The sequence below is a fragment of the Neopsephotus bourkii genome, unplaced genomic scaffold (assembly GCF_033783945.1).
Source record: "Neopsephotus bourkii isolate Nb327-2 ecotype Australia unplaced genomic scaffold, CSIRO-AGI_Nbou_v1 NB_1279, whole genome shotgun sequence".
NCBI lineage: Eukaryota > Metazoa > Chordata > Aves > Psittaciformes > Psittacidae > Neopsephotus > Neopsephotus bourkii.
This window is the reverse complement of record NW_026901764.1, coordinates 1,001,824-1,073,912: the sequence shown is the minus strand read 5'-3', so window position 1 is coordinate 1,073,912 and position 72,089 is coordinate 1,001,824.

Here is a 72,089-nt window from a genome sequence, read left to right as displayed (position 1 = left end):
AGCATTCAAAGCATTGATAAGAAAAAATCTCAAAGATTTTCACATATGTAAATGCACATAAAACCAGGTAGAATTCAGAAGTAAAAATTGAAGCATCAAGAAAGATAATGATTATAAGCAAGTTCTGAGAGACAGCAATGTAAGCATTAAAAAATAAAGTATGAAAACAAGTTGGTTCCCTACCTACCACACTATCTGGCTTGTAAATCATGAGATCTTAAATGAAATGTAGCATAGTCTATACATGAATGGGATAATGTAATTGTAATATGAAAAGGCACACAGCATTGGATCAGTCTTTCTGCTAGTTACATTTGTTAAGGAAAACAAAGAAGAGTTATCTGGGTGTATACTGGGGGAGGGGAGATGAGCAACAGAAATTCTCAAATGCGTTTTGTAAACTGATATGAAATGCTGTCTGCAGACAATGGGTGAGTTTAAATTCATGCTGTGTGGCTGAGATTTGTAAGTGGACATGAACAAACTGTGTAACCTTGATTTACAACAGTTTGATCATCCTTAGTGGCTTTCAAAAGTGGAAGCTTGCCATTACAGACAAGCATTTAATTCTTCCAAAAGCCCAATTTCTTCTTACGAGCCAATAAAGTACTTCCTCTTGCAACAGCAAGTAAGTACTGAAGGTATCCTTAAAAACCTAACCCCAATGTGCTAAAGACACTTTATAATCTTTAAACTACATACAATACCACTTCCTCCCTGGTACCAGGATGTTGTAAAATGTCTAATTAGTCCTGATAATAGTGCTGACACCTGTACAGCACATGAAAGAGGACTTTTAATTTACAAGATAAAACTCTGGATGTCCTAATTTTTTGCCTTTAATTAGACTGTAATACATAGTTCCATGAGACTGCAGATGAATATTCCATTAATTTGGCTGTTAACCAACAAATGAGGTACCAGTTTAGGTACCAAGTAGATATGTGATAAGCATATTTTTAAAAGCAATATTGCAATATTTTGAATTGATTTTTAATACACACTGTCTTATGGATTATTTAACTCTCTAATGATGTAGAAAGAAATATTAAAGCCAATATTTTAAATGTCAGGTAAATGATCCAGTTTAAGCAAAAAAGAGGACTTTTCTGTTGATTTTCTTGTGAAGGTACCAATAAATGCCTAGATTTTGGAAATTATTTTGTGATGTTTATATATTATATTGGTGCAATAATTGTGCGCAGTAGGGTACTGCACCTAGCTATGAAATTCATTTAAAAATGAGAGGCATGATAAAAAATACAGAAAATTCAGTTGCCCCAAAGGAAATATAAATAATTTTGAAAGTAGAAGTGTTTCTGTGGCAACATGAACTTTAATACTAGTAAGCTATACTCCAATGACAGGTAAATGCATGTATCTGAGTAAAAGGAACAGTGGAAATCATAGTCATAGAGCTGTCTAATGAAATCAGAGGAAGGCAGCAACGCACGTCTGAGCACTTAATAAAAATCACCATCTAGCTCACAATGTGCAACAGAAGCCCTAAAAAAGGGGGACATCTGCTTTGTGATACATAAGGGACATAGCATGTCATTTGACATGAGTACTTGCCTTAACCATTATCTGTTCCAAACAGGACGAAGAGATGAGGCAGCCTGCAAGGTCCTCCTTTTTTTGTGTCAGCACCTGTGGAAATGGCAAGGAGTTGGTTGCTGCCTTCCTCTAATTTTCTTCCCAAACAGGAGATTCAGGGAAGCTCTTTATGCATCCCACTGTAATGAACACAAGACAGACAAGATAGTAAAGCTTCTGATGAAGCTATCCACCACTGGAGAAGTACAAAGAATATGTAGGGTCTGTCAAAAGCTATCTGAGGACACAAGTTGAGGAACAGAAGTAAAATAACCTGCCTCTTCTGTAAAAAGTGGACAGACATTTGGAAAACAGAATGTCTGCCCTGTAAGTGGGAAATAAAAACACTGAACAATTTTGATTTAAAATTCAATGGATTTGCATAATAATTCCATGTTAAATTGTGATGTTCTCTTACATTAAAAAAAAAAAAATAACCAGAATATTAGAAAATATTTGTCTTGCCTTCTTTGGAAATGTCAACTCAGCACTCAAACAAAAGAAATTGTGGCCCTCTGGCCAACCTGTACAATCAGGGTGTTCCATCCATATGGATTTAAAGGTTCTGCACAGCAGTTCACCACCCACTTTATCTCAAAAGCAACTTTACCAACTGTGTGAGAAAACTGCACTACAATGTTAAGAGAGGGAAGAAATAACAGGATGCTGCACAGCAGGGAATTATCCCCATCTTTACCTCAGTCACGACTATTCTCCATGTGTGTATTCATACCTTGACCTACAGAGATTTCAAAGTAAAGCTTAAGGTCACAGAAGTAACCAGTTTCTTTGCTATTGATACAGGCAGATGTCTTCAACATGAGTTCTCTCCACCTACAGACTGATAAAGCCCAGTCCAGACTAGAAGGAATATTAAAAACTGAATGTAGCTGGCCTTATATTTCAGGGTAACACTTCCTTTAAAATTGTTGTTCCAGAAGTTAGGAAAAATCTTTGGGCTTTTAATAACTGAAAACCACACTTTTCTAGTCTATAAGACTTAATTAAAAATTTAGAAAGCTCATAATGATCACCTATTCATTTTACAGGAGAATGCTGGAAAAGAGACAGGAGAGGATTAAATATAAATAATTTACAATAACAACAAAACCTATTCCAAGTATGATGACTGTGTTCATGGCTAACACCAAAATTCCAGTATGCATTATATTCTACAAGGATGAATATAAAACCTTCTCCATCCCATATTGCCAGACACATGATGCATTTAAATCTATGCTTTGTTTATATCTGGAGACACCTCCATAGTGGTGGTAAGCCTAGGTTAAAAGGACGTTGCCAAACTAGTGGGCTCAAAGAAGAAAAATAGAAATAATCAAAGGGAAAGCTTCAAACATTATGAGAGACTGACTAGAACAGAAGTGCTTCTTTTGGACATGAGAAGACTTGGCAAGGTCTGAAAGAAGTACAGAAAGGTAAAGAATGGTATAGAAAAGTTTTTTTGAGAATGCCTGCATTGCCTATATTGTTATAGAATAGCATTAAATAAAAATTTAAAAAAGTGAGGAACATGGTTAAAAAGGTGGGGTTTTTTTATCCCACATCACATTATGGAAATCACCAACATCAAAACCTGAAGATTAAAAATATATTTCCAAAAGCATTCAAACGGATCATGAAATATGTGCAGCAATGACAGTTCACATTTCAGAACTAAAACTCCAACTACTGAAGGCCAGAATAAGACCTATGTAAAGGCAAATCATTCTATTAAAAACTAAGTGACTCTCATATATCATTGGACATTTGCATCTAAGACATATGAAGAAAGGCTTTAAAATGGAGCATTAATAATTTTTCAGCTGAGACTAGTGAGTAAAATTCTGGAAACTATTTCATGGGATAGTCCAGCTAAAGATGTTCACAGATAGACAAACAAAAATTACTAGCAGTTTTAAAAGCATGACCTATGAGAAAAGAATGGAGGTTGTTTAAGGTGCAGAAGAGAAGCACAGAGGACATGGCCATATTCTTCAATACATAAGTTATTGTAAAGAGGATATTGCTCATCTGTGGTAAGCAGGATGAGCAAAAATGGGCTTGAATTGCTGCAAGAAATAAGAAAAGCTTTGACTGTATAGAAAGTTAAATGCTTGAATAAATTTCCAAGGAAGTTGCAGTGTTTCTTTAATCAGAAGTCTTGAAAATGGCTTGGGAAGTATTTGCAAGAGATGAGATAGCTGGAGTTATCTCAGGACAATCTCAAAACTTCTCTTATTTTGTACAGTTTTATATAGTCTGAATTTAAACAATAAGGATAGTGCATTTTTTCAGAAATGTCAGCTTTCTAGATCACATGACTAAAAACCCTATAGCTTGTTTGTGCCCATGCTAATATTCTGTCCACTAACTTTGAGGCAAACAACTAATACCCTCTCTATTTCTGCTACTTTAATTTACAATGTTGATTATATCTGAATAATAGAAATGTTTATTCTAAACAGTTTTCAGACCAGGCAGACTTTTCAAAGAGACTCAAAATAAGGCTATCTAGTATTTTACCCTAAAGCTGCCTTTTTCAAAGAGAGGTGGTCTTAAATAGGCTACTGGTACCCAGATTTTACTTCTAAATGAAGGTAGATTGTTAGCAGACGTTCCAAAGAAAAACATCTAACAAAAGATAACCGTCTCTTTCTGCCTGGCTGTCAACCCCAGCATTGCCAGAAACAGTAAGGACGGAAACCAGAGCTTTGGCCAAGGCATCTACATGGGGCAAAATGAACAGGGTGGGTGGCAGAATATTCCAGCCCAGACCCAACTCTAATCTTATAAATACTCTATTTAGAAGAATGAGTTCTGTAAAAGACTCATTCAAATTCACCTGGAATGAAATTGCCACTACTAAGCCAATTTAAAATGAGAATCACACTTCATGTTCCTTGTCTCAGTAGAAGCATGCAGAATCCAGATAACAGCTTGTCTCCACACTCCTCTTTCTTCTCTCATACTTAAATGCACAGTTTAGAGTCCCAGTCTCAAACCATAATGATTTTGTTTAGCAAAAGTAGCAAGTAAAGTGAATTTCATGAGGCCTCTATAATTATGTCTGAATCAGTCAACCAACCACAAGTTTTGTTCAATAAAGATATGTAAGCCATAAGCTCTGTTTTCCTCTTTCACATTCTTTTAGATGTGGATGAACCAGTTTGTGTGTCATTGGTGAAAGGATACAGGCATTGTTTGCTCTAATACCCTGACAGTATTCCCTGAGAGACTGGCCTTTTTCACTCTTTTCTTCTTCCTCAAGAGCTGAAGTCTCATTTCTCATAAGAGAGATCAAGAGGGCAGACACAGTTATCTCTCAGGTGCTATAGCTCATCATTGTATAGTTCTCTGCAGAGACTTAAGGTTAGTTATCATAGCCAAAAAAAGAAATAAGAAGACATTTCACTCAGAGCAAAGTGCAATCTGCAAACAAGCTGTTTTCTGCTTAAGTTTCTATGTGGTCTCACACCTCATTCAGCTTGCCATCCAGAGCACAAAGCTTTTCAGCAGTTTAAAGCAATGCACTGGCAGTATACTAAAGAAACAGACATATTTATTTGATTTTGGTGTTGGCAATTTTTTCATTTTGCTTTGCATTTTCATCTAGGCAATGTTGTTAACTCCTTCAGCTAAGGATTTTACTCTACTATCTAAATAAAAAGACAACAAAAGTATTCTTATCTCTTTTTAGACAGACACTATATAGAGAATTTTCTAAGAGGTTTAAAGGAAAGAAGATGACAAAAGGGCAGCTAATAACAGACTTTCCTCTCTACAGACAAGGAGAAGGGACACCTCATTCCCAAGGCAGATGAGCCCTGGAGCAGGTTGGAAGCCTCACATTTCAGGAGTGACCTACAGATATTACATGCTGAGCAGTGAGCCATCAGGTATGGTACACTCGGTACCAGAATATTTCTAACCTTTTTCACATATTAGCTTCCTAAAAGTAGTAAGGAAAATGCACTTTATCCACAACTTAGAGCACTCTTTTTGCTGTCAAAATATGCTCACTTTCTCTACTGTGGTTGTTTTCTTTGTTCGGATTTTTCTTTTTTTTTTTTTTTTTTAGTCACTGACCTGAACCACATAGATGGGGGCCATCCTCACTTCCTTTCCTGTCCAGACAGAGGCCTCTGTGGGCATTCTCCAAGGAAGGAGCAAAACATGATTTAACTCTCAAGCTAGGGGAGTAAGGAGCTTTGCTTTTTCCTCCTTTATCTTTTTCCTCACTTGTTGGGTAAGAGCTCTGCTTCCTAGGCCCTTATACATGGAATTAGTCACATTCTTATCCATAGCAGCCACACTCATGTTTTTCTGAGACAGTCTATATTTATATGTGTGCTAGCCATGGTCTGAATGGAATCTCCCACTGGATCAGCCCTGACATCCATTTGTTTCTGAACTGTGTTGCTAATGCACAACTGCTTAGGACAGGATACTTTTAAATATGCCAAAAAGCAGAACAAGAGCCACTGAGAATAATTTAAAACAACAAAAATTATTTGGAAAATGATTATAAGACCTTCCTAGGGCTCCCCCAGTAAAGGCTGACTTTTGATTTATTGTGGGTGTTTTGTCGGTTTTTTGCTGGTTTGGGTTTTTTGGTCCAACTAACTTTCATTAGGAAGTAATGTCCTAATTTCTGAATGAGTCCTTTAGACTGCTTAGAAACTCTCAGCTTCATGATTCACTTGATCATTACACAGAGGTGGTTTCAATACCCTTATGTTTCCATTGTTTTGCATGTGGCTATCCATTACAGCAGAAGAAATTATGAAACTCCTAGAAGACATTATAGTTTTTTTATCTAGTAAACCTGATGATTTTTCGATGAGTAGGATGCATGAAAAGATGCATATGACAACTGGATTACAGGAAAGAAATAAAAATACAGAGAAGCAGGAGAGGACAAAGAAAGGTGAAGATATTTCATATCCTAATATAAAAATGAAGGTAGAAGTGCCATTTTTGTTTACGGAGGCTACAGCTCTCCTCTGAGCTCATTAATGATTTATTGCATATTATAGGATGAAACAAGTAATGGGTATATCAGCAAGCCTGAGCAGCTAGCCAGATTTCTGACTCAATCAGGCAGCATTTGAGAAAGCGTCCTCTCTGAAAACTCTATTCTTTTCTCAGAAAAAAATCCACAACTCTTTTCCTCCATAGTACTAACTTCCAGCTGTAAATAGTGAGGTACCACAGAGCCTGCACCTAAAAAGCACAGACTCCAGCCAGCAGCCTTGACTGTAGCAAGCTTGTGCTCTGCAGGGCCAAGAGAAAGGTGCTTGAGGTTGGCTTTGGTTACTGGAGACCAACAGAGCTGATGACAGTTGGGGAAATAATGGAAATGAGTATTCATTGTTGAAAGTTCTGTAGTTTAAATAATACCCAGACGGGCCTTTTTTCATAATTTAAATGCTTCAAATTAGAGGTATATGCGTCACTAATGTTCCCACTAGCATCAAGAGGGCATTTGTCAAAGGCTTCAGTGGGAACCATTATTATCCCTTAATGATTTTACCATTACAAGACTCCCTTATTTTACTATTGCAAATCATAACCCACAATCAAATCAACAAAATGTTACAAAATCAAGGTGTAGGAGCTCAGGAAGTCTTGGCAATCACCGCTTTTGTCTGCCGGAAATGAAGTGCCCTTCTCTGGTTTCTGTTTCTGCTGCTATGAGTCAGATTGCATTGCAGTACGTTCTGTTAAATCAATCACACTGTAAAATACATTAACACTACTCACTCAAAAAAATGTTGGTTTTCATGTAATTTGAGGATGACAATGATACAAAACAATCAAAGCAAGACCACTGACATATACAGCAAATGCTAGTATATAGTCTTTCAGAGTTATAGCCCAAATGGTACTTGCACATTCCATTGTATTTTTCCTCCTACATCATACCCATTAAAATGGCACCAGTGACAAAGAGCAACACTACTAGGATCTATTAGCATCTCAAACTTTCTCAAAGGAGGAAACCTCCTAGTGCATATTTAATATTTAGTTTCTAATTAATCTCTTAATTTGTGACTCTGTTGTCACATGTGATTTTATGATACTTGCAAAAATCAAAGAAAGCATGTCTTGTTGTTCAGTAAAACGGTGAGATATGGTGTTCAGCAGATGTCTTCTTCAGAAAAGGGAGGTGTTTCTCAGAAAATCTTTCAGTTGAGTCCAGAACAAGAAATGGAAGTTGGTACTCAAGATTTCAGTTCTCCAGTGTTTCTAGAAGAGAGACAAGAGTGTATGAAATTAGAATATAGCTGCATTAGTTCTCACTCTACCCCACAGAAAAACAAGAAGTTTGTAGGTTATTATCATATAGAGTTCTCCAGGTACAACTAATCATTCAGCATGTACTTGTTCTGGTAATCAAATACTTAGTGCTATGCAGCAGCTTATCAAAACCCTTACTATATATTGTAATGCGCTTGTCATACATCTGGTTGCAGTATGGCCAAAAAGACAGAGAACTTCTATTTTGTAAAGTAAAAAAAAAAAAAAAAGTTAATATACTCAAAACCTGAGCCTGCATGTCTGGAAACTCAGTAGAACATATAGTTATTTTTTTTTTTAAAGGAAAAAAACAAACATCCATGAACAAATGGAAAGTTTAATTAACACCAGAAAGTAAAGATGGATTCTGCACATTTTTCATGATCAAATGACCTGGAAAAAGAGAGTGTTGTGGTTTAAGCCCAGGCTGTCACTCAGAAACCACGCAGCTGTTTACTCACTCCCCCTCCTTCTTCCCCCTGCTCCAGAAGGGATGGGGAGGAAACTGAAAGAATTCAATTCCCACTTGTTGAGGTAAGAACAGTCCAGTAACTAAGGTGTAACACACACCCACTACTGCTACCACCAATAATAATAACAATAAGGGAAATAACAAGGGAAGATAATAGAACTGCTCACCACCCACCGACCGATATCCAGCCCAACCTGAGCAGCGACCTAGCCCTTCTGGGTAACTGCTGTGGTATGGAATACCTCTTTGGCTAGTTTGGGTCAGGTGTCCTGTCTCTGCTTCCTCCTGGCTTCCCCTCTTCCTTGGCAGAGCACGAGACTCACTAAGTCCTTGGTCATAGTAAACATTACTGAGCAGCAACTAAAAACATCGGTGTTATCAGCGCTGTTCCCAGGCTGAAAGTCAAAACCATAGCACTGCATCAGCTACTAAGAAGGAGAAAAATGACTGCTACTGCTGAACCCAGGACAGTATCCACCCCTTATTCCATACCATTCATGTCATGCTCAGATCTCACATTTTCAATATACCATCACTCTTATCTCATACAGATGCATATATATACATACACACACACACACAGAGAGAGAGAGATCATTCCTTAGTGCATGGACCAATCCCTGTAAAGCTGCTGAGTCCATTTGATCCATGATGTTGGACTCCATCTCTTTTAACAGTCTTTTAGAGCAGGAGAGGCTGTGTGCAGTGATGTACCATTGCTTACTGATGCTGATTGTTCCTTTACTGCAGAACTCATCTGGTTTCATCAAAGTTCATTCTTTGTTGGGGTAATGGTCAGAGGGAAGTCGGGGCCAGTCGCTGGTGACCTGAAGACTTCTAGTTGGTGAGCTATAAAAGTGCTACATAGCAAGCAACAGCATACAATTGAGTTCATTGTCTGTTTTCCCCTAAAATCAAATCTCCTTGAGGTATACATCGGACTTCCCCATCTTCCCGCATTACCCATCAAGTATATTTGGGTCCCTGAGCAAAAGCAATCCCACAAGTGGGTTTGCTTTTGCCTGAAGCAAGAATAACCCAGACTTTCTTTCCCAGCAAATTCTTTATGTGCACCACAGGAACTTTGTCATCCTCTACAATATGTAAAAGTTCTGACTGGTATGGGCCAGTCCTGTTGGCAGATCCTCTGGTGTTGACCAACCAGGTGGCCTTCAGTGTGTATCCCAGTGTTTGAAAGTTCCCCCACCCATTGCTCTCAGTGTAGTTTTTAGCAGCCCGTTGTACTGTTCGATTTTCCCAGAAGCTGGTGCATGGTAGGGGATGTGATATACCCACTCAATGCCATGATCTTTGGCCCAAATGTCTATAAGGCTGCTCTGGAAATGACTCCCATTGTCTGACTCAGTTCTCTCTGGGGTGCCATGTCTTCACAAAATCTGTTTTTCAAGGCTCAAGATAGTGTTCCTGGCAGTGGCGTGAGGCACAGCGTATGTTTCCAGCCATCAACTCATATAAAACCTTGAATGGTTATAAAGTGTTTACAGTACAAATGAGAAAAAAAAACAACAAAATTCAAATAACAAATTACGTAATTAAAATTGGAAAAGGAACTTCAAAAAAGATCTTACAACAGAAATTCTGGAAATTATATGCATGATGATATTTGACTTTTTTTTTACACAAAGACACATAATTTTCCCTTCACCAATTTATTTTTCTTCTTCTTTTACAGTCATTTAGCTGCTATGTTATCTCAGACATGGTAACTGTTTTTTCCACCTTCTGTCATTAGTATTTGCATGGCCATGGCTCCAGACACCTATAGGATACCCATATTTGAGATAAAGTGTCTACAAAAGACAACAGAGAACTCTGGTTCAGAGAGGCAACAATCTAAAACTTTCATCCAGCAAAGACACTCTCTTTTCATAAGAAAATGACAGGTGAAAAAGGCTACTCACAACTGAAGCTACATGACTTTATTTTGTAGGGGCATTACAGACCTTCTGCTGCCTGTTTTGAATAGCTTTCAAACAAGGATTATATGTATGCCAGTAGAACACTTCTTCCCCCAGGTAACTGTCTTTGAACTAGCCTGCATGTTCCCATAGGAGAAAGTTTTCATGTTTCCATCCTTGTACCACCTTGAAATTACTTGGAAGGTATGGTTCCCATACCAATTACAGAACTTCTAAATTTTGCCTGAGTTTCTGAAAATTATGCACCCCAAATTGTAAGACTGAAAGAGTACAATTTCTTTCTCATAGCTACAGAGCAAAGTTATTCACTTCAGTTTTCCTCAATTCTGGCAATTCAGGGCACCATGAGTCATTATTCTCTCTTGCCAACTACTGTTCCAAAGCACATATCTCCATAAGGGGAAATTAAATACTTCTACAGACTCATTTTTCAAGACCCAAGAGAACTGTCTCACTGAGAGAGCTTCTTGACATGACACAAAGAAAACCCTCAACATAATCACTGCAGAGTAATCTGAAAATGTAATCATATTCTAGACTTGTCACTTCTGTTTCTGAGACAGGAAAGTACATTTCTGACATTTAGGGCCTGTTACTGCTGCCACTGAAGTTAAAGACAAACCCTCATTTGGCTTGAACAGGCACAGACTGACTATTATGCTGCAGATCAGAGCTATTGTAAAAGAGCAAAGATCTTCCTCTGAAGGACAGATACATAGGTGAGCTGCTGCTCTTCTTCAGCTGTTCTACAAACTATATTGTGTGGTTTCACGAAACAGAGAGAGACAAGCAGTGACAGGAACCAAATTAAATTTTCCTAAGATTATTTTACCTTCCCTATTTCCCCTAGATAAATAAATAAACAAAATGAGCAGAACAAAACAAGATTATTCTAGTGCTTGACTAATTAACAGTACTAATTAGAGTTTAATGGCAATGACAATCATATCCTTCTGAGTCTCTTGAGGTTGCCACTTCAGATGGATTGCAATGTTCCCCCTCCCTCTATGAACTTAAATCAATATCACTTCAAACCTAAAAGGGTCGTTTCATGAAAAGTGATCAGAGAGCCACCTTCCATTTGTGTGCTAAACTGAGAAAATCAAAAGCCTTTTGAGTGGTGGGAGGAGAAAGGATAAAGCACTACTTTGAGTAACAAAATCAGTAAATGAAGTTCCTTACTGTCCCATATAAGCATCAATTTTAGGTTTTCATTTGAAGTAGTCAAATATGAACAATCCCCATGCTAATATTCACAGCCTCTATGCAACTAGAATGTTTCTAATAAATACACAGAAATACAGAATAATTAAGTTAGTGAGGACTACCATTCCAAGTAGGGCTATCAAGAAAAGTTTGCTCATGGCTTTGTCTAGCTAAACATTGAATATCTCCAGGGATGGGGATCCCACCCTCCGGACACATGTTCCAGTGTTTGATCACTGTCATGAGGAAATAAATTTTTCTTATATCAAATAAGAATCTCATTGCAACTTGTGTTACGCAGTCAGAGAAAGGCATCAGACACCCCTCTGTAGCTCAAGGACTGGATGGCAGCACCCTCTCACTGGAGTCTTATACGGGTTGAGAACTTGCCCTGGTTTTGGTTGGGATAGAGTTAATTTTCCTCCTAGTAGCTGGTGTAGTGCTGCATTTTGGATTTAGTGTGAGAATAATGCTGGCAACACATGGATGTTTTAGTTGTTGCTAAGTAATGCTTTTCCTGATCAAGGACTTCTCATTCTCTCATGCTCTGCCATGTGAGGAGGGGCACCAGAAGCCAGGAGGGAGCAGAGACAGGACACCTGACCCAAACTAGTCAAAAGAGCATTTCATACCATGTCATGGCCAGTATATAAACTGGGGGGAGTTATCTGGAAGGCCCAGATCACTTCTTGGGTCAGGTTAGTTGTCGGTCAGCAAGTGGTGAGCAGCTGTATTGTGCATCACTTGTGTTTCCTGAATTTTCTTTCCCCTTCTCCCTTTTCTTATCATTACTATTGTTGCTATTATTTCTATTATTGTTATACTTTATTCAATTATGCATCTGCTCTTATCTCAACCTGTGGCTTTTACCTTCTTCTGATTCTCCTCACCTATCCCATGTGTGGAAGGCAAGAGGGAAGAGTGAGCGAGATACTGCGTGGTTCTTTGTTGCTAGCTGGAGCTAAACCATAACGGGTCTCTAATGTGCAAAGTCACTCAAGTTCATGCTGGAGATCATGCCTGATGGCACACTGACACTATCACTGGGCAGTTTTAAGTAGTCCCATGCTGTCTTGAACACAATTTCTGGGCCTGTCTGGAACCCCACTAACTGCTACTACAACTCTTATCTCCACTAGCTACAGGCTGAGAGCAGTGCTCTTATATAGCCAGCTGAAAGACACTTGACATTCTCTGAGCAGCTGTCAGTTGGAGACAATAGCTGTAGCTATTCCTAATCAAGAAACAGCCAACAGAGGCTCTCTAACAGAGAGTTCATAGAAGCAAAAGCCTCTGGAAGTTAAACCTCACTGATAGGAGTTCCCAGGCATTGCAGCTTTCGGATGTTCCTTGAAGCTCTCTCCAGAAGCAGATCAGAAACTGCTGGAACAACTCCTGCATTTTAGTTGCCTGTCTCTGTCTCTTCTTGCTCCTTCAAGCCCCAAATGCTCATGGACAAATGAATGGCTTATTCTTTAAAGAAAGATCAATGAAATCTTTGGGAAGGATCATAAAAAATACACAACTGTAGAGCAGTTGGACCAAACCTATTCTGAGTTTACTAACAAAATATAATTAGAGGAGGCTAACACAGAGTCTGGGAAGTTTCTGAAACATACTAGTAAATATCCAGACCCAGCACTCAGCTAAGGCAACCACAGAGTATATAGGATATAAAGCAGACAAGAAATTCTTATAAAGAATGGAGAGGAGAACACTAAAGCAGTATCTCTGCTTTATACAAGGCTACACCTGACCATAGCATGAGAACAGGGAAGAAATATGGAGGCGTTATGGAGCAGCTAGAAACTAACATAAGGCCAGCACAATGGTATTAAGATACATATTCAGGTATAGGTCAGGGCCTCACATGAATAATAAATATGTACAGCAGGAATACTCTTATGAGTATTATAATAATGAAAACAACATCTATGAACGTAAAATTCAAGAAACAGAATTGGAGCATCCAGAGGTCAGAATTAAGAGTACAAATGCTGTTGTTTTCAGTGCTAAAAGCAGATGGACAGTAGGGCTAAGTCTGATATCAGCTTTTGCTGTCACTAGTTCTAAACATGGTGGAAGGAATCCTATAAGGGAGAAACAGCTAGCTAGCAAACACAAGCTTTTGGTCTGTCTTAGCCAACCATCCTACCTCATTGTTATTTTCTTGTTTCTTCTTAAAATAATCATAAATAGTAAGAAAAAAATATACTGAAGTCTCTAATTTTGCAAGAAAATTTGCTAATTTGAAGAAGCACTTGTGGGGCAGGAACTTCTCCATGTCCCCTGATCACCAGTCTCTCTCCATCGCTCCTGCTAGGTCTTTTCCTATCTGTTTTGCTAATTCAAACATGTATTTCCACTAGTGACTAAAGCTCTGATTCTACAATTAGTTAAACACAAGCTTAATTTTATGCATGTGAATCATCCCATCAACATTCCATACGCCAGAGATTTTGTGGAATTGGTGCCTAAAAATGAAACCATTATGAATGAATTCCATTTCTGGGATGGAGTTGTAGAACCAGGGTTGGAAAGTACACGAAGAACTGAGATACTGGAACATAAACATACAGCACAATGCAGGCCAATGAAGTAAGTGTTTAAAATAAGAATAAAATTAAATAAAATTAAAATAAAATAAATAAAAATCACACAAGAGTTGATGTTATTAATTAAGAAGTTTCATTCTTGTTACCCAATTGTCAGTGCTCCTCCAACAAAAACATGGCAAAATGCCTCATTTTAAAGAGCACATGCCAAGACTTTGGATTTAACTCTTCCTGGTATTGGTCACTACAGCATCAGAAATTTGGTACATTTTTTATTCTGGCCCCATATGTTAGAAGCAGGTCTAAACCCAACTCTTCTCTACATATGCAAAACAAAACAAACCTCAGGGATGCATAGTAACAATAAAAATCTCTAACACCTACTTAACATCTTACATGTGAAAAACACTTTACAAATATTAACTAAGTAATTAGAACTAAATATAACTAATTAATACACTAATTAATTAATAAGTACTGTCTATGCTGCTTAAAATATCTGCAACATTTTAGTAATGTTCATTATTACAACAGTGGTAACCGTTAGCTCTATTTCAGGAACACATGCCAGAATCAGACTTGCAGTGTAAAAGAAGGTTGCAGAACAACATTTAATAGCTCAGAGTGATATCTCAATACTTAACCTCCTGAACATGTCTAAAAGAATGGGCCCAGCATATCTCTTCATTGACATTTTTACCACCTACTAAAAGACAAGTGAATTTCACAACTGTTACTCAAAAGCAAACACGACTTATTACTTCAAAGTTCACTGGGACCTCACACTATTAGTAAATTTAATCTTCTTCTGCCTTTCCACAAAATATTTTATAGAATCATCTTTTCCTGTGTACTAAATCCACTATTTTAATATATATTAAAGTATATCTCCTGTTAACCCAGTGCATGCTCAACAGTTAATACCACATGCTGTACACAGAGTCAGTGTCAGAAGATAGCAAGTAATTTCTTCACAAATATCACCACTTTGTAGTTCCAAACTATCCAAGGCTTGCCTCCTTCTATAGTTTGTAAATACACTATTTATAGGCTATGGTGGCTGGGGATTATTCTGATTTTAACTTGCATATCAAAACATTCTTAATTCTGTTTCTCCTATTAAATAGATTATTTGAAAAACAAAAATATATTATTTGATTTTACAAGGGTAACTTTTAATACCAAATTATGAATTTAAAATGTAAAGTGTGCAAATATTTACCATGCTCTCTTCTCACAATGTTCCTGGTAGCAAACTTATCCCTGACAGTATTCATCTCCTGTAAACACTGGCAAAGCAATTTCAGAATTGTTATTCCATTGCATATTCACTAGCTGTTGCTGAAGGTATTTTGTTCAGCTCTAATTAGCACAGTTAATAAGACCAATATTTTCATTACGGAATGCTGCAGTAAGGCAAAACATGCTTAAAAACTTACATTTACAAAATCCCCAGAAATATATTTCCTAGTCTTCTATCACAAAAGCAAAAAGCCCTCAAAAACTGAGGAAAAAACACTTTTGGTGTTTGTCATTTTGATGGGGACAAAAAAATAAAATTAAAGCATTCATATTAGTCAGTCTTCTAGAGAAAAGAGGTATCTTTTTTTCTAATTGCTTTTTCATTACTATTTACAGCTGTCCAATGTCTTTTTAAGGAGAAATAAGCAATGAATTTGGAATCACTCTCACAGCCCTTAGTGTTGACGCTAACACTCTTTGCACTCTTGCCTATCTTAAAGAAACAGAACACTGAAATAAAGGCAGAGGCATCTACAATCTTGTGGCAGCATTTAGAACTGGCAAATAGAGACCAAAGGAAAAGAAAATAGTAGAGCTGCAGCAGAAAAATTGAATGCTAGGTTTGAAGAAACAGCACAGCCTTCGGTATCTATGCCCTTAGAAGGGAAGCCCCAGGTCCTAGGGCTTTTGGCCCGCTCTTCCATCTGCAGAGAGCATTCACTTCTGCCACAGAAGTCACAACAACCTCTGCCTTCATGGGCCTTGTGACAGCTACCACAGCACCAAGAAAAAAGAAGTAAAATACATATGTCAGACCTCCTGTGTCTCAGATATCTGGGCTTTTTTAAGTAGCATTCTTCATGTCTAGTAATAACAAGCCAGAAAAGGATGCTGAGCCTGTAACTTTCGTCTCTCTTCCCTCTACCCTCAGCACTTTTCTTTTAAAAGAGGAAAGCTCAAATTTGCCCTTGGAAAACACTCTTCCATCCATCGACACAACCTCTCCAAATACAACATTCTTAATTAATTGACAATTCACTGTGCTGTTCCTTCTGCAGAAATGTCAGTCAGGAAATTGTGGCTGTAAACCACCCTAAAATAATCCTGTGCTCATGTGGAGTAATTATTTTCAAAACTGTTCCTGCAGAAAAATATGATCAAATATCAAACAGATACTGTATAATTAAGCAGCAAGACACAACAGGGAGTAGAATATAGGTCTAGGTCCTTTATTAAGCATGAGACTGAAGGCACAGGTTGTAACATAAAGCTGTTTCCTATGGTAACACATCCCGCAACTGTTGAGGTTTTGCTATCCACTGTGTCCACTTGAATTGTTTTACTTCATTTCCATGATGTTGTGGTTTAACCCTAGCCAGCAACTAAGTACCATGCAGCCTCTTGCTCACCTTCAGCCTCCCCTGTAGGATGGGGGGGAGAATTCACCTCCTTCAGCAGTTTCTGCAGGTCATCATAGGGGACTCCATACAGCTGCCTTCCATCTCTGATGTTTTACCACACTACGACAGGACCCATTAATAAAGAAGGCATATTGCTTTTCACTTTCTGACAATTTATTATACAGTAGGGCCACATCAGCAAATGTCACCTCTTCCTCTAGTGACATTCTGAAATCTTTGCCTTCTGGCCAGTCCATGATCATTTCCATGATGCCTGGACGACTGGGATTTCCTATTTCAGCTCACTGTGTGATCAGTGCAACCAACTTACTCCATGTCGCATCAGTTTCATGATGTGTAGAGAGGCCCTGCCTTTGAACATCCAGCCCATCACGGGCAGCCAGGGTGCCAGGAAGAGCTGTGCTTCTGTGCCAATCACTTCCAAAGCAGCTCAAACCCCTTCATAGGCTGCCAGTATCTCTTTCTCAGTTGGGGTACAGCTGGCCTCAAGATCCTCTGTACTCCCAACTCCAAAAGCTGAGAGGTTGACCTCAGGTCTCCCCTGGTGTTTCCTGCCAGAGGCCCAGGTAGGACCATTCTCCCCAGCTGCTGCGTAGAGCACATTTTTCACATCTGGCCTCATACGGACTGGTCCAACGGCTACTGCATAAACTATCATTTAATTTGCTCTAAGGCTTGTTGTCACTCAGGGCCCCCTTTGAAATCATTCTTCTTCTGGGTCACATGATAGAGAGGGCTTGCAATCAATTGTAATTTGGGATGTGCATTCTCCAGAGCCCCACAACACCCAAGAAAGCTTGTGTTTCTTTCTTATTAGTTGTTGGAGACATTGCTGTTATCTTATTGATCACATTATTGGTATTTGACGATGTTCATCTTGCCATTTTATTCCCCAAAACTGATCTCCTGTGCAGATCCCTTGACCTTTGTTTCATGGTAGAATCAGCTTTCAGAAGGATTTGGATTATTTTTTTCTCTTTCTCAAAAACTTCATGCACTATATAGTCCTACACAATAATGTCATCAATGTATTGCAGGTGTTGTGGAGCTTGCCCCAGTCCCAGTGCAGTCTGGATCAGCCAATGGCAGATGGTAGGGCTGTGTTTCCACCCGTGGGGCAGTCGGTTCAAAGTGTACTGGATGCCCCTCCAAGTAAAAGCGAACTGTGGCCTGCACTCTGCTGCCAAAAGAACTGAGAAAAATACATTGGCAATATCAATTGTGGCATACCACTTGGCTGCCTTTGACTCCAATTCATATTGAAGTTCTAGCATGTCCAGTACAGCAACACTCAATGGTGGTGTGACTTCATTCGGGCCACAATATTCTGTTAGTCTTCACTCTCCATTAGACTTTTGCACTGGCCATATGCGGCTACGAAAGGGTGAGAAGGTCCTTTCCAGTTGACAAATCAGCTTATGGATATGAATGAGGGAGTCTCAGTGCAATATTGCAGCCAGCCCACCAGTGTGGTTGTGATTGGCACTTGTTCTTTGTACTTAAGCAATCCCACAATAGAAACACAGCACCGTACCAGCTACAAGGAAGGAAATTAACTCTACCCCAGCTGGAATCAAGACACATGACCACCTTTTCTACTTAAGTAGTTCTACTTCCTCTCCAGCTAACATGCTAAACTTGCTATTTACAGCATGAGAGCTGAGAAGATACTTAGAAGCCAAGACCACAAAAGACAAGACAAATTTGGCATAACACTTCTAGTAAAGCTAAGTGAAAATGCTGATGAAACATGCTAGGCAGTGCCCCAGGCATTTTCAATTTGCTATTAGCTATATGAGCTCTCATATAAAACCTGTTCTTTTAAGATGACAATTATAGCAGCATGGCCAGTTTGATCTACTCTCCAAATATGAAACACTTAATTTAAGAAATGCAGGAAAGCTATTTAATGTGAAGAACATAAAGAGAAGCCATTTGGTGACTTACCTGGTTAGTAACCTTCACATATTAATTTTCTAGCAGATGCAAATGCAAGCAGTAGGCTTAGAATTATAGGAGGCAGTATATGCATGGCTAATTTAAAGACTCAAATAAGACAAGATTTGGACTGTATTGCTATTTTCTTCCACCAGAAAAGAGCTGGCAAAGGGCTAGGAGAACAAAGGGTAAGGATAGATGGTTAATCAGAGAACCTAAATCCAAGCATGCAAATAGCAAGTCTCCAACAGACGCTAGGTCAAGCCAATTCAACCCAACTATTATTTTGATTCTCCACTTTCTCTTGATTGAAAAATGGATTAGATTCTTATCTACAAGGGTGGTGGAGAAGGGAGAAAGGTCTAATTCCTTGTCTGAACATACCACTCTGGTGAGATGCATTAGATCTAAATGTGGCAGCAGATATGACCCACCATTTCCAGAAGCAGTCTTTTCTCTTTTTCTTTTCATGAAAAGGGGCTGGATTTTGGAAAGGAACAAAGGCATTCAGCATTAAACTCAGTTGCTCGTCAACATGTGCCAGGAGCACTGGGAATTCATCAGTCAGCAGCTCTACCCAGAGAACTCTCATAAAATGCAGGTCTGTAGCTATTCCTGATTATGACAGCAGAAGAGCACTGAATCTAGGAGAACACTATTGAAGAATCTCAATCCAAAAACTGTACTGAGAATACTAAGGTTTATACTGCATCATTTCCCATTTTCATCACATCACACAAGAGATTTAGAAACTGTTGTACTCCACTCTGTTCTTTTTACTGTATCTATCACTAGAATGAGACACCCAAAGCATAATGCCAAGTGCAGATTGGGAAAGATAGTAATACACCAAGCTCCTTCATATTTTATAAGTCAATTTGCCAGGCTCTCGGTGTGTTCATAGAGGCTGCTACAGCTGTAAAAGAAAACAAAAGTAGTCGGTCATTCTTATCACAGGGCAAAGTGTTGCATGACAGATCTTCCACAGAATAGATGTCATTACTGAGGATATATTTGTGACACAACTATATAAGCTGCATAGCAGGTAATGGTGCGAACATAACACATTATGGTTATCATTTTAATACTGCATTTGTTAGACCTTCTAAAAATGCAATATTTATGGGTGTGCATATATTATACACCTGCAAATATATACTTTCATACCAGGAAAGTCAAAATTCCTCACTACCTTAGGTGAGGAAAGGTGAGGACAGACCATATGCAGTGCTAATACAGGAGACTCCTCTGCCAAAGAACAGGGAGAGAAAGAGAGGGCAAAGTAAAGACTTTCTTTCTTGGGTCTAAGGTGCTTAACTGCTGCTGTGGACAGTATCTAGTCTGGAGACTGCCATGTTTGAAAAGTGAACAGCATTGCCTTCATGTTACAGCATTCCTGCTCAGGGTCTCATTAGGCATGTTTTGCAAAGCAAAGCTGGAATATATCCTCTATACAAAAAAGCCACTGGAACTCCAAATCTTTGCAGAAACCAAAACCAGAATTATACTCTTATGCTCTTAGAGATATTAAAAAAACCCTTAAAAAACAGAAACCCCAAATGTTCAGAAACAATTGCCAGGAGTTTTGTATTTATTTGTTTATTTGATGGTGGTCTGTGCCTAATAAACAATGCATCCTCCTAAGCCATTCAATTAAATTGAAACCAAACAAAGGACTAAAATCCATCCATCTCTCTCAACCCCCATTCACAGGAAAACTTTGATCTGTCACACTGGCAGTAAAACCAAAGAAAAGCCCAACCAAAAGCATTCCTATCACTCCACTGCTTTACTTAGATTCTGCTAGTTAAACTCCACTCAAGTAATCAGTTACCATTTATTGGTCCACTTATCTCCTAGTCTTTTTAGTGGAGTATCTCTACAATCAAATACAAAAATAGAATACTGTAACTCAGTAAGAGCAATGCAAACACTGTCAGAAAGGGACTGTGCTATTTGAAGATCAAGTAAAACAGCATTTGGAGTCAAATGACAGTCAAAAACCTGCCATATTGTGCTACCATTACTGAGGTTTGTGTTCTCCATTACATTGAAATTGAGTTACAGTTGCTCTGGAATTCCTGCTCATTTACACCAGAGTAAATCAGCAAAGGTTTTGGATCATAGGAATTAAGTTCATTGATGGCTAAGCTTAGTCACATCACAGAGGGATACCTGCACAGTCTTTAATCTAGGAGAGAGCTTAGTTCTTTCTTTATATATAAACTCTAGATCTTACATGATACAATTTCCTGTTTTTTTTTCAGTGAATCATGGCTTGAAGTTTGCTTAATTCTACCACAGCATGCATCTCATGTAATGGTATCCCCTGCAGACAAAATTTCTACCCAAAGTACTAGGCTATTTCAGAAAGAAACCACTCTTATTTGCCTGAATTGGTTGGTATGGTACTTAAATAGCCACATTCACCTAGTGATTTCTCTAAATGCTTGTTTTTAAATGTTTTAAATTATTTATGGTTGTGTTAAAGTTAGGAAAAGGTTAGGTGAATACAGAACACATACTATTTAGAAAAGATTCATATCAATCACTTTCAAGTGGGGAGTAGGTAATGCAACAGGTATATTAAAAGCTGTACCACCAATTTCTAATTCTAGGACTACTAGTACTATTTTACCTAGGTGCAGAGGCATTTAAGTAAGAGAAAATAAATAAAAACCAAACAAACAAAACCACAAACCTCCCAAAATCCCACAAACCCAAGGTACAGAGGGATTGTGTAAATCCTCAGATGGCTTTGACATTTAAATGTATTAATTTTCAGATAAGCTATGGACTTTGGCCATGATATGTCATAGGAAAAGGAAGAGAATTTAGCAATGGAAGAGAAGAATTAGTAGTGCATTAAGCAGCTCTGTTCCAGTCTGATGGAATCATGTGTTTTTACTGGCCATCTGACATATCAGGTTAATATGAGACTGTATCAAAAGAGGAAACTGAAAGTTAGTATCAATGAATGTGTACAAATATGAGCGTGCATTTAATGAAACAATAGAGCAAAAACCAATGTCCTGCATCACTACTAAATGCCCACTTTAAATAAATTACTTTGATAAATAGTTTCACAGGGCTTAAGTATCACAAGTCTCTACTAGTTTAAGTGCTTCCACTGACAAATGGATTTTGTTCAAAGATTATTCATCTTTCCAGGCTACCCCGTTCTCTGGCACAGCACACTGTCTTTTACCATTATGCTGAACTCCTCAGTATCCTGAAACCAGCCAGAATCCTTCATCTTTTGCATATTTCACAGAGAGTCTTAATCTATTGAGTGTTTTAACTCCTAGTACAGCAGAATTTGGGCACCATATTTTATATTGTAAATGAGTAGGTAAGAGCACTCAGTCCAGGAAAGGGAAACCTTGTCTGAGTAGAGCTGCGAATTTGATTTCCAACTCTCCCCCTCACTAGAGTGCTCTGGCAATGACACTAAATTACCCTTAAGCTGTGAGCACACTCTACCTTCTGCAGGAATACGTACTATAGCACGCCACAAAAAAAAAAAGTAAGATAGGTGGAACCAAAAGAACATATCTGCATGCTCAAGGTTTGCACATGAGTGCATTCTTTTCTCTGATCAACCATGCCTGCATTTTACCTTTAAGGGAAATTAATGTGAAATGGGAGTCATTACCTTCACTTTCAGTCCAAAGGTGAATGGAAATCCGTTTGCAAGCTGTACAGGGCTGCAGATCCCGGACAGCTCTCTGCAGTGTTTAGCCATTTGGGGAAACAAGATTGAAGAGTCTTTTGAACATCTGCCAGATACCTATCTGCAGCTTAAAACACCTAATGACCTTAAAAATAATCTAACCCTAAAGTTCTAAATATTCTAAAAAGCAGGAATATTGCAGAGCCTCTTTCAAGCAAGAAACAAAACCATAAAAAAAAAAAAAAAAAACCACAACCAAAATCAATCCTTTGAGCCTCATAAACTTTCTAAGGAAATTAACTGTCCTGTAATCCTGCTGGTAGAAAACGAGTGCAAGTTGCAAACAGTATTCCAAAGCACAGTAGCAAGGGTAATTGCCTTCCCCCTCCATCCCAAAGTTCTTGACCTTCTGCTCCTCATTAGGGACATAAAACATTGGGAAAACAGTTACATTTGTCATATTCCTTGTAAAATTATACAAGTAGAAACTGAAATGGTTTGGAGTAAGTAAAGGAAGTTTGAAAGGCTCCCTGTAGGAAATGCCTAAGAAAAGAAAACTTTAAATCCCCTTAAGTAATTCTAGCAATAGCCACATGCACTTGTACAATGTACTTCAAAGGATTAAAATTTTAACCAAGTGCAATTATAAACAAAGCTGTAAAATTTAAAGATGATAACACAGCTGTTGCTGTTCTGGTATGCAAATCACAGGTCCTGGTGAAAATAACAGTAATGATACAAACACCTGACTTTAGAGACATTTTGAATCCTATTTTTCTCCCTACAATTAATTACTGGCCATAAACCTCCCTTTAAGAAGAGAAAGCATGTTGTCCCTCCCTACACATTGTTACTCATAAGGCTTGCTCCATCTGATTCTAGTGGTAATTCAAATTTAAATTCAGGATGCCAGGAAGGAGACTATAATACCAGGTAAGTCCTACTTCTATTGACAAATATTTGTAACTTGCTGCTAAGAGAGAACAGTTCTGCGAAATTCAAGTCCTAGGATCTAAAGAGGTAAACAACCTTAGGCAGCACCTGACAGCATATTTCAGGTGTACATATTAATACAGGAATTAATCTTGCCTCTGATAAAAGTGTAAGAAAGTTATATTGATAATAATATTTTAATTCAATTTGTAACATTAAAATAACTGAAGTGTCAGCACAGAAATGCTGACAAAAATTCAGCAAAATTATAACACAATGTCTCTTGTGAATTTTTATGCTGTACATCATCAATGAAAAACATACTAGTTGCTGCAAAAGAGCATGAAAGAGGACTCCAGTTGAGAGTGTAAGAGTAATTGCTACTTCAATCCACCACTCTTGAGTAATTTTCAATAGTCAGTCAGCTTCTCTGTCTTCAGAAGCAATAAAGCAAGCAAAAATAACTGAACCTGTACTTTTTCTTGCAAGTGCCTACTAGTTCTACATATATAGTTGTCCTGTACTATGTATATATAGAACATGTATAGTTCTACAAATATAACTTTAATTGCAATGAAGGATAACATACAGGTACCTAGCAGGGTATGTGGCTGACAAATAATATTTTAATGAAGAGAGAAACTACTAGCAACATCATTTCACAGAAAATGTCAAAATACTTAGGGAACCCACAAAACATGCCTGAGCACAGTTATGACCTCTACAGGAAACATTAGCAGAGTCCTCACACTTATATTTCTTTCATACTGTTTATTTATTTTCTGTCTTTATCTGTGATTTGAGTGTAGAAAATGTGTTAGGCTTCTTTATAATATGTCCCATTTCTGTCTCCTGCCCACTGCCACATGTAAAATGACTCACTTAAGCAATTAGCAGCACAAATTTTGCTCTTTAAAAATCTGGCATATTTGAAATCTCACAAGGAAATTCCATGGAAGACACATTTCCTAATGATGATTTAGGAATGAATCCTGAGAAACAGAAATTATCCAATTTCATTGTAACCTGTTCTCTGTCAAAGAAAAAAAAAAGTATTTTCAGCAAACAAAATAAATTTAATCTCCATATTCATAATTTGGCTTGTGAAAACTCACCTCCATTTCTTCAAGAGGCTGGGCAACTCCAAGTGCAGAAGCAAATATAAGATGACAAGAGGACTTATTGAAGTTTTTTAGAAAAAATAATTTTTCAACAAACTTTGATATCCAGGTTCTTTGACCAGTTTAAAAGTACAGAAATCTTTCCAGAATACAAATAATAGCATTTATTCATCTATTATTATTAACTTGTTTATTAGACAACTTCTTTATTTTCAGATTATGGAACAAGTGTTTGACACATTAAAGGCTAATTAAGAGTTAGGAATTTTTTCAATATCCCATATTGAAATAAATTAATAAAGCTGTCTTGTGCAGACACTTTAAAATATAAATTTACAAATACATTAGACTGCTTAGGTAACACAGCCCATATTTTTAAATAGAAGATCTTTTTGCTACATGGAAGACCTATCCATAACAACTGCTCTTGTGCTGCAGGGACTCATAGCTCCTGGAGACTGCGGTTACAGACCTCCAGCATAGCAACATTCTTCTTGTCTAGCCTTGTAATTTTTTGCCAGGTACTCTGTACATTAGTTGTTTCATTTCAATTGCCCTAAGGGTTTCTTCCTCAGTAACTAATGGGGAGCTTGATGCGTCATTACTTTAACATAGCACAATGTGATAAAGCTGTAGGATTCTCTAGTAAAGAAATTACTGGCTCTGCTCTTAATAGATTAGTTCTCACAATATTTAGCCACAGATCAGCAGGGCCTTTATATTTAAAATGTTATTTAGAAGAGATACTTTACTGGGTTCAAATCCTATCTAGAAAATAAAGGGTAATTTCAAACACAGCTTATCTACACACACAAAGAAAAAAAAAATGGAGACAGGGTGAAGCTATGAATTTGCTTCACAAAAAAACCCCACAGAACACTATATATTAATAAATGTCAAGAACAGATTTGTTGTATTTGTTTTAATAGCCTAATTAAACTGAAACACCATATGAGACCTTCGGGGGGCATGTGTGTGACAATCCTTACAGTTTAACAAATCTAGGGTTTTTTGAAGATGCAGAGGTTGTGCACTGTTGTTGGTTCTGTAAGGCCCTGATCAGAAACTTCAGAATGGCTTATAAATCATTTTACAGTCATTTTTACAGAGCGGAGGCAGTTCAGATAAAAGCTGCTAGACCGTAGACAAATCTTATTCTGTATGCATTCTTATTGACTCAATTCCCAGACTACATGCTTTTCTCTGTATTTTGCATATTGTTAGTTTAAAGTTTTTAATTACCATATCCAGATTTTCTTCTCACAGTAATCCCAACAGGGAGAGTCTATCTTAAAAGATATTTTACTGATAATTCTTTTCCTCTTCAGCTCTGTATGTTGAGATAACCCTTTAGGTATCTCCTGTTACCTCCGGCTATCCACTATATACCTTGATCTATTTGAATTTTACTTAACATCCTCCAGCAGTTTCCTCATTGGCTTTTGTGCATCTCTGCCTATGACCTTCTATCTAAATCTTAAAGAGCTCCTGGGTTACTGATGTATTATTGTTAATGCTTTTACAGACATAATTGATGGCGTTTAGAACAGTTCTGTGCTAGCTGCTAAGTCCTACAACTGATCAAGAGCCAGAAAATGAGAAGGACATAACATCAACATCCTGATCAAAATCTCAGTCCCTTATTTCTTATCATGTTTATTCCAACAAGAATCTAGATGTACAGTACATTGAATACCATACAATAGTCCTTACTTCTTGGCAAAAGGTGATAATTCTTGTACTAAATTAGACTTCCTCCCCAGAATATTTGTTTTACAATGCATTTGATTTCTTCTGAAAACTTGAGCCCTTATCTATGCCTGGGAAAGAAAAATTAATAATTTAAGTAGTTGAAAGCAATAAATATCAAGTATGTTAGTAACATGCTTGGCAATGCTAGTAACGTGTTTGTTAACGTTAGTAATATGTTTAGTAATTTACCTCTTCATGCCATTCACACTGAAGCCCTCCTATACATTGTGGTCCAGTGCACTGGAAATCCTAACTGTATGTTTGACTTGTTACAGCTCTTTGGAGAAGTCATCTGCCTGGATGACTTATTTGCTGGACAAAAATATTGGTTAGTATTTCAGCAATTATGCACAAAAATATAATGGTATAAGGTCTCACTTGTGTATAGGCTGATCTGGTCCTAGTAAAATCAATGAGGTTTTGTTATTGACCTTGCTTGGAGCAGAACTGATCTCTAAAGGCAACAAATGCATTGAATTAGATTAGTAAATTACTGTTCCCACGACCAAGTTGAAAGACAAATGAGTAGTTAAGTGAGAGTCTGGTTACAATATCACATCACAGGGCTTCCTGGTTATTTTTTTGTGGAATTCACACAGTGGAATTTCAAAGACAATATTCTCCCATCAATATGACTGGGAGTTTTATACAAAATATAAACACAAATTCCAAATACAAAGATCGTAAATCTGTTTCAGATCAAAAGGAACCTAAAATTCAAAGTTAAAGACACCCTGTTTTGGAGTCTGTATCAAGATCAACTGATCTCTTGACTGAGAGTTTCGCACAGTTTTACCCAGATACATTGGAAAATATATTCTAGCAGGACTGAGTATTTAATTTCAATATGTTTTCAGAATTCAGACTATATCTTGATTAATGAAGCTTTTCTTGATTAACGAAGCATTGCAGAAAGTCTCTGTGGGAGCATGCTACATTAAAAGGAAGAAGCTTTTAATACAGACTTTAAATTTTTCTAAGTAGATATTCATACAGGTCTTAAGTCTTGCATGATCCATTTATATGCGGAGGTTAGAAACTGTGGCATTTCCTTTTTGTCGTGGTCTCACATGTATACTCTGTGATTACACATCACGGTCAAGTGGTTCTCAGAATGACTCTACAGAAAAGATGACTAATAATGTAAGAGGTTATGTCCCACAGAAGGCAACATATAAATATTTTAAAATGTAGACTATGTGAAAAAGCATCTTTAGTTTGTTGTCTCATGTCAAGGGCAGAAGCACCTTCATTGATAAATGTACCAATTATGCATTGCTTATATACATAGATATATGGATAGATATTAATACATAATAATATAATGAAATGACATGATTGTTCTGTTCATAAAATTCCTCTTACAGTGAACTCATTGGCAAGCAAGTACTTTGCCAATATGGGCTCTTCAGTGGATAAATTCTTAATGATGGAAAGTAGGCTAACACTTTAAAATTCTGTTTGCATATGACCTTATTTTCCTTCTCCCCTTTCCTTAAACTGGTATATTACCATTTTTTCTCCAAAATGGCTACCAAAACTTAGGTCCTACAGAGAAGATAAGCCAGTGCAAAGCATTTAAATTTCCAAACAAACAGCTTGGACTCAATGTAAAAATAACCTTTTTGATTTGAGAACTTTTTTGAAAATTTAACATGGCACACATAAAATCTTTGTTGTCAGCAGCCAAGCAGTTCAGAGTTAGTTCTGTAATCCCAGTGTGGGAGCTAAAGTGCACACAGGAAGCTGGATTCAATTTTTCACTTAATTCCAGAAGTTACCCATTATCCTTCCTTACGGAGTAAAAGGGGTTACTTTTCCTTGGCAAGCTCCTTGGTATGCAGAGCTAAAATTGGGTCTCCGTCACAAACAACCTGTCAGTAGGCATTAAATTATCTAATTACAACCGAACTTGTTATTGAACAAGTCATTTTTAAACTATGAATGACACAAGTCAAAATCCATTCTTAAATGATTCCTAAGTGAAACACATACCCCAATATAGCCTCATCATTTTGCTACTGTCTCATACATGCAATGTCCAGTATGAGCCATAATTGAGACTTGTGAAATGACATACTCAATATTTTATGGCTTAATGGGAGATGTGGCTAGAAGCAATGCAAGAAAAATAAAACCATCTAATCAAGATTATATATTTTAAAAGACAACAATTTTAGCCCATGGGGGTTTATTTATCAATAACAATTTCAGTGAAACCCAGCACAAAAAGTAGATCTTTAATATCAATAACACAAAATGCTACCTTGCTAATGAAGACATATTAGTTTATTGATTAGGTCTGCAAGAATGTTTATGTTAGTTTTGCTTTCAGTTGCTCATATATGGATGAGCTCTTCAATTTTACTTCATCTGCATGCAGAGACTCATAAAAATGTTTGTAATGGTTTTCTTATAGCCTGTCTCCCCATCTCCCATCTTTCTTACAGCCTATATTTTCCCCCTAGCTGAGTTCTGCTATACTTGGTATGCACTGAATAAGCACAGGCAGAACAAAGTAGACTAATATTTAGCATATGGAAACCCAGCACACCTTAATCAAGTGTGGATTCAGCAAAGGTAAGTTGGTAACCTCTCCCTTAGCACCTCTACGGCTTCTTTAGCTATGCCCTTCTGGGGAAAAAAAAAAAAAAAAGTCTTTAATAAATAAGTACATATGAATAATAGGATGGGTCTAACAGCAGTAAGTCCCAATGACTATAGATGCATACCCAGTGTTCTGATGAACAGACAGGTGTTTGAAAGGACTGCTTTTTATTATTCTGGGAGGAATAATATACAAACACACACATATATATATCTATAGTGTGTAGGACTTGATCTTCACAGCTCTTTCCAATCTTTCATCATTTTCTCAATGAGGAACACTACGCCATCAAGGCAAATAAACAGTGGTCAAGCTCCACTCCTCTTCAGCCTACTGAAAGAGATCTGAGCTGCCATAAATGCACATACTTCCACAGCATCAGGCACCAAGAATTTCCAAGCAAATGAATATCATTAAAATCTCACTTGGGTCCCTTAGATCATTTCATTAGGACAGCCCTTCGAATTATTTGATCCATAAACATTTGCCTGTTCCCTTTATGACAAAACCACCTGTCTCTAAAAAGCTTTCAAATTAAGACTGTGCGGTAACTTCACTTCTCAGAAAGCAAGTTGAACAATCTTGGGCTCTTGGAACTGGGAGGAATGTACAACCTTCAAAGAGAATGAATGAAATAAGTTTTAATATACACATGGCTTCTAAACTAGCTTTGATTTTCTCTTTTTTTCAGATTGGTTTCTTATATTGATATGGACAAGATGTGAAGTTCACAGCCTGATCCTTCTCTAAACCTATGAAGTTTCAGAGTTGTGCAGGTTCAGGGTTTGGTTTTGTCTGATTTATAGAAGAAAATATCAGAAGAGTTTTTCTTCAGTTAAGAATAGCTGTTTCTGCTACTACTACTGTCAATGACAAATTCAGACATTTGTACTTTTATAAATGAAAAGGCCTGTAAAAGATCAGCTTTCCTCAAGAGTTTATTCTTAATATTTTTCTTACTGAAATCCGCAGAGGAAAACAAGAGAGAACAGCTTTTAATTACAATATGTTTTCTTGCATGTCGGCCACTTAATTTTCCTGCCTGTGGGCTATCTGTGAACTAGCAAGAGAGGATATCCTACATTCTAAAACAAAACAAAATAAAACAAAAAGCCCAAAACGAAACAAACAGAGTTCAGTGCAAAACTGCATTGTACAAAACACAGTGTACCAAATTTCAGCATATAAGCAGAATTTCTTCTGTCTTTATTTAAAAGCGTATGCACTTCTCTGTAGTGATGCACAGAACTGTTCTAGCAAAATAAGAACTGCTTACTGCTTCTGCCTACACTGGGACCAACAGGAGCATATTTCTTTCTCCATTTTAGATATTGCCAGATGACTCTAAAGTTCTCATCTCGGTTTGTCAGTCAGACTGAATATAAGTATGCAGGTGTATAGAGAAGTAGAGAGATTCCTGTATGCTATTTCAACTCATCTACCTATTTCATAAGTCAATACTTTTGTTCAATCTTCAATTAAAAAAAAAAAATGGGCTGAAGAAATAGGACAGACCATGATGAAATCTCCATTAGTACTGTGACAGTTGACCACCAATAACTGCTGTATAAAAAACAGCTACCTAGCCAATTTTGCATGATTCTGTAGCAGTCTCATTGGATTCTGGTTCTCTGGCTTGCTTAGGATGGCACCACAAGAGACAAATAACTAACCAATTACAAGTTATACGGCACCTGCTTTTCCTTTTTATGCACAAGGCATGATACAAACAGAAAATCTTAAACCCAAGGTGGCTTCAACACAATTTACAAATATTCTCTTTGGATTTTATTTTTTGGTGTGTTTTAAGAAGTTGCCATTAAGCTGATCACTCTAAAAGTCCCCTGAATTTTCTATTTTTCCCCATTTCAAAGACAGGCATCAAATTTGCCTTTTCAATCTTTTTTTTTTGTCCAAAATAGTCCAAACTAAGTTTGAACAACAACTACTGGCAGCTCTGATGCTGTTTCACCTAAGGATCCATGTACTTTAGGATCACTTCAAATCTATGTGAATAAATTGACTTGTATTCAAAGAGGAACTATTTATTTTGGTGTCCTTCAAAGCACCACCACATATTTAGCTATCTAGTACAACTCTGATCCAGGAATTAAATCAGAACTGTTAGGACACACTGCTTTATTCCTTGCATTGTGGTTTAACCCCAGCTGGTAACTAAGTACCACACAGCTGCTCACTTAACCCTAACACCTCCTGCCTCACGTTTTACTAAAAAAAGTGATAAAACAGACAATCTTATTGTTAAAGCAAATTTTAGAGAGAAATCAATACAGAAGCCATCATGTTTTCTGAAATATTTAAGTGAATATAGGCAGAATAATTTCACATTTTTTATACAAGTTCAGTATAAAAAAAAATGTGATAAGGGTGAATTCTTAGCATGACTGTTTTGTCCAAGCCTACCTAGAAATGCCTGCTTAAATAATTTTTTTCACTGACAGAGAAGCTGTCTACCTTAATTGCTCACTCAAGTTATCAGCATGCTAACACAAAGGCAAAATATTTACATTAATATTTATCTCCTTTTTTGCTACATGACTTCAGAATCCAGAATAGCCTATTTCAAATATGCCAATAATATATTAACTTAGATCTGTTAGTCTACCTCCAGAAAGACAGTGTAAGCCCTCAAGACGTTAGTTACATTATGCCAGCTAGCTCTAGAAGGAACTGTTTTGAATATCCACACGATATATTAGAAAATACTATTCTGTCTATAGTACTCTAAACCTAGAAGTGGAGGACCCATGACCTTTTTCCCTGGACAATAAATACCTGGATAAAAAATTATTTTTATCCCAGAAGAGAGCACTTAAAAAAAAATACAGACCCTGTAAAAATAAAATTTATTATGTTTATGCAGTCATCTGCTATTACAGATACCATGGCCTAGTGTAAGGCGTCCCTGCCCATGGCATGGGGGTTGGAACTAGATGATCTTAAGGTTCTTTCCAACTCAAACTGTTCTATGATACTATGATATTAAAGAAATATTAGAATAGCTCATCAAATCTTCCAAAAACATATTATATATTTTCACAGGAATTTTCTTTGATATAGCTATGGATCCAACATGCAATCTGATGTCTTTAACAAGAAAAATTTTTCAATGAAAGATATGACAGAAACTACCAGTAAGTTAATTTGGTTTTTGTTTTGTTATTTTTGTGAGGTTTTTTTGTTTTGTTTTTAAAAAACAACCAATCAAAATCATACAAACAAAGAGTAAAAATCTAATTCTTTGACTTGTTCAACAGGATAAAAATTGTAATTTTCTACAGGGCTTCTTCCTAAGAAAGAATCCCATCTCCTCTCATGCAATCCCTCAGAAACCAGGCTGTGTAAAACTCCGTAATATATATGTATATATATATTATATATATAAATAAAATCTTTAAAAGTGTATTTCCTACAGATGTAGCCTAGAAAATGCCAGCATCACTGGCAGACATACTATTAGGATTTATACTACAGTAGGACTGGATTCATAGGTCCCTAAAATAAGGGGAAAAAAAGTTAAGAGGAGCATACCATTCAATGTGCATTTCGTTTTGCACATTTTAGGGCCTCATGTCAATGGGTTCTTGTAAAGTAGTGTAAAAAACTATTCTCTTACACTTTGCTTGTAGAGATGTTCACTACACCTGCAATATGCATATTTATGTTACTTTTCAGATATCAGTCCTATTTTAAGCTCAGAAGATTTACCTTTGGTGCAGAAATTATACTAAAATGAGAATTAGCAAGTGGGAAAATACTCAAAACTGTGATCTGCTCCCTTTTAAAGATATCAGAAAATTAATTATTTTCACTGATAACAATGGGGCATAAAATCTGTAACTAATTCCATATGTGTGAAAGCTGTAAGGATTAGAAGTGTAGGATGTTGTAGAATAAATCAAAATCATAGCAAATTCTGCAAGGTTGCTGAACTGAGGCACTCTAGGCAATCAGGATATGAAAATTAAATCAATTTATGGGAGGACAAACCATGCTTACCCTCTAATATTAATTACTTCTAGTACAGTGGCACCTGGATGATTCAACCCCTTTGTTCATGGAACTATACACACACATACAAAAAGAACTCTCTTGACCCAAAGAATAAATGCATTAACTACTTCCTTTTTGCTTAGATTTTAAATACTCAAAAGACTGAAGAGTCAACACTGCCTTTATTGGGTACAGGTTCAAAGAGAACAGTGATTTATATATTTATAATTAAGCATCTATACAAGTGGGCTTAAATCTAGATTTATTTCAGCTAGGTCACGTTGTACCTCTCTAATCTTCTCCATAGTGAAAGTGTGAAAATTTCAAATAAATAATTGCTGCAATAAGACTACAGCAATTAATACGGTTTATAACTTTTATTTATGTTCAGCTTTTCAGAAAGACTGTCATGATACAAGAAATGAAGCAACAGAGAAAGTGTTCCAAAGGTTAATTTATCTCCCTATTAAAACTTTTTTCTATCATCAGCAGAATTAGGCTTGATACCCAATGGCCCCCAGGTGACCTTCACTTGCAAAGTCTTTAAGTCATGAATTGAATTTTTTCATTTAGCTATTGTTTACAGCCCGTATCTTGCTCACCTGTGCAATATTCAGCATCTGGTAGAATGAGATCTTAGTAAAGCTCACATCCCCCAAGGAATATGCAAATGGAAAACTTGAAATAATCTCTAGTGTAGTCTGCCATACCATATAGCAGTGATCGAGGCCACAATTCTGCCTCCTCACCTGTCCATTTCTTTGTGACTTCTTACACTGTCCATAATTCCATAGATGCTTCTACTACAGTGATGTGTGCTGCTGCTTCTGCCTAACATGCCATAACTAGCTGTCCATTTTATTTGCTAAACTTGCCTTATTTTTCTTATCCTGAAGAGTGAACAAGACATGATAATTGTGCTGTCTAGAACAGATCTATGCTAGTGGAGACCTACTAAAATCATTGGAAGACAAGCTAGTATACACAGCCGTTGGGATCTTCCATCTTTAATCAGTCACATAGTGAAAATTAATGGATTTTAAGTTCCATAAGAAGGTTCTAGTATCCTAGTACTACAAGGTCAGCATAGTAGGCCTCTCTTTTTAAAAGTCTGATGAATTTCTTGAGCTGTCTTCTGGCATGCTTCAGGCCTATGAATCAAATAACTGAGGAAGGCTTATAAAAATGAGTAAACAAACATAAAAGGCTGGCCCTGAGCGCTATTGTATTTCAGAGCTGTCCCACAGCTCTTGTTAAAGGGCTGCTACAGACATATACAAAGAATCAGATGAATAATGCTGGAGCCATCTACCTACAGCACAGAAACACGATCTTTTCTGTTCAAATGTGTTTGAAATTTGTTAGAACTGGAAAAAAGATTACTCTTGCCTTAAAAGGGCATGATCTCACGCTCACTGCCTTTTTTTTTTCGTACAGGACTGGGAAGTGAAAAAAGCCTAAAGCCCTATTCAGTCCTTGCTGGTTTAATAACTTTAACATATTATTTTTGATGAAGATGAAAAACTGAAACTTGTAAAAACTGATGCTAAAAAGAAAAAAGGGGATTTAGCTAACAAATGGGGGGCAGAAAACTATGGGAAACAGCTTAATGCTTCAACATCAGTTAACAATACAACAGTCTGAAGTCTTTAACTCATTAATTAGAAAGGGTTTGGCTCCAGCTCTTTATTTTGGCTTTTCATTTTTGTTTGTTTGTTTTTCCTTTCCCAAAGGAAATCTGGACTGTAGATGATTACTTTGAAAACAAAGCAGTACACAGCTCTGGCAGAGAGAGTCTCTTCAAAAGAGATCATTTGAGGAATAAAACATGCTTTAAATTAGCAATCACTTGCAACAGTGACAGGCCTCAGGGTTTGGTGACACAGCCTCACATTAATTACTTGCTAGAGAAATGGGATTGTGTGAAATATAACATGAGGATAAATATTAGGATAAGTAGTTTCAAGAGGTTAGGCTAAAAGAAAGCCCCTTTTTGACATCAACACTGAGAAATCTGGGGAGGTTAAACACAAAGTTGAAACATACACATAATCATATTCTTTTCTAATTAGCATGAACCTCTGGCTATGGATCTGCTGACAGTAGTGTGTTAGAGATAAGATAGCTGTTAACATCCAAAACTAAATAGGAGGGATTTTACTCTATTAAGAAGGATTTTTGCATTTGAAGTAGCAACATTAGTTGATTACTAAATTACAGTAGTCTTAGTTGTGCTAAGTTTTCCTAGAAATACAATCCAATTTCAAGTTAGTCTCCATGGGGATTGCACCTAAAGTAGTGAACCCTTATTGATCAAACAGCATCTTTACAGACCATAAACACTCTGTTCAATCTTTTCTGGAAGTCTGATAATTTAGAAAATGTAAATGTTTGATAAGATGCTGTGAGCTAGAACTATGTTACTTGGGAGAACTCTGGTGGGACACCTCAAACGATCCTGATGAAGCACTCTGCTAACTAGCTGCACATTTGGTGTGCGCCTATAGCAAATTTGATTCATTAGAAAAAGCAGCAGGATTTCAAATTCTCTCTGTGATCGAGATTGAGAAATGAAAGTTTTCTCTTTAGATACTGTATCAGCCTCTGTCAGTCCATGGCCTAATTACGTTATCACCTTCAGTAATGCATCTAGCTAGTCAAAACTGTCTTATATTATTGTCTGGTCTTAATAAATCCATAGCAGTTTTACAAGGGGAAAATAGGCTTTTCTGAGATCAGGATCTCTGCCTTTACAGCAGACTGGTAATCTAGTCTGAATATGCTTGCCAGAGGCCTGCACTTACTGTATTTCCTGGAAATTCCTCCTCAAATGAAAAGCTCTTTCAGTACTTAAAGTACCACCTTCTATTAAAATCTGCATTTTTCAATGTCATGTTTTATTTTAGTTTTCTAGCTGAGTTTGTTTTGGACAACAGCTAAACCAATGCATTCTGTGGATTAAGAAAAAGTAGTTGGGGAGTGAGGTGGAAGGAGATGGGACCTATACTACTATCTGTGGCATGAAAAAGATATAAAATTACAGTTGAAAAAAATCATGGTTGTTCCACACTACATTGAATGTGTTATATTTGTTCAGGCCATCACTCCTTTTCCTTGTTTTCTTTCTTTTCTGCTGTGTTCTCAGAGTGAACTTGCACTAACTTGTACAAACCTCTATGAAATTCCAAACCTTGCCATTGCTTTCTGTGAGACCAGAGTTGAGGTGGGAGGTGTTAAACCAGGTTTGACAGAAAATAGAAACACGAAACAGTTCAAACTCTTACCTCAGCAATAAAAGCCCATCATAGAAGATTTCATATACAAGAGAGAGAGGAAGCAGGCACCAGTCAGTTCAAAAACCTTCCCTTCAAGACAGCAGCTGTTTTGCTTTGCAAAATCTAAGTGGACACTCCCAGAAAACTGTGATGCAGAGATGTCCCCATAACCACGCAATTCTGTATGAAAGAGAATAGATGAAGGGACCGTCATGAGAAAGCTCTGAGATCAAGAGCTAGATACCAATTGTGCATCATAAAGCCTCACAGAGAGGAGGATTAAAAAAACAGTGCAAGATTACATACATATAAGACGTATGTTTAGTTTCCAAGCTCTCACAAGCTGATTAGATCCGCTGTTCTCAGGCAGACATTAGGTGAGATAAATCCTCCACACTGTGCATAACTCGCTCTGAAAAGTGTTACCTGAGTCTTGGAAATCTTGGGATTTCCAAGGACAACTCTGGAGAAAATAAACAAATAAATAAATGAATCCCAGAAAAATGAAAGTCCATCTCCTACTGGATTTTTATTCTCTCAAACTAAGACAGTGTTCCGAAACGTGGACAAAAGTAAACTTTCCCTGACTGTGGTGGAGGAGTGCTCTGACTTCTATGGATTTTTAGAATTAGCTAATGGTTTCAAGAAAAAAATAAATATAGTGTTCCAAACACTTCAGATGACCTGTGCCAAATATAGCAGCTGGCATTAATAGAGTAAATTACATGATTATATTAAAGATGAATGGCACAGGTTTGCAAAAATAAATATCCAACACTGTTTAGAATTCAAATCAGCTATAGCAGCAGCAGACCTAACAGATAAAAATGAACATAGTATTAAAGTGTAGAAATGAAAATCATAGTCTCCATTTATCTTTCCATCGTGACTAGGATACATACTTCATGAACATATAACAAAGCTGATGGCATTTTCTCAGGGCTTTCACAAAGAATTCCCTACCACTGCAGTATTTTAGGCACCTACTGACACCTTATCACCTGGGAAAAGAGTATATTGAGGGACTAGATGACCTTTGAAGATCTCTTCCAACCCAAACTATTCTATAATCCTATTATATTGAGATCAAGACAAAGGTATTATTTATCTCACTGGAAACTAGAATTCTGTCTACAAAAACCTTGATGCTTTGCCCTGTGGTAAATGAAAACAAAACCTCTCAGTGGGGGCTGGAGAGAATGGAAAGATGAACAGAATTTCTCAGAGTTGGCAGTAGCCCAATGGTTATAGCATTTGCCATGGATAGGTTGTTTTTTTTTTCCTGAAGTAAACATCTGAAGCTGCATCTCCATGCTCCTGTGAGAATCCTTCGATCTATGCTACTGGCTATTCTGATCACTGCTCTCTCCTGCTTCAGAGAATACCTAATCTTGGCCCAAAAGACCAACATTTTTCTACAAAATATTCAAACATTGATGTGGAGGGGGAGCAAAAGCTTCCTGGAAAGTTTTTGAGCAAGTTCTAGTTATGATTCTGCAGCCTTCCTGTAATGATGTACTTGTATCGGCAGTATTAGGATTACCTGAATCATTACAGGTTGCAGGAGCTCTTATTTGGCACCTACAGCAAATGAAGAAAATTATTTTCACAGTATTTGGTTTATAACAGAAGAGCTTAATTACAGTTCCAATGAGGCTGAGCTGCACAAATCATGGTGATCAACATTAGCTGCAGAAAACAATAATGCAGTACATCCAAGAGGTACTGAAAACAGCACTGTGGGCCACAGTATAATAACAAATGTAAGCAGGTTTCTTGTACAGGCTCTGAAAAGGAGAGAGGAGACATTATTTTCTTACCCTGTCTAAGGATGATTGGAAAGCAAAAGCATTCTAATGTGCTTGCAATGCAGTGTAGTCTAACACAGTTTCACATGGCATCACACCATCTACTTATTGCTATTACAGCACTAAAGCCTAAACCTATGAAAATCATTTAGGGCACTAAAGGATCAAATCCAAAACTTCGAAATCTTGCTTCTATTATGGATGAGGCTGCAGGAGAGGGAAAAGTTGTTAATTGCTGCCAATAGAAGACATTACTTTAAACTTGTACTAAATACAATAGGGGGCTGAATCTGAATTCACGCTCTCAGTCTGAAGTGCAACTATTTTTTTAAGTGTACAGAATATGCTGCTCAACTAAACCTATTTAATACCCTGATTCTAAGAAGTCTTCCTCTACTATCAGACCTATTAAAATCAGTAGTCAATCAAGTGAATATGATGATCCAAAGAACCATAGGGGTGGTCTAAGGTCTTGAAGGATGAAGTTTGCGTAAAGCTAGTGACCACGAGAGACTGATCTTTATTTAAGGCAGTAGTTGTACTTAAGCAACTGACCAATGACCAGACTAATAAATAGAATCTTGAACATATATATATATATATATATACTGACACATTTTTCAGGGTTGTTTACTCAGCTATTTATTATATCTGAAACAATGTAAGTATCAATATGGAGAAGTGAGTAACGACATGAACCTGCACAGATCTGAAGACAGCTATAAACTCTGTTAAATCCATCTGAAAATAAGAAATTGAGATTAACTGTACTGAATACAAGTCTGGATTTGTATTTGCAAACCTAAGACAGGCTGCTACACAAATCAATTGGAACAGAAGTAAGTCTTGTGCAGAACTGTTGGTCAGAATTCTCTATTGTTTCAAGTATTTTTTGTCTGCAGAAGAGCTTACTCTCAGAGGCAAATCCTGAAGCATCCAAGCAGCCTGCCAAGGTAGTGATAAGAAATACAGCAGGGAAGACCCCTTTCCTTACTCAGTCCAGAAGATATCTGCAGAGCTGATGCACTGCAACCTCTGGAGTCTGGCATATCCCTTACTGCTTACTCTAAACACCTAATACATAACAGAGAGCCTGGGCCTTAAACTTCCCTTCTGTTCCACCTCTTCAGGTTGGTTTGTATCAGTGAAAATCTTTCACAGGAGGTTTTCCTGTAGCACAATACATGCAATACAACATTTTTTTTCTCTCACATGTTTTCCCTTTGTGCACACATATGATGAAATGCCAATCAGCTATTCCTGTATGCACAGTTAAGTGCAAGACTAGTATTTCCTGTCCTGTCCCCTCCAGTGAACTACATATGCAAAGATGTTAACAGAGCATGCACAACAATTCTACATGAATTAAAGGAAATGTAAAAGGAATCTTATACAAGCTACTAGGGATTCTAACAATTATTAATAACGGTAAGTTTTTAAAGTGACCGTGTGGCCCAAGGTACTTTACACAACATTTTGCATTAGGTGAGTTGAAAGCCAGCCTATGTTTTAACTATTTTGATATTGGTATTCCAATCACTGCTCACCAAAAATAAGGCAGTCATGACTTTCTAGCTCAGTGACCACCAGATAATCATTCTGGACCACATCTTTCTAATCTGATCCTCTTGTTGAGAAGATAAATTAGCAAGGTTAAGCTCCCTATCCAGTTTTTGCATTTCAGGGGAGGAAATACATGGCCAGGCAGTATGCAATGATTTTCCCATCCCATCCCAAATAGCAGTCTCTTTTCAGTTATGACACCCTGATACTTTTAACAAGTGCAAATAGTGTAACTGAGAAGTTCTTGGGCATCAGAACTCTGATTTCATTTTAGTGGATCAGGTGATCAAAGGCAAATAATTGACACAAACAATATTGGATTAAAAGCAAGTTTCCTGAAAATCACTTCCATTTTTCACTTTATTCCATACCCCATCTGCTTCTGATGACTTAATTTCTGAAACTCAAGATCTGGAGATATCTATAACAGAATCTATAACAGTTCAAGATTGTAAGACCTAATTCTACAGAATAAAAATATAGACAAATTGAATTCACATTGGTAATGGTAATTACACAACTGCATTGTTATATATTTATAGAAGCAGGCTCTGGAAAGTCCCAGCTGAAGCAATACTGACAGCAGCCAAGATAGCCTTTATAACTCTGAGCTGCCTTTTCCTTGTCAGTTCCAAGTCTCCCAGCACTGTCTTCAAGGGTATGGCAACCACCTGTTTCCAAAAGATGCTGAGGAGTAGTGCGTAATTCTAGACATATGAGAAACATATTTGTGGCTACATTTTCAGTTTTACTGTTTGCAGTAGAGATTACTATCCAAATTAAAATGGCATAAGACAACCAGTAATTGATCATTCTCAGAAAAGAATTACTTCTATTTGAGAATTTTGGCCACTAGACATACACATGTTGTATGCCACAGAAGCCCCAGGTCTCCTACAGGAAGTATCTATTGTGCTTCAGTGCCCTTTCACAGTGGCAATGCTGTCTGCTTTTATAAAAGTAAAAAGGGTCATTCAACTATTCACTTCAGTTTCCTTTTCTGTACAAATGAATTTGAAGCAGCTGCAAGATGGGATGGTCTAATCAAAGCAAGGAGCTTATGTCTTTGGTTATCAAGAGTATCATTGATTTCTGGATACTGCAGAAATTTAACAGCTGTTCCATTCGTGAAAATGAAGCTGGCATTTTATCCTTAGGGATCTTGTATCTCATTAAAGAGAAGACGCATGCTTTATAGTCTCTCAACGAGACTTTTCCAGATACCCTGTTTACTGTCTCCCTTAACTTAGAACTGAAAACACACAAATGTCTTTTGGGAAAGGATAAATACATTTCTTATCTTCTCACATGTTTCTTCATCTCTACCCCACTTCATTTAATCACACTAAGGCTATAGCACTTACAGAATGGCCTACTTCTAGTAATGTTGCTGTTACAGCAGTTACAGTGAGTAAACATTATAAACTACGTCTACATTAGGAGACTGAGGGTACTGCACAACTAATCTGTTTAGAAAGGAAACCCAGATCATATCAGTTTTAATAAGCTTTGACTGCTTTGCAGTTTGGATAACCATGACAACAGGACTCTGAAATGACTTGCAGTTGTTTACTCTGGATTCTTGAATTAGCTTTCAAGTAAGACAACAAAAAGATGGAAAACTTGCATTTAGCACATTATAACATTTAGTAGAACATAGCAGCTGTATTAAACATCCTACAACCCCCACTCTAGAACCCTACTTTTAAGAAAGAAGTGAAAAGAAAGGACAAAGTGCCCTTGGTCTTTGACGCATGTTCTCTTTCCTACACAATAACTGTGACCAATTCATACATCACTCTTCTGTATGTCTTGACAGCCCAGGGCTTGGTCTAAGCCTTGTTTCACTTTTTAATAACATACTTAATGTTAACATCCAGGTGTAAGCAACAGCAAGAATAAACTAGCATTATATTTCTGCTCCTGCATGTTAGAGTTTCCTGAGATTAGCACTGTATCATTCCTAGAAGACACAGCCGTATTCAATAGTATTATGTTTAACTATTCTCATGAATTCTGGTCTTTCTAATCTTCTTCAGTGCTCTTGACTTCCATCTAATAAATCATTTTAGACAGGTTTAGCCTTCATGCTCACATAAACTTTAATGGAGTGACACATAGATGGCAAAATACCAGGTTCAGCATGAGTCTTTTACTGACCTATGGCTAGCTTTCAAATGAAAATGTCTTTACCATACCTAAACTTCACTTTTTTTATGCTACAGTTCCAAAACTCACTCTTTGTTCCTATGGAACTAATCTGCCTTACCCCTTATCTTGCAAAATCAGCAGTTCCACAAGACCTCAGATTGCTCTGATTCTAAAAGAAATGTGACAATATCTTCACCTCTGTTCAAAGGAAATATCAGTGTTTCAACCAGATTAATGGATTATTTTTCCTAGATTCCGAATGTCCAGACAATTCTTGCCTAATTGCGACACCTGCAACTACCTTATGTTTCAGTCTGAACAAAGCACCTTTTCCAAACACCTCAGCAGAGATTCTCCCTGTTTCTCTCTTAAAAACAACATGCGAAAGCTTAGTCTGGGTTTCCAGTATCTCTTCATCCTGAAGACTGAATCTTAAAGAAATAGGCATGTGTTGGTAAGTCTAGCCCCCTCACTTTTATATGGGGAAACAAAACAAATTTTTGGTCCCAATCCTGTACGCAGAGTACGATTTCTGGGGACTTGGCCATTCTAGAGAATTTAACTGACCCTGAGAACAGTCAGTATCTTACCAGGCTGCAATGTAAGGCATTTCAAGTAATTGTTTAAACTTGAATGTGATTTACAGTTGATTGAAAGAGATAATAATTTGTGCCTTTTACAAACACCTGAAAAACCCACCTTATTCTGACTTGGTTTTGAAAGAGGCACTAAAATAAACTGAGTACATATTGGAATAATTTACCATGGCCATTCAGATGCAATTTCTATAAGGAAGAAAACACAAACAGCTGAATTTTAAGGATATAAAATTGCCTTAAGTATGAAAAACAATTTACATTTACATCCATCTCAGTCTCTATAGGAAAGTATGCTCCTTAAAGCCATAATTGGAAGGCAAACAAACAAAAATCATTTTTGTAACCAACCAAGAAATTTGAGGGTATGCTTTCCTTCTAACCCTACCTTAAGTAATGCAAATTTCTGTCCTGTTTCTTCTTCAGCCTTAACATAAGCACATGAAGAATTACTTGTAGTTTAAAATGTGGGTTGTGAGAAAAAACGTTAAGCTTTTACCTTGAGCCAGAAGCACAGTATTTTTAAAAGACTGTTCATTTCCCATGTTCTGTCCATAAAAAGACAACAGTGTACAGTGAAGTAGGGCAGAAGTCAAAGTATTACTCTATTTAGCAACTGGTATCCAGGAGACTTTATATGTTTAAAACTTTTTTTTTTTTTTAATTAAAAATTTGTAATAGTTGTGAGCATTAAGGTCTATCTCACCTCAGCTTTCAACTGCTGAGGAGAAATTAATTTGTGCCAGAGACAATATTATGATATGTTCACTAAAAGCAAATAGCCAGTAGTCATGATGGTCTCCATGTAATTATTAAAAGGGGAGAATGATGCTGGACAGAAAGATACCACCTCTTACTTCTACCAACACAGACAGGGTGAGTATTACTCACCATGCTTTAGTACACTTTATAAAGCAGACTTTATTCTGGATACTAGTTTGACTCTGGATTGAGTTCATGTTCATTCAGCCTTTCTCCTGATACAAAGGAAAACAATGTCAACCAGAGGAGAAAATTAAGTTACCATCCCAGAAAGTTCACAAAACCTTGCTCCACAACAGTCTTGCTGCAGGATTGTGGAAGAGCATTTTAAGCCAAAACTTAAAAGGTACTAGATTAAAGTAGTACAAATTAGTTATGTATAGCATTGCGAAGATATAAGCCTTCACCCTTTTGCTTCATTTTCTCATCTGTAAAATGAGGATAGAAACACTTACCTAACCATTGGGGTTTAAATGCATTAAAACTATAGGGTGCTCTGATAATTTAATAACACATACATGTAAAACTGTAAGGCTATTCACAGATTTGACTATAGTCTCTATCTCAGGAAAATCAGCTGGGAGCTTACTGCAGAAATGAAGACTGATGAGACAGCTAGCCATTGCCTGACATCATATGAAGGCATAAGTTTCAACACATAGCCTATAAAATTGAGTAACAATTTAGCTCTAACACCATCATACAAATTCCAGGCAGTAAGTAACTTGAGCTTCTCCTCAGCAATTAGAATCTGAAGATGACCCGAGGATAGGAAAAGCTGGGAGTATTGTAGAGTGTGAGAAGGCAGGGGCTGAGAATACTCAGAATTTACCACTCTATGTGTGTGCATGTGCAAAGGTCCATCAAATTGCAACAGGAGATTACCTCTTTTCCCAGCCCCATGTGCCTCAGAAGCCCTATTCTCAAAGATCGTGTGAGCTGTCTAAAATGTGTTTATTGTATTTATGGATAACATGCAAGAAGACTATCTTGCCCAGGCACAAAACATGATATAACTATGTAAAGGAACCACAGACTCTTAATATCATTTGCTTTATACACAGGCTAGACTAAACTATGCAACGATTACAGTATATAGGGTAAAATAATGGGATATAAACAGAGAGTATATTCTTGAGAGAAAAATCTTAACCTTTTGAAATATTCCTTTCCTCTTTTCTCTCTTCTTCCCTAGGAGACAAAAGAAAGAATGTGAGTCTGGGGTAAGAGGTGGATAGGACAGTGTACTGTTTATTTATATAAAATATTACAGCTTAATATAATTATTTCAAAACTCCACCCTAAATTCCAAGAAAAGAAAAACTGCTGCTTCCTATAGTAATGGTCTCTTATTAAATTCTGCCTGTATTTTATTCTTGATTTAGCACTGGTTTGTATGTTGGCTTGTTCTTTTTTAATATTTTAATTTTTTTTTTTTACTCTTACCTGGTTTTGAGTAAAAGTGTAAAAACCAGAACACTTTAGAAAGCAGAGCTGATCAGGGAGAGGTTTTACACTAGCAAGAATGCTATTTTTTAAAGGGAAGTTATATGTGAATTGGTGTTCAGGCATAAACTGTATTGTTCATATAGTCTGTACGTTTGCCCTATAGAGCAAGCCTGGAAGCATTTCATTATAACACCACCCATACACTTATGTGGTGGGAATATAAGACAAAACTGGGAGACAGCAAACAAATCTTAAGTTTCTCTGAGTCAAAAAGAAAAAGTTATTAAAATCTGAGATCCACACTGTACAGTTAAATATTTTGCTTTTCTTCCCTGAACCAGCTGACATCCTGCACTGTCTCCACACTTTGTCCTTAGTCTAAGTCATTTAAAGTTCTTAGGTCTGATCTCCTAATCTTATCAGAAAGCAGAAACTCCATCATTTTTCCCTAGCAGCTGACCACATCCCTCAAATTTAGAGTACAAGCTTTGTCAAGTCAATAGCAGCTAAAAAAAGTATGAATTCACATGGTGAAAAATATTGACAGCTTCAGAAGATCAACAAGTGGAGAGCTTCTTCCTTTCCACCTTCATCTTTGCATTATGCAGTGGAAGAATTCCAGAAAACTCAGGATGTGAAAGTGACGGACATCACACAACAAAATCCTTGTATGATTACACTCAATTTGTCTCATGTCAGTGAAGGATTTTCTAGTGAAGAAGAACATGTTTACTAAGTAGTGGTTTGTAAGGAGAACATCATCCTAAAAGAGCCAAAAACTTACATTCTTGAGCTCTGCCCTTCACTAACTTGCAGCCTTATCCAAAGACCACTGAGATATAAGAAGGTTTCAGTTAATTGGCTTCAGAGAGCTTTAGATCAGAAGATCCTGGCAAGTCTGACTCTATGCCAACTTTTGAAATGGAACTGAAAACATCTGTCTTATCCCATTATGTATGTAAAAAAATAATAATCAGAATGGCACCAAAAGGAGTGAAAGGCATTCCAGAGGTACACATGCAATGCTTAAAAATCCAATGGCCTAAAAACTGTGAGGGATAAATAATGTATACTTTCAGAAAACAGTTCATAATAAAGTTTAGCTTTAATTTTATCTCTGTTGACTGCAGAGCCACATGCATCAGAAATTTTTACTTTGTGTTATACATCTCTGAGGAGAAAAAAAAAAGCAAAGAAAATGGGAGAAATGGGATTGCTATCTCCACTATCGCAAATATCCACCCAAATGGCCAGTACCTGAATTTTGAATGGCGTAATCCCACCACATACACCAGGCTCTCCACACACTTTCCCTCTGAAACTGCAGAGTTCCTTTCTTAAACACCAACACTGCACCCTTTTCTAATAGCATAAAAGCTGCAATAACGATCAGCACTAAGCAGAAATCATGTGACAATTGTCTTCACTGCTTTGCTCTTGGAGACCTTTTTAAACAGTTTTCTTTGCAAGAAGCCAAGTGCTTTCTAGCAGTGGGGAGGCCACAGCTCTGCTGCTCAGCCTGCGAGGGGTAAGGAGGCCAAGCTCTCCTCTGTTTCACTTCACAAAAAGGCAGATGAATGATGCAAAAAAGCAAGTAGCAGGTCTGCAGCGTTTTCATCCTGACCATGACAGCAACAAGCCCCTTAGTTGTAGAGACCTACAAAACCAATGTCAGCCAGGGAACCCATACTCACATTTATGTCAGCAAATGATTTCTTCAGCATCCTTTAAAACCATTATTTCTCTCAGAAAAGCCCATGATCATCTGAAACACTGCTAGTTTTGCCAATACCCATGGCACTTTAGACAGTATCTCCAACCTCTCTGATACAATATACACAAAATGGTCTCTATTACATGTGGACTTATATTCAAGATCAGGATTGTGTATTTTCTTTACTTTTTTGAGTTTATATCAGGCCCTTAACATTATTAGTATGTATTTACTGTGGTATGATAAACAGAACTGAGAACATAGCACATGGTAGTGATTTAAACTGTGTCATTAGCACATGGCAGGGGGAAGGGCGTTACTTGTGTAGTTCACACATACCATACAAATTCTTTAAACAAATAAAGAGCTGCGGAGAAGGGGGGGGGGCCCCCCCCCAGAGGAGACCTATACAAGACCTCCATTTTCTGTGCTCTCCCACTCTCATTTGGAAGGTTGGCTTTTTTTTCCCACAATACGGTGGAGTTTCTCTTACCCCGTTCATCAGAAATTCCTCTCACATTGCACACACTGAGGTGGCATGCTGCCTACATTTCAGGAAGATCTTGGGAATGTGTGAGCAACTCCAGAACACGTCCTGTGGGCAGAGAACATAATCTCATATATTTTTAATAGATGCAGCCACCATTTCACATGCAGTATGTTAACCCCTTGTGCCTATCAATTCTTAAGAGAAACAAGTACCTTCATGAACAAAGTCCCAAGTAGAAACAGGGAGTACGTTAGGGTGGAGAACATGGTGCCTTGCCCTATAAAAATAATTAATGAAGCATTTTTGTGTATGTTGGAGTTACACAAGGAAATGCAAGTCAAAAGGAGTATCTGTCAAAGCTCAAGATGGCATATCAAGCCATTAGTAAATCTGTGTTCTCAACTCTCTGCTGATGCACAGCATAAAGCAGGCTGCTGTGCTCTGATGAAAGCAGCATGCATCTTACATGTTACATTACTTTCAAGGACAAGTAAAACTAAGAAAGAGGGAGAGTACTAGGACAGTGACATACATGAAGGTGATTTAATATTGTTTAATAAGACATGACACAATGTTTGATTCAATCTGACTTGCTCTTAACATGGCGTTGGTCTTCAAAACACCTTTCATATGGATTAAAATTAATAACACTTCACATATATTATTCAGTCACGGCTCTCAAGAATCTTGCAGATAGGTAAATAAAATCAACTCTCTTACTTTTAGGAAACTTGAGGCAAAGTCATTCAGGATCAAATTTACTCATCAGAAGACACAGATATTTTTTTCAATGAGTTTCCCAAAACCCCCAAGGTGTCCAAGACCTGTTCATTTCCATAGTCCTTTTGAAATAATAAATCTGTTATCTTGAGCTATTAAGCAGTTCTAAAACTAGAGTTAATGGTTTCATTCAGATCTGTGTCAGAAACATGATTAAAACCCAGGACTCTGAGATGACCAGATTCACTCAGAGATTCACTCAGATTCACTCAGAGATTCACTCAAAGCTGATCTGGAACAGTTTTCAGCTTTTCACTCACAACCATTCTACTTCAAAACTTGCTGACCAGGCAGCAACAGGCCTTGAATAACAGGAGAAGATAACAACCCCACAAGGATGTGGGGCTGACTCAATAGAATATCTAGAATTTTGTATGCCGCACAGATCTGCAGCATGTAAGAGAATTGATTTATTGTCCTAACAACTCATGAAGGAGGAAGAATTACTGCTCAGACAGGGAACCAAAACAGAGAGAATGAGTGACTTTTTTACAATTCCATGGTAAATACACTCTGTTCAAGTAGACTGCTGCATCACCTACAGTTCCCAGGTTATTTTTACACAAAGATTAACAGTTCAGGAGCTCTCATAAGTGTTTTCAGCAGCAGCGTATACTCCGTTCTCCAGGATTCAACTTAAAGACATAAAGCATAAAGGAGCTGAGAAAACTTCCCTGAGTTCCAAACAAACCAAGTAGTGGTCAGCTGGCAAAGTCTACTGGTGAGAATTAAGTGGTTTTTTGAAGTCTTCTCAACATATACAGAGTTGGAGCACAAGAATATTGAAAGGATTTTAAGTCTGGCAAATATGATGTAGAGGAGGAGAAATTACTGCTATCTTTACATATCTCGTTCCTGACGGATTTTTGGAACCATAATTTAATCTAGATATATTTCTTCCTAGAATTTATACTATCCTGCACAGATAGACACAAAGTAAGTAGATCTCCCTTCAGTATTATGAAGAAAAGATATTACCATCAGTTTTCCATCCCCCTCACCATTCTTACCTCTATCTGCAGCCTGTCAAATTGACGACTTGATCATTTTTAGAAAATGTCACCTGAAAAAGTGAGGAGGAAAAGGAGTTAAGGAGAGAAGATAACTATAGGGAGCAAATGCAGAGCACAGTGGTGTATTTAAAGACTATTATTTGTGATCCCTTAGTGCCACCTTTGACTGAAGCTCATCAAGCATGAAAAAGCTTACAATCATTACAAGAAGAGAATAAAGTTTCATTTCCTGATATTGCTTCATTTGCAGTAAGACAGTTCTCCCGGATTCTCTATGACTTTTCAAAGCAAAGAAAAAAAGAAGAAAACAAACCAACATACAGTAGAATTCTTCTACTACAGCGACTGAAATGTACCTCCTATTCCTATGCCATGACTGTGCCCTCTGAAGAGGCTCATTTGATTTTTGTGACATAGCATTCTCATGTACCATGGGGAAGAAATCATAGAATCATAGAATAGTTTGAGTTGGAAAGGACCTTAAGATCATCAGGTTCCAATCCCCCTGCCATGGGCAGGGACACCTCACACTAAACTATCTCACCCAAGGCTTCGTCCAACCTGGCCTTCAACACTGCCAGGGATGGAGCATTCACAACCTCCCTGGGCAACCCATTTCAGTGCCTCACCACCAGGAAAGAATTTTTTCCTTATATCCAATCTGAACTTCTCCGTTTAAGTTTTAACCCATTACCCCTTGTCCTGTCACTAATGAAGAGTCCCTCCCCAGCATCCCTATAGGCCCCCTTCAGATACTGGAAGGCTGCTATGAGGTCTCCACGCAACCTTCTCTTCTCCAGGCTGAACAGCCCCAACTTTCTCAGCCTATCTTCATATGGAAGGTGCTCCAGTCCCCTGATCATCCTCGTGGCCCTCCTCTGGACTTGTTCCAACAGTTCCATGTCCTTTTTATGTTGAGGACACCAGAACTGCACACAATCCTCCAGGTGAGGTCTCACGAGAGCAGAATAAAGGGGCAGGATCACCTCCTTCGACCTGCTGGTCACGCTCCTTTTGATGCAGCCCAGGATACTGTTGGCTTTCTGGGCTGCAAGCGCACACTGAAGCCAGCTCACATTCATTTTCTCATCGACCAGCACCCCCAAGTCCTTCTCTGCAGGGCTTCTCTGTATCTCTTCTCTGCCCAGCCTGTAGCTGTGTCTGGGATTGCTCCGACCCAGGTGTAGGACCTTGCACTTGTCATGGTTAAACTTCATGAGGTTGGCATCAGCCCACCTCACAAGCATGTCGAGGTCCCTCTGGATGGCATTCCTTCCCTCCAGCGTATCAACCGAACCACACAGCTTGGTGTCATCGGCAAACTTGCTGAGGGCGCACTCAATCCCACTGTCCATGTCAGCGACAAAGATGTTGAACAAGACTGGTCCCGACACCGATCCCTGAGGGACACCACTCGTTACTGCTCTCCAGCTGGACATTGAGCCATTGACCACAACTCTTTGTGTGCGGCCATCCAGCCAGTTCTTTATCCACCGAGTGGTCCATTCATCAAATTGGTGTCTCTCCAATTTAAGAGACAAGGATGTCATTTGGGACAGTGTGAAATGCTTCACACAAATCCAGGTAGATGACATCAACTGCTCTACCCCTGCCCACCAGTTCTGTAGCCCCATTATAGAAGGCCACCAAATTGGTCAGGCATGATTTCCCCTTAGTGAAGCCATGCTGGCTGTCACCAAGCACCTTGTTGATTTTCATGTGCCTTAGCATGACCTCCAAGAGAATCTTCTCCAAGGTTTTGCCAGGCACAGAGGTGAGACTGACTGGTCTGTAATTCCCCGGGTCATCCATTTTCCCCTTCTTGAAAATGGGGGTTATATTTCCCTTTTTCCAGTTGTTGGGAACTTCACCTGACTGCCATGATTTTTCAAATATGATGGCCAGTGGCTTAGCAACTTCATTCACCAGCTCCTTCCTGACTCGCGGATGGATTTCATCAGGTCCCATGGACTTGTGCATGTTCAGGTTTTAAAGATGGTATTGAACTGGATCCTCTCCTACAGTGGGCCCAAGGTCTTCATTCTCACAGTCTCCGAGTCTACCTTCCAAGACTTGGTTGGTGCGGTCAGAGTCTTTGCCAGTGAAGACCGAGGTAAAGAAGTCATTCAGAACCTCAGCCTTCTCCAAATCCTGTGTAGCTAGTTCTCTCGAGAGCTTTCTGAGGGGGCCTGCATTGTCCCTAGTCTGTTTTTTATTTGCTATGTACCTGTAGAATCCCTTCTTGTTATCCTCAACATCCCTAGCCAAATGTAATTCTAACTGGGCCTTAGCTTTCCCCACCTGCTCCCTAGCTTCCCGGACAACATCCCTGTACTCTTCCCAGGCCACCTGTCCTTGCTTCCACTTTCTATAAGACTCTTTTTTCATTTGTATTTTCCTCAGCAGCTCCTTATCCATCCAAGGAGGTCTCCTGGCCCTCCTGCTGCACTTCCTTCTAGTTGGGATGCAACACTTCTGAGCTTGTAGCAGGTGATCCTTGAAGACCAACCAAGAGTCTTGGGCCCCCTGCCCTCTAGAGCTATATTCCATGGAACCTTACTAAGCAGGTTCCTGAAGAGGCCAAAGTCTGCTCTCTTGAAGTCCAGGGCAATGAGCTTGCTGCACGCTCTTCTCACTGTCCTCAGGATCTCAAGTTCGACCATCTCGTGATCACTGCATCCAAGGCTGTCCTGGAGAGTCACATTTCCAACAAGCTCTTCCCTGTTGGTGAGCACAAGGTCAAGCATGGCACCTCTCCTTGTCAGTTCCTCTATTACTTGCAGAAGGAAGTTGTCTTCCACACAATCGAGGAACCTCCTGGATTGCTTGTGCCGGGCTGTACCGTCATTCCAACAGATGGCAGGGTGGTTGAAGTCACCCATGAGAACAAGGGCCTGTGAGCATGAGGCTTTTCCTATCTGCCTATATCGTACCGATGGTAGCCTGTTCAATCTAAGGCGACTGAAGGCCCACACTAAGACCCTAAACCATCTTGTCCGTGAACTGCTCTTTGCTGATGATGCCGCCCTTGTTGCCCACACAGAAGCAGCTCTGCAGCGTTTAACATCTTGCTTTGCGGAGGCGGCTGAGGTTTTTGGGCTGGAAGTCAGCTTGAAGAAGACAGTAGTCCTCTACCAACCTGCACCCCAAGAAGATTATCACCATCCCCATATTACCATCGGCGAGTCAGAGCTTAAGACAGTTCAGCAGTTCAGCTATCTGGGAAGCATCTTTTCCTCGGATGCCACGATCGACAAAGAGATAGACAACAGAATAGCAAAGGCATATAGAGCCTTTGGAAAACTCCATAAAAGAGTCTGGTGTAATAAACACCTGAAGAAAAGTACAAAGATCAGTGTCTACAGAGCCATTGTATTGTCTACTCTTTTATATGGGTCTGAATCATGGGTCATCTACCGTCATCACCTGCGACTCCTGGAACGCTTTCACCAGTGCTGCCTCCGTACAATTCTAAACATCCATTGGACTGACTATGTGTCTAATGTCACTGTCCTCGAACAGGCAGGGGTCACCAGCATCGAGGCCACATTGCTGAAACTGCAGCTGCGCTGGGCAGGGCACGTCTCTAGAATGAAGGATCACCGCCTCCCCAAGATTGTGTTTTACGGTGAATTTGCCACCGGTAGCTGCAAGAGAGGTGCCCCAAAGAAGAGATACAAGGACTCCCTGAAACAATACCTTAGCCTTGGCCATATTGACTACCATCAGTGGTCCACCTTGGCCTCCAATCGGGAGACTTGGAGGCACACCATACATAATGCCGCTGACTCCTTTGAGTGCTCACGAAGAACTAGTCTCGAGGAGAAAAGACAACGCAGGAAGGATCGTGTCCCACCTGTTCCACCCAAGGAGACCTTCTGCTGTGCTTTTTGTAGCCGGATTTGCCTATCCCACATTGGCCTTCTTAGTCATCAGCGCGCTTGTAGTAAGCGTGGGTAAATGCCCTTCCCAAATCTTCGTTCGCGAAGTCAAGCCATGATGATGATGATAGAGTGCTTCATCCACAGGTTCTCCTTGATCAGGCGATCTGTAGCAGATCCCCACAGTAATGTCTCCCATTGCTGTTTTCCTTTAACCCTGACCCACAAACTCTCTGTTAACTGCTCATCAGTCCCCAGACAGAGTTCCATACTCTCCAGCCTATCCCTAACATAAAGGGCAACTCCCATTCCCCGTTTGCTGGGCCTATCTTTCTAAAGAGCCTGTAACCTTCCATTCCAACACTCCAGTCATAGGAGTCATCCCACCATGTTTCTGCGATGCCTATTATATCATACCCCCATAGATGTGCACACATCTCTAATTCCTCTTGTTTGTTCCCCATGCTACAGGCGTTTCTATAGAGGCATCTGAGCTGAGCTCCAAATGAAGCCGGCTCATTGGCTGGAGCGGCTGGAATATACCTACACTGCTCCAAGCATTTATATGTATATAAATACATGCAGGGAACCTCTCATTTGAGAGGTTCACACAGTAACACCTAAAAGAGGAGAAAGAAACAAAAAAACTTTCTGTCGTTTCAGTTATCTGACATGCCCTGTGGATATTTGTGTATTCTAGTCCCTGGTTGCAGCCACAAGCCTTTTAGGCCAAACCCTCAGAGCACACAGAATGCTCCAGAAAAATCAGTGTAACAATTTTAGCAGAGTTTCAGCAAAGCTGTTGCCAAGAACGAGGCCCAGGAGCATAACAAAGACAGTTGCTTAAACCTATTAGTAAGTAATGCACTTTTACCACCTCAGTATTATGGTGGTGACTGATTGAAAGCCATTTCAAACACATATGTAGGTGGTCTACTTCATGATGCAGAAAACAGAGAAGAAAATGGATTGAGAAGGAAAATGAAATAAATTTATGTGGATACACCTATATCCATAAAAATTACACAGATACGAAATATATATTGCAAATATACACAAATATATGCCTGAGTATACACATATCAATCTATGTAAATACAAATATATGTATATATGCAAACACAAGACACAACAGATACATAGACTTCTTTCAATAAGACATAAAGAATTAACTTATAAAGTAGGTCAATAGTTTTTTAGTACACAAAGCCAATCTTTGCAGTATCAAGCAAAACAGTCAGTAAGAAACTCTCAGACCTGCCGGATGCTCTTTTAAAGCTTCAAGTTAACAATTACTGAAAGAGGCTTCCTTCCCTTTTGAGAATAAGACTTCACTTTTAGAGAGCTTCGGTAGTCAAGATGTTCTTCTGTAGTGGTAGTATTGTACCTCTGAAACAAATGGGTTTACTTCACAGCTAGTGCAACTCAGTATTTAGAGAGAACTTGCTTTTGAAAGATTAGTATTCACTGTGTTGTCAGAAACCAGTTTGGGGTTTTTGCAAGAATGGCCGTACTGCACTGTGGGCTTTTCAGACGGGGTTAAAGAGTCAAGAAACAGCTCCTCATCATTCTTGTTCTGATCCTCCTTTTAACATTTTTAATCCCATACAGGAGAAGAGGAAACAGAGCAGGGAAAACAGCAATATTTTACTACCAATGTATAGCAGAACATCATTTGCAGAATATATTACCTGTAAACTAGCAAAAATTGGGACAGTGCTATTCCAGGTGTGCCTTGTCACATCCTGACAAAAACACCTTTGCCTTCATTTTATGTCCTGGCAAGTTCACTTACCATCCCCAGACTCTTGTCCTTCGCTTTCCCTTTTCTTGAGTCAGTAGCTACACTGTCACTGAGTGCCTCATGCAGCTGCCATCCACTCGCTTCCATCTGTTCTCATTCTTACACAATTCCACAAAATGTATCCTAAAGAAGCCTCAGGCTGTTTTACTTGGTGCCCTCATAATGATGTGAGCAGTTGAGAAAGATGACAGGTTGACTCTAATCTACTTCATGCAAGTGCCATTTGCATGTTAATTATCACTAGCTAAAAAATCTGCTTTCAGGCCATCCTACTTTGAATCTGAACTTAAGACAACACGTTTGATACAATGAAATTTTATCCTGGTGACTGACAGTAGAGACATCTAGGTTAGGATCCTAATCAGTAAAAAGAGCAGGCTATTTTTCTCTCTCCAATGACTGTGATTAGAGCTTAGTTAAGGGCTTGAAGATGGCTTGGATGAATCTAGGTTGTATTTTGTAGTTTTCATTTGCACAGAAAAAAATCCTGCTCAGGAAGAATTGTCCCCTCAGAAACAGTTCTCAGGGAAAGTGTAACTTGAAGAGGACACTACTACTGTTAGTGGCATACTGTGATGTTACATTTTTATCAGTTGTAGAGTAAGGGCACATCTTCATCTCACCATCTTCAAGTTACCATAAATATGGTAACAGGGTGTGGTATATAGGGAAGCACAAACTGTAGTGCCATTAAAACACTGTAGCTCATGGCAATCCAGATGTCACAAAGTTCTTAATTTCTCTGTTAGTCGCGGGCAAGCTACTCTAAGGCTGTAGTTCTGCAAAATGTGATCATAGATACAGCTGAAATGCAGCTGAAATTTACTATAGTAACCTGTCTACTTCATCCTTAAGGAAGAATTTAAGTGTGTCCCTCCTCTCTTTTTTTTTTTTATTTTATTTTATTTTAAAGGTAATGATATTTCTTCAGCCTTTTTAATGATTCTAGTGTTCTATTCAATACTAAGTGTCTAGGTGCCACTGCTAGATCCTGTACATGAAATACAAGGAGAGGAGGAGGAAGAAACTAAAACCAGTTTATAACAATTGATATTTCCAGACTACAATCTTGGCATCTCTTTAAATCCATTTATAATTGTTTGCTACCTGTTCCTGAATATGAATAGGCTATTTCACCCATGAAGGGTGAGTGCTAAGTTTCTTCCCTCATTATGAAAGATCCATAACTCAAAAGAGCTGCAGGCCAGAGTGAATGGCAAAGATTTGTCTTTATTTTCCTCCAAGCAAGTCGAAGAAGCATAATCCCCCTTCATGGATGAGGCAGTCTATTTGTTCTTTTTTTGTTGTAACTCTTTTAAATTAAACTTTTTAACAAGGTACTGAACCCTGGCATCAGACAGTAAACAGAAGGTTGGTGATAGATCTGGATAATTAGTACTTTGGGACTTGCTGAATAAGCCAAAATTAGTTAAAAAAAAGTCCAAATAAAACAAAACTAGGAAAAAACTGCTCAGGTTTTCCTTTGAGGCAAATTTTCAATGAAGTGAATAACAAAAGTGACATTTGTCTGACCAGACATGAGATATATAGTTTAATTTAGTGATTTATCTTTTTTTTTCTTTACAAAAACTAAATTTAAATCCTGCATTTTATTTCAATGACTGTTAGACTCACCAATCCACCTTAGTTTACAAGCGAGATAATAAGTAATGAAACAAATCTTTCAAAACACAGAAATGTGAATATCAACAGGCACATTCACATGAAAAGAAATATGCATAACTGTGAAAGCAGAAACAAACAAAACTGTAGAAAGACAAAATCATAGAAGAGGTTGCACACTTGAGTTTGAGGATATTCCTCCTACCTTGACTTTCTGCAACATCATGCTAACCCATACAAGCCAGCTTTGTATCACCTTACAGGAACTCACACAGGATACCCAGTCCAAAGTATGGGATGTACCACCGCCATTTCCCTAGGGTCTAGTAGGGATTCATAGCAGAACTCCCTTAAGATGATTTTGTAGACAGCTTTCTGCATGATCCTAGTTCTCTTGAAAGACATACATGGAAATGTTATCCCTGGGGAAAAAAAAATAATAGAAATCAGAGGCAGGTAATGAATTGTATTTACCAGACACTTTCGACTTTTTATTCTATCTATTAATTCGTTTCTGCCAGAAGTATTTTGAACATGCCAAACATTCAAGACCTGCAAGACACTTTGACTTACATCGTCACCTTAACGGATTTCCTCCTCCTCACCAACACGTCTGTTACAACATTTCCCTGTCCAAGTTACATTGGCCCCAAATGCTGTACCAAAAAGATTGAGCACTAGGTTTAAAAATCAGTATTATGTCACTCCACAGAGCTAGAAATGGGAGCTTTTTCCTCTAGGGATTAAATGTTGCCAGCTTCCAAAGAGATTTCAGAGTGTTTGTTTCCAACGCTGAAGGTTACAAGATATTAAAGCAGTGACATTTTAACAATCCTTACAGGAAATGAATATTTATCATATGAACAGGGTTTAAAACCTTAAGGAGCATATCCTGAAATTATTTACATAGCTTTTACAGCACAACAAATTGGTTACTGTTAATTGTGCTATCAGTTGTACACAGTATGTCACCTGTTTATTTCATTTGGCATAGGTACCTGCATTATAAAAGATCAGGGGTACTTTAGCGTACACTGCTTTACTGACACAGCCACAGCAGACAAAGTGTTCCAATAAAATGTTAAGGTATTTGTAAAATAGTATATTTCCCAAATAATTTATTAGCTGCAGTAAGACTGGAAAGTAAATTCTTTAGCCAGTAATAATACTGAAAAGAGCACTGGTAAATTTCCTCTTTATTCTACCATGTTCAGTTATCATTTGCTCATTAGTAACTTTGGAAAGCTTTTACACTTTATTTTGGTCTAAAAAAATAGGCGTAGAAAAAGTTATAAAAGGATATTTACTCATATTAGAAAATCATGCTAAAAGTAGAAAAATATTAGGATGTTCCCCCCTTTTTTACTACCTTTTATGTTCAATAAATAACAAAACATCGGTATAACAAGAAAACAGTTCTCACCTCAGCACAATGTTTTTCTATGTGAAGCAGAACTAACAAAACTTAGTTTCTTATAAGTTTGTGTCCTTTACTGCTGCCAAACAAAATACAAAATGGCGGAATTTTTTATGCCATATTCTCCCTGGGCAATAATTTGGGTTTCTTTCCTTTACCTAGCTTCCATTTTTCTAATTCTAAACTGCTACTACAGTTAAGTGAAGTTCAAACATGCATTACCCCAAATAAAATCATGTTTTGCTTTAAATCTTTCATCTACATTCACCTACAAAAGACTTGTAGTTTCACTGCTTTTACCTTCAGTTCCCAGAGGAATTGGGATAAGTAAATGCCCTTCACTTCACAGAATGCATTTATACAAAAAGTATGCTGAATATCAGGTTGTTCTGTAGAAATGTATTAAGGATAATATAAAAAACATCAACCTAGACAATAAGCACAGTCTATCCATTGCTGTTATAGACTGCTCACTGCTGCGTCAAGCAAATATGAGAAAATTCAAACATGAACCAAGTTATACAACATTTCAAAATTCTTGAATTTAACCTATTTTTATGCTTCTCCCTATTAATATAATAATAATTATTAAATATTTGTCTCATACCTATATTAAGGCTGATTTTTACTGTATTCTTAACCAACTCAGAAAGAGCTCATTTTCTATTCATAATTCCCAAAGCTTCCTGAACTGGATGTAGGCAAAAAATTCAACCATACTTTGCAAAATATTTTGGATGTTTTCCCAGTTAGTCAAGGTTTTCATCAAGATAGATCTTCAGCCCTTTCAAAAAAGAGGACCAACAGAGGCTGTGTAAGTGTGCACCACATAGAATGCAGATTTCTTAACGTCTGTGTCAACATTATTTCAAAGGTCTGCAGAGATCTTTTGGAATAAAAGACCTGCACCATAATTTCTGTATTTATTTCCTTATCTATGTAACATGAGTTATAAATGATAATTAATAATAGAAATTTTTATTAAATACTCCCAACTCTTGTTAAAACCAAAGTAACTCTGGTAGCTCACTGTCAAAGCTCTTTATTTGTGGTATCTCAGCTGTAGTGGAAATGATCACATGATGAAATCAAAATTTTGCAAACATTTTTATTAGTAAAAAACCCCAAAAGATGTTAAGCAGGGTGTGAAACAAGGTGCTAAACATTAACAGTCTTCCTCCCACAACATATTTCCTAGTAGAATATTCTCAAAGTTACACCAGACATCAATGATATCAGATTTAGACCTAGAGCAGTAGGCTACTACGCATTTTACAGAATTAAACTTATTGTTATCTTTACGTAGTGGGAAGAATTAAGAGTCTCAATTCACTTCAGGCACAGCTTGCCAGACTTCCTTCAACCAGAGTATATCTTTTAGATTACATATTTTAAGTTTGTGATTTTTAAGAAACATATACCTCAAGCAAACACAAATATAAAGCACAACATCTCATCTCATTAGAGGACTATGTTAGTGAATAGAAACATATCTTCCTTCTGCCATGCCTTTTCCAGAGATAAATATCCACATTCCAGTCACAATGAATGTAACAGCCATCCACTGCCACTCTCTCAAGGCACAACTAAAACCAAATGTTCTAATAATCCATAAAAATCAGCAAAACAGATCTTCACTTGACTGGTTTTACAGAAGTTACTCTGTGTTACCCTGGCCTAGGCATTGTTTTACCAGGTAATAACTTAGATGTATTTTTAGCTGCTGTCTGTTGGATAAAAATATTCCTGTTCAACAGCATATGCTGGCAATGAACAAGTTCAATAAGGGCACAAGGGAAATAAAGCTCATTGGGAGACTGGAGAGACTGCTGAGGGCAAAGATGAGATTTCCACCTAAGTCTCTTCCAAGTTATTCATACATACTAGAAGTAATGTTGAATTCTGGGCTGTCTCCAATAGAGCTGATGTTATGGTGAATATGACTGCAACTGTTTATTCCTGCACCACAACAGCTGTGAAACAGAGGATTCTGAAGAAATGTGATATGTACCTAAGGCACTATGGTCTTTCTTTTTGTCAACTGGGTGCTTTTCTTGTGAAAGTTCACCACTTAAGTATCTTCACACTTATACTGAGATTTGGCTTATGTGTCAGAAGTCAGTGCACACGACTAAAGTAAGAGAAAACAATAATGAAAGTCTGTCCTTATTCACAGATATCTTGCAGAATGAAAAGACAGATATTTCCTTTCCTTATCTCCTAAATTCTGTTCTCTTTTCAGAATAGGCAATTCTAAAACACAAAGTTAATTCAATTCCAAATTGTAATTTTGTTATCATAACATGAGGTATTTCTAGACACAAACACAGAGAAGGCTATTTGCATGTAATGTTGCTATTACCAGGATATGCTAAGGTATTACCTGCTGTGTGTAAGTGTTGAGTAACCTATCATACTATCTACAGTTGCTGAGGTATGAAAACCAGGCAATTTATTTATGATTCTAGTACTTAATTTCAAAGTTCTTTACTGTATATTCGGTAATTACCTGCTATTGCTTATTTAAGAAAGATGGATAGTTGCCAGAAGTGGTAGCTATAATTAAGAATTATTTATTTAGTGCAAAAAATTGAAGCTTTCATAAGTGAATACCCACCATCAGACATATTTAAATTACAAGAATAATGAAACATAATGGAAGGTGTTTGTTTTACCTTGCTGGGGTTTTTTAATATAAAAAAGGGGGAAGAAAGAGTTACATGGGTTACTTGAGATATGTGGTATACGAAGTTTATCTTCCAAACTACTGGGCATTTTTTTAAAGTTAATGGTGCCATAAATCAAAACTGTATGATACATTTCAAGTGTCTAAATATGCTCCCAGTGCAGACTCTAAAATAAGTTTTCCAAAATCTATATGCTGAGGTGAATCTATACATTGATTCCATTACTCTAGAGGTTAATGTTAATGTATGCATTTTAGTATGTCTGTTAGACCTAGTACATTGTCAGGCAAACTAAATAATATGTATATTGTATGATTTTCAATTAATACTTCAGAGATAAAAACTAGGATTAGTTTTAAGTCGACTGTGCAAATTTTTCATTTGCTGAAGGCTGTTGTACAGATGCTTCACTAGAATACATTTAGCTATTACCCTGTGGAAAATGTAAGGAAGTGCCGGGGAAAGAAACCATCAAGCAAACAATAATACAAAGTCAGCAAGCCTGGTGTGTGAGCTGTCTATGTACCCAAAGCTGAACTGTGAAATGAGCCTGGTTATGCAGCACAGGATTTTCTAGTTAGACATCTCAACCATTCTAAACTGTTTTAAAAGTTTCTCTCTTGAGAAGCAAAGATCCAATCATTAATTTTATTTATTTTTTCCCCAAAGATAAACTCTGTCCTTATTTCCTGAATGTTCCCATTTGAAAGAAGAGGGAATATCCTGTCAGAGATACCCATGGCAATCAGTGTCTTAATTACTTAGGATACTTTCATTGAAAATTATTTTTCATTTTAGAACTCTCATTTCTTTAAAAATCAAAGCTTCTCTGCAGAAATGCATACTTTCAAATAATTAAGGTCTGGCACAAATTAACTCAGGGCCTGTGATTAACTGAAGGCCTAATGATTAAGGCACTTCCTGAGGATATGGAAGATCCGGGTTCAAACCTGGTCTTCCTGATACAGAACAAGAATTTAAACACCAGGTATTTCTAGATACTGGTGTATCCCCAGCAAATACTTCACCTTTTGGTCTGGGAAACCAGTCCTTCCTTTATATTTGTTTATTCAGAATAGAGCAACGCTAATAGCAAATACTTAAGAGAAATTCATCCCTAGACTGTTGTAGGAAACTGCAGCCTATTGAAGAGACTACAGTATATTGATTGAAGCATTCATATTGCATATAGAAGGCTGAGACAGCATCCAGCTTTCTAAATATGGAACTCTTAACTGACCTTTCAAATAGCTTTGCATGACATATCTTCTGCAGATAAAGAGAATTGCAGACCTGGAAGATAACCAGTGCCCAACTGCAGCAACAGTGGAAGTCAGATGACAGAGCTTAAGACATCTTCAGTAGCACTAATTGCCTATGTTTAGTCAGCTAAATCTCACTTAGAGCTCCTCATGAAACTCTGAACTGGGCAAGCCAAAAGGCTGAATATATTGCCCATATCATCTGTGAATGAAGTGAGTTAGCTGAATACTGGCTGCTCTGAATCAGCCATCTCTCAAAATCTTAGTAGGTCTCAGTTAAACTTCAATTAAATATATACTTGATTTTGTGTTTGTGTTTTCTGTTTGTTTTCTGTTTGTTTGTTTGTCTGTTTGTTTTTAATGCAGAAAACTGTCTGGGATGGGAAAATTATCAATCTAATAGGTCAGCTAAGTCTGAAGATAGGTGGTCTAGAGTTGTCTCCTAGTATGGCTTTATACAGGCAAGAAGAGAAGATAATAGCAATATTCTGTTTCATGGTAAGATATTAAATAATTTGAGGGTGTTTTAAAGGTGAAATAAACCCAGTACACTGTGGATCTGCAGTTTTTTTACTCTAAACAAAATACATCTGTTTTACTAGGTTAGATTGCATGTATGTGCTAATAATAACTGTGCCTTGTTGCCTGACTGCCATCTCCACTGTTTTCTCCAGGACAAAATTACCTAAACCAGTGTGTCCTTGAGGACAGAACTGCTGTGAGCTCTCTGCAGGAATCCTATGGTATATTTTACTACCATTTGTGTCATTCTATTTAATTTGCTATTTCTTCCGTACAACATGTGGGTAATAATCGTAGCAAATTGATTCCCATGAGCTCCTTAGACAATTAAAGCTATTTGGTTATTGCCACCTGCCTGCTGTTTCCATTAATGCAATTTTCAAGATTTTTTCTTTCCTTCCTGCTTCTCACCCTGATAAATTCTTTACCTAGCCTTGAGACATCACTGTGCTGCAATCAGTGCTAAATACTGTGAATCGGATCATTGCCAAATACTACTTTGTCATATGCCAATTTAGTTTTGAGAATTTGTGAAACTTAACACTTTTTTAATATACAGTCTAAGGGAAACATGAACTTAGTGACACATGATATTTTTAATCAGAGCCTGGATAGATTTCCTATTATTTAAATCTATTTGTAACCATTTTATTCTGATTATCTTTGCAACGTTCACTAAATCACCTGTTATGTCCTGATCTCTTAATCAAATACATATATGGTAGAGGAAACTACATGCTGTATTTATCCTTTTCTGCATTATTGCTGCCTTGTCATGTCTTTAACCTATTCTTTCTTGGAGCATTTTGCCTTTGCTCCCCTATTTTTCTAGTTCACTATCAGCCTTTTCAGGTCTGCATTCTCAAATCAGTGGTATCATATAGACCTCTTAAGTTTCTGATCTCTCTTTCCAATATTCATTTGACCAGTGACTTTTGTGCAGATGAGTGGCAAAAAGCAAGATAAGGTCACAGATCAGAGAAATAAAGACTAAAAGGGAAAGGATGAAAGGTCTCAGTCCCAGTTCTGTTAAGGAAGATTCAACTTTATACAGCAGGAACAAGAGAGAATCTGAAACCGATTTAATCTTTTAAAAATGCAGTCAAATGGAACTAGATTTACTTACAACCAACCTCCTTTAATTGATATGTTGCCTCAGTTCTCCAACCTAAATTAACAAGATTGTGAGGTTGCAGTGGGATAAACGCACTTCAAGAACCTGAGGAATCATTCTGATAATCACAGATAGCTGATTAAGTTATTGACAAATTCTGAGGGACTCACTAACTTGTCAAATATGAGCTAATAGTGTTACTCATGTTGCAGGAGGCAATGAAATCCAAAACAAAACTATGAATTCATTTTTCAGGCGGGCAAAGCAAGTTTGAACATGAAAACATCTAGATCTACAGCCTAAGCACATATGTGGATCCAAATAAGTGTGCAGCAAACTGAATGTGCAATCAGAACACAAATTTGACTTGGAACAGAGAGAGCAGACACCAGTTCAATCCCAGCTATGTTACACAACAAACATGGCAGAAAACTGATGAGTGAAAGAAACAGCAGGAGTCACCAAAGAATTCCTAATTTAGTCATAAAGCTTAACTCGTTATTTTTTATTTGCTTTGATCATCTAATGTGTCACTAGGTTTTAAACACCAGGGTAGAATTTCCAGATTTGCAGATCATGTAAAATTTTAAGAGATTAGCAAACCAGTTGTTTAAAATGACATTTTCACTGTGCAAATATTTGTCTATTAAATAGGCTGTATGGCAAAGGACCTGATCAGCCTTGGCAGTATTACAGGTTCTTCATACACTGCAAACCCTACTGTTTCCTCATAAAGCTGTCAAGTCTCAGTTTAATGAAACATATATAAGCTCAATGATGTTAGCCATGTCTCAGCAAGCTAATTAATTTTGTTTTTTCCTGTTAAGTTCTTCCCATTAGGACTTTTATTAATTTATCATTTTAGGAGCACCCCAGCAGGTCTGCTACCAGCATTGAGGTACAAAACTGAAGAATGTTTTATTTTCAAACAGCCAAAACATTTACATATATAAAAATATTTCTTGTCTTAACATTATTATATTAACTCACAGACAATGGAAAATTAGGGAGCCTTAGCAAGAAGTGTCTCCAAAATGACACTAAAACCACTTGTTTTTCCTACTGATCTATGAGTTATTCCGTTCTGTGCTGTTTTCTGAGATGCATTCCTTAACACCTCTCTTTGTAATTAGAGCTGGGGGTTTTTACTACACCTATCACTAGGCTCAGTGTCTGAAGGATCCAGAAGAACAGTTTTCATAGAATCTTAAAATTGTTTAGGTTGGAAAAGATCTTTAAGGTCATCTAGTCCAACTATAAAATTAACACTGCCAAGTCCACCGCTAAACCATGTCCCTAATTGCCACACCTATATGTCTCTTAAATACCTGCAGGGATGGTGACTTCACTGTATCCCTGGGCAGCTTGCTCCAATGCTTGCCAATGCTTTTGTTGAAGAACTTTATCCCAGTATCCGATCTAAATGTGCCTTGGCACAACCTGAGGCCATTTCTTCTTGTCCTATCACTTGTTACCTGGGAGAAGAGACTGACACCCACTTGGCTACAACCTCCTTTCAGGTAGTTGTAGAGAGCTTTCAGGTCTCCCCTGAGCCATCCTTCTTTCAGGGTAGACAACCCCAGTTCCCTCAGTTATTCCTCATAAGACTGGTGCTCTAGACTCATCACCAGCTTCATTGCTCTTCTATGGACATGTTTCACACTGTTTCCAGGTATGCAATAAAAACGTGCAAATCTGTTTGCTGAATTTATGGCAAATGCCTTATATTTTCTCAAAGATTCTGAATAGACACATTGAAACATCTGAGAGAATAAAGCAGCCTATTCCCAGAACAATTTTTAAGAGAAATAAAAAGCCAAAAATAATCGAATATTTAAGTCTGCGAAGTTATTTATCTAGTCCCATTTACGATTCTAGTTTTGTTTAATTGCCTCTGTAGAGAGTTTTGAACTAAAGGAAGAAAGCTTGTTCAAAAAGAAGTTTGCATGTAATTACTCTGTGGTGGTTTTTTTTAAACTCCTGTGGCCCATAGAAACAGTTGACACTACTTCACACAGAAAAATAAGCTGTATACTGAAGACAAAATGAAACAGCCTAGATGTTCTAGTGCTATAAGTACCAGGGAAGAGGGCTAGCACTAGCAGTGAGGTTCAGAGAGAAAGCTGCTAGAATTGATCTATTTTCCTGACAGAAATATGACTGACAAGAAAAGAAAAAAAACCCACACAAACCACACCAAAAACCACCCCCAACACAAAACAAATCAGAGTTAGCAATAAACCTTCCCTCATTTTCCTTTACACTTCAGGAGGTTGCTTTGATGGGAATTAGACAGCCCCCTGCAGGAAGCTCTTTAGCTCTTGTTAAATCTTTTCACAGCATGTTTGATGGAAAGGAGAGCTTGTGTTTGATGCTGTTCAACACTTACTGCCGATTTTCTGAGGTTAAGAAACATCAGACTGTTTGCACGACTTTTGAGGGCTGCCAAAGTGAAGATCTCACATGGGTTCCAAACTTCTGGCTGCTGTGTTACAGCACAAGCCCTTAGGCAAGAGTTCGTGCCAAGGCTGAACAAGTTTCACATATTAAATGCTCATTTGAGGATCTTCAAGGTGAGGTGAAACTGCTCTTTCTTAAAATGACTGCATGTGTGTGCACTAACATTGATTTAATTGCATTTCTAGATTGTATTTGAAAATCATCAATGAAACCTTTTCCCCTCTTGGACCTGCTGTTAACTATCATAGTATCTGCTCCCAAAGGGGAATTCTTGACCTTCAATGTAGGCAGAATAATATTGTGGATAATAATTTGCCATTATAACACAGTATTTCACTAAGGATTGACATGCACTTTACAAGACATTCTTTTCTCCTATTTTATCTAACAGTGCATCAGTGCTTTGTTTCCCTGCAATTTGCTGAGGTCTAAGCAGAAACCAAGAATGCTCACTGCCATTCCCCTGCCTTTTTCAGTAAACCATGCTTTCTTCTGCTTGACCTGTAACCGTGTTTACCTTTCAGTTCTTCCCTCCAACCTTTCCTGTGTGGAGTCAACTCAGTTTTGTTCCCTGACCTCTTCTCCATTTGTTCTCTGTTATAAGTCTGTTCAAACAAAATCAGTCTCTCGAAGACTGACATTACAAAATGAACCTTTGCCTCTTTACTACTTTTACTTCCTTTCACACTCCTGAAAATTACAGAGCTGATAAAGTCTGAGTCACTTTTATCACTTACCAGGGGTTAAAAAAATTTCGCACTTAATAAGCTTCCACCACCTCCTTTGGTTTCCTATTTCTCTCCCTTTACTCAAGCTGTCTTTGTATTAAGTGAAAAAATACTCTGAAGCTGTCCTTTATATCTACCAGATTCTATTCTGTCTACACACAAGGGCAAAACTTCAGTGGATCTGAATCTCTTCCCTTCCTGTTCAAGGTCTGCTCTACCGTTGTTACTGAATTTAGTATGTTATCATTGTACACACATGTACAGGAGTGATTTCCAGCTGGGAAAGGCTTATCGCATCTCCCGCAGCATAGTCAGTGGAAGGTTTTTCTTTAGCACACCTTTATGAAGGATTTGCCTGCAGGGCCCTGAGGATCCCAGCTTCACTTTTGTAATGTCTGCACATGTAGCTAATTAGGGCAATGACATCTGTACAGTGTCCAGCCACCATTCTGTCAGAAACACATCTGAACACAATCTACTAAGCTTCACCAGTGTCTTCAGCTCCCATGCCAAGAAAAGTCTGGCTCTCCTGATGACTAGTAGCAGATTTTCTCTATCCCTTAACCTTTCCTTTGCACAAATTTATACAACACACTCTGTTAACAGATCAGCTTTCAAGTATCTGCTCATCCCTGCTCACAGGCACAGCATTTTCTCTTTTAGCAGCTGTGATTCAGCAGCTCTTTGATCCATAGTCATCTTCAGCACCTAAATGTTAAGTGGCATTAAGAGATTGAGTCAGAAACATTAGTCTGCAATGACTTTGTGACCAGCTGGTCTCAAAGGTCTCATATTTTCCTGAAGAGAATTTTTAGTTCATGGTTTCCTCTTTCTGCTTGCTCTGATCAACTAAGAAAAAAAAAACAAACCCAAAACAAACAAAAAAAAAAAAACAAAACAAAACAAAAAAACCAGGACATGGCTTAGCATGTAGGCATAGGTTACTGTGATTCACCAGATCTGTTTACCTTATCGTTCCTTTTTATGTATACCTGGGAAATAAAGGTATTTTGTGATGAGATAGGTATTATCACAGTTATTTATACTGACACAAATAAAATGCTACATGAAACACCATAGACCCCCCATGAATACATGCTGATTTCACACACATTTTCCACACATTTCTATTGGCTCTGCTTGAGACCACATATTAAAACCCACCAATCTTCCTAGTACAGACTGATGAAAGCCTCAGCAGAAACAGCTGCATTTCACATGTGGTTTAAGTTAATGTCTCATCCTGAATGTTTAACTCTATCTGGCCATGATGCTTTTCAATATTCACAGTCCTCTTTAGCTTCGCACTAGAAGCAAGACATTTCCCTCTGAAAAACATGGAAGAGTACAACGAGGCTGGTAGCCCTTCATTTCAGGAGTGTCCAAAATAACTTTTTTTTTGTGCTTAACATGAAGAGTAGTTCATTTTTGATGTACTGCAAGCACATAAAACAGTTGCATAGCACTGTTAAACAGTGTAAACAATAAAATCATGTCCACAATAAAATGTCTTTTCGATAAAAATGAAGCATTACCAAAAGTAAGTAGCACTGCATATTTTTTGGCTTAAGTCTATTATTAAAAAGAAGAAAAATAACATAAAATGCATCTTTTTCTACTCACTCTTCCTGGATGGGCCAGAAAACAGAATCACAACTGTTTACTAGGAGCCAGAACATGCCTAAAACACAATAGCCCTATTTCCACTTATTTCATTAGGTGGGAAATATAAGCGTAGAAGGCCCTTCTTTTTTTTTTTTTTTTTCCTCTTGGATCTAGAATTAGGTTAAAGCTCAGTAATAAACTTACACCAGCAAGCCTACACTTAAATGTACGTCTCTTCCACATGAATGACTGTCCCAGATAGAGACATCAATGCTACCATTTTTTTTCCAGCAATACGCACTTCAGACCAGGGGATTCTTCTCTGCAAGTGACTTCATTGCAAGTTGTACCAGCATCCTATGGATTGAAAGGTAACAACTTATAGTGATGACATCGGTTTATGTGTGTGGCACATACATGACACATTTTGGTCTGGTCAACACACTGAGCACATCAAGGAAAGAGCGTACTTTCTTGCACACACTAATTCTTAAGGTTACTATGGCAGTGTTGACCAGGCTTTCAGGAGAATCCATTCTCCACCAAAACCAAAGGCAAGAGTCACTGAGTCAGGATTATTGAGTCCAGTTTCTTCAGCTTTAAGACACTAATAGCTTCATCTGCTTAGCAGGAAGCCCTCCTACTCTCTATTTACTTGCAAGACGAGGAACAGAAACCATCACATGCCTTTCACAATTCTAGCTATTTTATCGTCAATCTGACATGACAGGCCTTACCACCTGAGAGGTTCACTTTTCAGTGAACACTACATGCCCATTACATCTAATGGATAAGACCCTTTCATTTCAAGAGAGCTACAAAATCCTTTTCCCTAATATCACCAGCAATATAGTAAAACATAAATGCCTAGACTGTGTGCAGCTGAGAGGAGTGTAGAATAAGATGATAAGAAAGTACTTTCCAACTCTACGAAGTCAGCAGAAGTTAGTGGCACCAGCCAACAGCACCTATGTCAAACACGTTCTGCAGAACAGGACTTGGCTGAGACAATTAACAAGAATGTGTTTCATTGCACATTACTCTAAGGTAAATATAACACAGGCACCCATTACTGTTACAGCTCTTCTATCCCAACATTTGTAGGTAGCCAACCAGCTTGCATGAGTGCTTTGCAAATCCTAAGATAGAAGCAGCTTCAAACTAAATGCTATACAAACTGCTAACAACAAAAACCAGATGACAAAAAAAGCGCAAAGAAGGCCTCATTTTGAACAACTTTTATGTTAAAACAGTTTGGAGTAAGAGTAATGCCTAATTACATGGGGCTTGGTTCTTTACCCTTACTTTCCCAAGTAACTGGTGTGAGCCATACCAGCAAAGCCCTATTTGCTGAAGTATGCTGTGCCCCTGCTAGAAAAGTCTAGCAATGCAGTGATTCCAGAAAGCCTCTTGCAGTGCAGACTGAGCCCTTTGTAACATCAAAAGCCACTCTGAAATGGATCAGTCATAAATAGTAGCTACAGTTCTTCAGATTCCCTGTGTGTTTGCAAATGGTGTTGACACTAAAGCAGAAAACACTTAGCAAAAAAGTGATGTCAGGCTTTTATACTTTTCTTTCCTGGTTTTTTTCTTTATTCTTTGCTTCAGTATGTTTCTCTTCTGGTCTATACTCTTTTTAAAAGGAAACAGAAGGCCAGCATGTTTGCCTGGATGGGATTCCTCAGTCATTTTTACCCATGCCCTTCGCATACCTCACACAGGAGAGGCTGCCTCAGTCTCAACGGCTGTCCCTCTGCACAAGTCTCCAGGCATGGACAACAAGGGAAGCACAGGATTACGGAGTACTTCCCCAGGACATGCCAGAAGCTCCTGATGTTGCAGCTTAGCAATTTTCTGATAAAGCTGCCAACTGCCTTTGATTGCCTTGATGCTTTTTTTATTCCATTAATTTGCCTAATTGTTTTTGAATGTGTTGCAATCAACGAAGTGAAGAGACAACAGGAGTAGCAAAAGATCACAGGTGATGACTAACTGGCTCCTTGATGGACAGAGGGAAAGAATTTAAGGTTTTCCCTCTGTCTCTACTCCCCATGTGGAAGAATAGATTAGGTCAGGCTCATTGCATCTTCCCCTTTTCCCTTCCTGTAAAGGTGTGTAATAACTAAAGGCAGTCAACCTTAAAGCCCAGTAAAACAGTGTGTCTGATTCTCAACTGATGCGTACTTATGCATACTAAAACTAACTCTGTTGTGCACGGTGGAATTATATAAGGATTAAATCAGCAGAGTCCCAAGGTCAGAGTTGCCAGCCAGTACCACTAAACTATGAAACCCATTTCCCTGGAAACCAAAAATATGAGAGGTCAGTCCCTTAGCTGTCAAAATCTACTTTATTGCATTTTAACAGCCAAACAAAAAAGTGGCAGAGAACAAAGGGGAAAAAGAACGAAGTGACATGACTAAGCCCTCCCAATGGACCTTTTCAAGCAAAAGAAGAAAGGCAGAAAGAGTAAGAGGTCACAAAAGTACATGTAATTATCATAATCAGTGTAAGAGTGGTGTTAGCAAATTAAAAATAGAGTCCGTAACACCCAGGAAGTTTACTTAGGGAAATGCCATGAAGAGCAAGAAAATATGAGATATATGCACTTTGGAATGAAGATGAGGTGATAGGATTCCTAGTCACCGAAGAATGTATACATAGAATGTATGAATAAATCCTGGATTTTAGTCATTAATAGTCAACCTCAATATCTTGCACACATTTATGGTATGCAAAGATAAATTTTAAAGATATTCAATGTTCACTTCCTTTTCCTTCACCTTTCTTGCACACTTCTCTTTCTAGGGAAAACAGAGCCCTTCCATGGGAAATTCTTTCAGGGAAGTCTTTAAAGTCATGGACTAAATTTCCACTTCTTCAATGGGAGCAGGATTCCCTCAATCCATTTGGTGAAGTAAAACTTTGGGCTTAAGGACAATCCCACGCTTGGAAAAAAAATTATTTATCAGCAAATAGAAACACATAGATAATATCATGTGAAGTAATTTTTAATTTTCAAGACACATGGGATCAATCAGGTTGTCTATTGATTTATTTTCCTTTCTTATCTATTTCTACCTAGCTACCATTGAGTCATCTGAGGAAGATACTAGTACATATTTTTTTGTTCAGAGACTTAATTCTAAGATTAAAATTCTAAGAACATGTGAAATAGCCCTATCTCTGGTGCTGTTCTCCCTCATCCCTGCTTGGGTAGCAAATCAAAAACCTTTGTCTGACAGGAAAGAGTAGCATGTATGCACAAAAAGTAATTAGATGCCTTCACAGAACTCATGATGATCAAGGGTTACTGAGAAAGGTGTTTCAGGCAATTTCATATTTTCCAGAAGCTGGCAATATGAACAATTTTACATTCAATAGGGGAGAATCAATTGAGCAGTTTGCTTAGGTTCCTTTAAGCTTTGGCTGTAGAATTAACTCCACTTGCATACCCTATGTGTATTGGTTCAGGAGCCCCATTAAACTCATGGCCAAGCCCAGTTCCAGTTCAGAACTACACTGTACTTCTATACCTGCAGATATCTGTTAAATTCAGACCTGTCAAGTGCTAGGCTATGACAGGGCAAAGATGGATTAGTCTGAGCCACTGTCTGTTCCCTGGAAGTTGTGATTTCCACAGAAAGATGGCTGAGTAGGATGTAAAACAACCTGTGAATGCTGTGGCTTGATTTGCCATATTAAGAATAAATTCAATCAGCAGCTCAATAAACTCAGCTGTAAAATGTACCTGTTAAACCATTCTTGCCATAGGGACAGTAGCCTCAGGGAGAGACAGCTGCATAGTGCTTCAGCCCTCTTCACTGAATCCTCTGCACTCATCACACATAGGAGATACTCCCTCTGTGGAGAATATGAAACCATTTCCCTCTGCCCATTTTGCTCATAGAAAGAGTAGAAAAAGCTGTCCTCATCCCTTCAAGTTGGCCAATCCCCTAAAATTTCTTCTCTGCATTTTCAATGTTTCTTATTCAAAACATACTCTTGCAATATTACAGGTGGTGCTACTTATGTTTCCTATTGTTTTTACCTGAAAAGTCACCTTTTCACTTCAGTCATAGTTTTCTCTCAGCCACCCAAAAGCTTTCTATTCAATCTTCTCATACATCCTTAATGTGTTAACAAGTCACTAAAAATCAAAACCTAAACCCACCGCCTTGAACCACAACATTTTGGATTTTACAAGTTCCTGGAGTCTGAGAAATAAGCCAGTCCTTGTTACTATGTCAGAGGCCAAGTAAAGGAGACGAAGGATTAAAAGCGACACAAGTTTCTTTATTAGCCTGACTTTTAAAACAAGTAGTAAGTCTCCTGCACTGCCAGGGTACTCAGTGCCAGAAGGCGCATGGTGCCTGGAATGGTTGCCCTGACTCGCTGCCTGCTCACAGATTGTGCATGATGCCCTTTCTCCTGTCCCCCCCTGCACAGCAGAAACAACAAACTCTCTCTCCCAGTCTGCATATTCCAATCTACCATTTCAAACAGAGCTCTTTGCTTTTAATCCTAAAGTGGTACTTGTTAAAGGAGCTGTGACCACTCAGGCTATTTCCTTTGAGGATGATAACACTGCTGCAGAAGCTTCATTATTATGCT